Genomic DNA, 72089 nt, shown 5'->3' on the forward strand with positions numbered 1-72089 from the left:
GTCCAAGTGGGTCAGGGATTGACCGGACACTGGTGGGGAGTCTAGCAGGTCAAGGGAGTGACCGGATGCTAAGCATGATGTACCAACAGTCAAGGTGACCGGATGTTGGTTTGGAAGGTTTGGGACTTGGTTTGGGCAAAACCAAGCTCGGATCGATCGATGGATCGATCCGGTGATACATCAGTATCTGAGTTCGATCCACCGATCGACCAAACATGCCGCGATTCTGTGTGCTCGATCGGTCTGCCGACCGATCAGGAAACAACGATCAGAAGGCAAGAAGTTCGGGAGAAATGGAAGGGAATGCATGCTGATCGGTCCCTGGACCGATCAGAGGAAGCTCTGATCGGTCCCCAGGACCGATCAGAGGTTCCTGGACCGATCAGGCTTCAGCCTGATCGGTCCAGAACTATCCGTTGCTTCGCAGGTTGATCTAAAAGAGCTTGAAGGCAGTATAAAGAACTCGAGTTCTGCTTGAAACAACTTCTTCTTCCTCCTGGTTATCCTGAGCTTTCTTGAGCTTCCTCTGCTTGAAGCTTCGTGTGAGCTTTTGGTGAGTTTCGTCGTTGCTGCTGACATTCGTCCGTGAAGTTGGTGCTTCATCGACAGTCGACGAGAAGGCAAGCAGTATTCGTTACATTCATTTTGTTCTTGCTTCTTTGTATTTCCATATTTGCTGTTGCAAGCTATTGTGGCGAGGTTTCTCCACCCACAAGGAGTATTTATTAGCCGGGGATTGATAGGCTTCGTCCACCTTACGGACACGCCGAGGAGTAGGAGTTTATCTCCGAACCTCGTTACATCGCTGCGTGTTGAGGTTTGATCTTCTTGTCTTTGTTTCTTTGTTTTATTTTCATTGCGCTGACGTGAAGAAAGAAACGAACGATTTGGGGCGGCTATTCACACCCCCCCTCTCTAGCCGCGTCCATCGATTCTAACAAGTGGTATCAGAGCGAGGTCGCTCTTCGTTGGATCAACACCCGGGGGAGCACGAGCTAGAGAATGGATCTATTTGGAGAAGATGTCACGATTCCACCTTTCTACGATCGCGACGACTTCGCGTTTTGGAAGGTAAGAATGAAGTACTTTCTTATGACTAACCTAGAAAATTGGAGGTGTGTGCAATTAGGTTTTACTCCTCCATTGGATAAAGAAGGAGAACTTTTGGAGAAGAAGAAGTGGACGAAGGAGCAAATCCACCAATCAACCATCAATGATGAGGTAACGAAAATCATTGAATTTTCTTTACCTAATGATGTTTTGTGTAGGATAGGTGGATATAACGATGTCAAGGAGTTGTGGAATAACTTGGCAAAGTTCCATGAGGAGAACTCCACTTCAAGTCATGAAGGGAGGCAAGTGAGCCAAGTAGCTCACATCATGGAGGCATGGATTTAGAGGTTGAGGGGTACTCAACATCTAAGGAAGAAGAGGAGGAGAGTTTCTCTTCAAGATCGGAGCAAGAAGAAGAAGCTTCTATCTCCGGAAGGGATGAAGAAGAGAGCTCACATCCATCCTCAACCCTAGGTAACTCAAGCAATTTAAGTTCTAGTAAATTGCATATATTATGCTTTGAGTGTAGGGAATTTGGACATTACAAGAGTAAATGTCCAAAGAGGGTTAGAAAGACTCCACCGGCGCCAAAGGTCAAGGAAGCCGGAGTCCCAACACGCAAAGGCAAGGAGCACGTGGTGTGCTTCCAATGCAAGCGAAGGGGACATTATCGGAACCAATGTCCGAGGGGGAGGCAATCTCACAAGGACAAGAGACCGAGCACATCGATAGGGGGAGCTAAGGCAAACCCTAAGGTAATCTCTAAGGCACATCATTGCAATACTAGTAAGATGCATGCTAGTAGTTTGATTGCAATTGACAATAATGATAAGCATGATAATTATAGAAATCGATACACATGCTTAGGTGCCAAACATGTGAGCCTAGATAAAGATAACACTAGGAAAGCCAACCCTATGATCAACTCATCTAAGGTTAAGGATAACCTAGGTAGAAATCCCAAAACAACTAGACATATGCCTAGGAATGCCTCAAAGACAAATGACAAGTTAAAACTTGAGGCCTTAGAAAAGGAAAATCAAGTCTTGAGGTCAAGACTTGACTCTTTAGAAAAGACTCTTAAAAATTTGGAAAAGTCAAATATAGGGTCTAAGGGGCAAAAACCAAAGCCCAAGGACATAAAAGGTTTGGGTCACAAACCTAAGTCCCAAGTGGTCAAGCCCACTTATCACAATGTTCCATTAGATTATGGAACAAAATCTAGGGTAAGGAAGACCATCACCAAGGTCACAAGGGGAGTCACCCCTAGAGTTGATCTTGATGAGTCCCAAATGACCAAGGCTTCAAAGCCTAGGAGGGTCATTAGGAGGGTTGCTAGGGAAGTCATCCCTAGTGAATATTTAGTGAACCCAATGAGCTCAAATAGGTATTGGGTTCCTAGGAGCGTGATTTCATCACACTAGATTAGTTAGGGTGTGCCAACCTTACTTGAATAGGTAGTTAACCTAATCATGGCAAAAGGTGGCACTTTAGGATTTTTCAAGGTATAATCAAGCCTTGAAAATGAAATTAAGAATTATTCCTAAGGTGATTAGAATGTGCCAACCACATTTGAGGAATTTTCTAGAGTCAATCTAGTTGGCACATAGTGATCTAAAAATCTTGAGGATATGATTTTAGGTCTATTACACTTAGGAATATAGAATTTATGGCAAAATGAACAAAATTATCAAAAATGACAACTAAGGCTAGAATTAGGTATTTTCTATACCTTGACATGTTATTTGCCAATATTGTTTGTCATATGTCATGTCATGACATCATATTTAATCTATGATCATTTGAAATGTCATGATAATGCTTAGGTTATTTATATGTCATGCTTTATTTAAGTTTCATACTTTATGTCATGACATCATGACATTGGCACATGTTATTATGTATGATATCATTTTATGCCATGTCATCATTTCTTGCATTTATAATCAATGAAATTGATCTGAGGATAAAAAACACAATTTGATATGGAGATCAAATTGTTGTTTAGAAAAATGCATGAGAACTTAGAATAAGCTAACCTAAATCCATATCTCACATCAAAATTGACTTGGATGTGTTTTTGATACACCTTAGATGTGTGTGAGATATTAGGATCATGAGTTAGGATCAAGATGCATAGTTCTTGTACCTAGATGAGCCTAATTCGAAATTGGGGATCATAGGGAAAGCTTATGTACAAGTCATGTACATTCAGCCCAAAGATTGTGGTCCTAAATTAAATGGTTTAAAATCATTTCAAAATTAATTTGAAAAACCTTGATGAAGTTTTTCTAGTGATAGCATTCATCATTGAACAAGTTGATACAAAGATAAGTTAACTTTGAGCTATTTCAAAGACTTTTGAACTTTGTATCAAGATTGAAAAATGGAAGTTATTTTCATGGAAAACTATTTTTCCATGATAGTATATGTTATGAGGAATGTATCCTCAAAATTTCACAATTTTTAGAATTTTCTGTAATTTTCTAGAGGTTTCTGAATTTCGTGGAGAGAAATCAGAACTTATCAGACCTTTATCAGGTTTGTGGACCAATTAGAAGGGTTTCTGATCGGTCCAGGGGAGCCTGGATCGGTCACTGTGACCGATCCAGAGGGAGCCTGATCGGTCTGGTGATCGATCAGGGCGTGCCAACCTGCTGAATTTCGACTGTTTGTCTGAAATTACAGCTATGGAAGTGGTGTTTTAGAGTTATAAAGGTTTGAAACTCTCCAAGACATTGTTGGTGCAATGGTCAAGGGGGAGTTGACCTTTAGGGGGAGTTTTACCTATTAGTCAAGGGGGAGTTGACTTTCAGGGGGAGTTTTTACTCCTAAAGACTTGAGTGATATGGGATTATCACTAAGTTAATTGTTGACCTTAGTATCAAGGGGGAAATTAAGGGTTTCAATGAAAGGTATGGGACCTTCATTAGAAAGAAACTCTTGACCTTGATTCACTCTTTTTGATGTGTGTCAAAAAGGGGGAGAGTGTAGGTTTGAGGAGAATAGAGAATGTTCAGGGAAGAACATTGGAAAACCTAAGTTAGGTTATCGGGTTAACCTAACTTGATTATGGGTTTGATTATGGGTTTGATCATGGGTTGTTGTGCAACCTTAGGTCAAGGTTGACCTGGTTGACCAGACTCGAGTTGACTTGACTCGAGTTGTGTTTTGATGTTTGACGAGTTATGTTTGACAATGTCTGACGTGAACAGAAAAGTTGTATCTTGATGTTTTACAAGGATACAAGCTTGGGAAGATTGTGGGTGCAACCCGTGGTCAAGGTTGACCTGGTTGACCCGAGGTGAGTTGACCTGACTCGGAAAAGTCCAAGCAGGGAGCTTGGCACGTGAAAAGTCCAAGCAGGGAGCTTGGCATGGGAAAAGTCCAAGCAGGGAGTTTGGCATGGTGAAAAGTCCAAGCAGGGAGCTTGGCACGGGAAAAGTCCAAGAATGGAGACTTGGCACGGAGAAGTCCAAGTATGGAAGCTTGGCACATGGGAAGTCGGAGAGGGCTCGGTAGCTCGTTCTCCGGACTGTGGTTAGAGAGGGCTCGGGAGCTCGTTCTCTGGACCGGATGGAAGTCGGAGAGGGCTCGGTAGCTCGTTCTCCGAACTGTGGTCAGAGAGGGCTCGGTAGCTCGTTCTCTGGACCGGATGTGAAAAGTCCTGGTGAGTGAAGCCAGACAGACGGATAAGTCCTGGTGAGTGAAGCCAGGCAGTGTGAAAGTCCTGGTGAGTGAAGTCAGGCAGTGGGAAAGTCCTGGTGAGTGAAGCCAGGCAGTTGGAAAGTCCTGGTGAGTGAAGCCGGACAGATTGGAAATCCTGGTGAGTGAAGCCAGGTGAAAACCCTAGTGAGTGAAGCTAGGTGAAAGTCCTGGTGAGTGAAGCCGGGCAAGGGAAAATCCAGATGGATCAAGGGTGATCGGACATCTGGTGTTGAGAAGGTCAAGTAGGTCAAGGGAGTGACCGGATACTTGACACGAAGAGAAAAGTCCAAGTGGGTCAAAGGGATTGACCGGACACTTGGTGGGGAGTCTTAGCAGGTCAAGGGAGTGACCGGATGCTAAGCATGATGTACCAACAGGTCAAGGTTGACCGGATGTTGGTTTGGAAGGTTTGGGACTTGGTTTGGGCAAAAACCAAGCTCTGGATCGATCAGTGGATCGATCCAGTGATACACTGGGTATCTGGATCGGTCTGGTGACCGATCAGCTATCTGATCGGTTTGCAGACCGATCAGGAAACAACGATCAGAAGGCAAGAAGTTCGGGAGAAAAGGAAGGGACATGCATGCTGATCGGTCCCTGGACCGATCAGAGGAAGCTCTGATCGGTCCCCAGGACCGATCAGAGGTGCCCTGGACCGATCAGGCTTCAGCCTGATCGGTCCAGAACTATCCGTTGGCTCACAACGGTCTTCTGTCTTCTGCTGTCTTCTGGCTTCTTCTTCGCAGGTGGATGCAGGTATAAAAGAGGCTGAGGGCTGCTACAGAAAACTCTTCTTCTGGTCCGAAGCTACTGCTTCTCTTCTTCTTCCTACTCCTGACTGTGCTCTAGAGCTTTGCTGAGCTCCGAAGCTTCGTGTGAGCTTCTTTGACTGAGTTGCCTGTTGGCATTCGTCCGTGAAGTTGGTGCTTCATCCGGGACTTCAGTCGACGAGAAGGCAAGCGAGTATTCGTACATTCATTGTGTATTTTGTTCTTGCTCTTCTTTGTATTTCCATATTGCTGTTGCAATCTATTGTGGCGAGGTTTCTCCACCCACAAGGAGTATTTATTAGCCGGGTTTCCGGGGACTCATCCACCGACGGATTGATAGGCTTCGTCCACCTTACGGACACGCCGAGGAGTAGGAGTTTATCTCCGAACCTCGTTACATCGCTGCGTGTTGAGGTTTGATCTTCTTGTCTTTGTTTCTTTGTTTTATTTTCCGCTGCGCTGACCTTGATTTGTAGAAAGAAACGAACGATTTGGGGCGGCTATTCACACCCCCCTCTCTAGCCGCGTCCATCGATTCTAACACTATTGAATGCTCATGTTATCATAGAAGAATATTCTCTGACAAACGGTTGTTATTCTCTGATAGACTGTTGTGATTCTCTGACAATGTTATTTTTTAAATATATCTTGGTCGGATATTTAGCTCAATCGGCCATATATTAACAGAGGGTGATAAATGGAGCCCTGAGTTCTGTAAGACTGGCCGACCTTTAGGACTACCTTGATATGTATATTATATGACGTTGGAGATCTGATGATATAGTAAGGGAAAATCAAGTCTCCCAGGTTCTGGTAGTTCCATGACCGACCAACCATTTGCAGGGATACTCATTCGTAAAGAGTGGGGACCCTTAAAAGGCCCAACTAGAACTATCAATCGATTGTCCTTGTGCTTGGGAACTTATCCCTATGGTAATAGCTCGAACTCCTAAAACCCGGTCAGATATCTTTTGAGATTTGCCTTGCATGCTTTACGGAGGCCAAAATATGGAGCATAACTTTAGTCATTTTTATGCTCGCTCGCGCCATCTGTAGGAGGATGGGGGAACGAACAGTGAAAGCTCATATACTTGTCCTGTCATATATTGTTTGTCTGAAGGTGCGTTAAGTTGTGTTCTTAGTGAAAAGTTAGACTATTGAAATCTAGACGAATATATTCCCGAACGGTTTTGTGGCAAATCGGTATATTATTGGACAGACTTACTAAACTCGGGCGTCCTAAGGGCAACCATCTATATGCCAAGTGTCTTATTACCAACATGACACACCAGGTTTCTTAGGCTTGGCCGATCTTAAGGACCAGTCAACTTAGTCTTGGAGACCTCTGCGATGGGCCAGGAGTCAATCCCCTTGAAAGGGGGACCGTTTGACTACCACCTCCCCTGGATTTTGACTGCTACTTTTCCTTGACTTGAACCGCCACCTCCTCTTGACTCTATCTTCCACGTCTTTAACACCTTATATCAGAGCAACCTCTCAAGACTTTGGGAGAGCTTTGTTTATTTAAAAGTGATTCTTATAGAGATTATTTTAAAATTAGTGAAAAGCTAAAGTATGGAGTGTTTGTAAATAGAAGTCACAAACTAATACAAGATAAAGTTAGAGTGTTTGATGAGTAATTGCTTCAAACTTAATTTTTAGTTAAATGATAACGATATCCTTAAATTATATAAATTAATTTTTTTAATTATCTAAATATAATTCTGATACACTATTTGCTTATATAATTATTATTATATTTTAAATATTGTATCAAAATTTTTATTTTTATAATGAACAAGAATATATAAAATTTATAAAAATAAAAATAAAAAAATGACAAAATTTATATAAATACACAAAAATATGTATAAAAAATCTAGAAATATAAATTATATAAAAATTTAAAATATTATTTAAAAATAAATATCGCAGAAGTGTGGTGACAATTATGTAAAAAGATAAATTTATTAAGGTCGTAAATGTGGTGACAGTTATATAAAATGATAAATTTATTAAGAACATAAATGTCAACATTTAATTTTAGACCATAAACAAAAAAACAAAAACAAGAAAAAAATATCAAATTCTTACTTCCAGCTTTTAAATAAAAGTTACAGAAGCCTAAGCAGAAACAAAAATTGACATTCACAAATACTCAAAAGTACTTCCATATAGCTAGAATCTAAGAAGCAGCTAATAGAAGCTCTACCAAACACTCCCTTAATGATCCATAAGAACTTATATAGAGTCAACCATAATATATCTATTGCTAGCTAGCTATGGTGTAGTGGTAGAATTAACCATAATATATCTATCTAAAATTAGCTATGGTGAGCTACGGTGCAATTATAGGATGTTTGATATAGCGGATAATTATCAATTTTATTGATTCATGTATAAATACTAGAAGCAATTTTCTAAACTATGTTGATTCAGTAGAATGTCAGAAGATAGACAACCAAATTTGACATTTGAGAAGAAACGACATGACCGTAAATTCATATTAATAAAAATTTTTTTACGTCAATCCAACTAATTATTTATATATAATCGGAACCCTAAGACATAAAGAAAATAAAGAAATTCAAGAAAATATTCTTAACTGACTCAAAATTTTAAAAATATTAAACAGATTCAAAATTCAAAATTCAAAATTTAAAATTTAAAATTCAAAATATAAAAGACATAAATTATAAAAAAAAACACTTAAATACAAAAAAAAATAATACTCTAAATATAAAAAACTCAAAAACTTCTAAAAATAATAAAAAAAAATATTCAGATCCTCCCACATCGTTCTCCCTATGCTAGAGAAAATTCGCTCTCAAATTGTTAGTCATATCATTATCAGAAGCTTTGTCGACGCATTGTGGTCTTCTCAGTGTGATGCAGCGGAAAATTATTGAATTCGTTGATTCGCACATAAATATTGAAAATAATCTTCTAAACCCTGTTGATTTTGCACATGAATACCAGGAAATGGAAAAACAAAACTCGTCATTTATGAAGAAAGAGATGATAATTGTCAACCTAGCTCTATTACCAACTGACGCAAACGATAACTATCAACTCCGTTGATTAATTCATGTACAAATATTGGAATCAATACTTCTAATCCCTGTTGATTCGAAGAAAAATACTAGGAAAAGGAAAACTCGTCGTTCCAAGAAGGAGACAATAACAATAACCATGTCTTATCTCACTAAGTGTGGTCGACTATTCTAAGAAGGAGACGACAATTAAAAATAGTATAAAATTCATAAGTATCTTAAAACATTAAACCTGATACTTAAATAGATCAAATACTCTAATTGCAAGACAAAGATGCCAAAAATAACCTAAATACCCAAAATACTAAAATTACAAAACATAGTAAAAATATTCAGAGGCTCGAATCGGGTCTAAATGATACTTTTTGAGCTCAAAACTTGACAGTTATATGTTTCATCATAACAAATATAGATCTTTAAATTCTACATACGTGCAACACAAACAGAGTTTGATTCTAAGTCCCGACTATGACATCCGAAAGATTGCTCTGTCAAATCCGCATTAGTACATACAATGTCCAAAAATAAATTTATAAGAGTTTAATATGTAATTATAGAGATATATAAATTCTTTTGTTCCTAACATATTATTCTAAACTCTTTTCTAGTAAGTCATAAGCAATCGACCTAGGACTTCAGCCTAGCTTATATTTCTCATTACTCTTCTTTCTTTGACGTGACCCCATATGATGAGTCCTTACCACATCAACTATAAACATACTATGAGCTTTTAGAAATTTATTCGAGCAACCTCTTAAGACTTAATGATCCATAAGAACTTATATAGAATCAACCATAATATATCTAATGCTCTCAAGCTAAGTGGAGCGGTAGGGGGTTCTATGTAGTGTCCCAAGCACCTATAATTCGATTTATAACTACGACATATTATAGAATAATTATATTTTTTTTTCAGTGAGATGATAAACTTAGAATGTTAGGTTGCTAAGCCGCCTGCTATGAGTGTTTCTAGATTAATTGTAGATACCCGGTACTAGTTTAAAAAACCATAATATTTATCTAAAGTAATCGTTAAGTAGCTAATGACTGATTAGATAATGGATTAGAAAACTTCTCCTATGGATCTCTATTTAATCGAAGTTTGAGCAAAAATAATTTTTTCTCTCAGCCCTTTCATTCAATTGAGTGTCACTAAATCTACTAGAAAATTTCCACTTAAACTGATTAAAAAAACCTTATAACATTTTTATAAAAATAATATTATTTTACAAGAAATTAATTTTATAATTAAGACAATTGAACCTATGAACAATCGTTTTCATTTATAATCATAAAATTAAAATTTCAATTTAATAAAAAAATAATGTAATTCTTATTTTTATCCTCTGTATTTTGTTCTCTCTATTTTTCTTTTTTAAAAAATGTAAGTGCTTCTATTTTTACCATTATTTTTTTATAAAAAAATAAATATTTAAATTATTATATTTAAAATTGACGAGTGAAAATCAAACTTTACATGCAAGTTAAGCAAACTTTATTAGAAATTAATTTTTTTAATGTATAAACAATTGGAAAGATTTTATTTATTTTATCACTTTCGCTTTAAGTGAAATAATTTTATATTTAATGTGATGAGTTTAATAAATTTAATGAATGTATATACATAAAAGTTCACTGAAAAAAATGATAAATCTTTGTATATTTCATTTATATTTTATAAAATATAGAGGGTGAAATATAAATATTCTAAATTATAAAAGACAAATAAATATTAATTATAGTGTATAAAATAACTTTTTTCCTCAAAAAATAGATGCATGCACGAAATAAACTCTACATTTTTCTTTTATTCATTTGTCTACCCGTTTTGTTCCACCATCATCATCTTTATATTATATTCCATTGCGATCTATAAACTGTAAGATCGAAAACACTAGAAAGAAGTAAATATTCATAGACTAGATCTCTTTCACTATCGTGAGGTCATGACACTCGAGAGCGATTTCCCTTTAGGCATGCGAGTTCTTGCCGTCAACGATGATCCCGCGAGCCTTAAGTCGTTGGAGAACCTCCTAACTCGATGTCAATATAACGGTACTTGCTAAAAACTTTCATCCTTTACTCTCCTTATAGATCTTCTAATACCTATATTTGGTGAACAAAACAATAATTGCCATTTTTCTAAATTTATTAAAATATTTTATCGACTAAGACATTATTATTGATTAAAATCATTTGTATCATAATATATTTTATTTATTTGCTCTAACATGTGTTCATAACAATATAGATAAATTGTGTTGAGTATATGTAAAAAATTATTGAAAATATGTTTGTTTGATATTGTAATGAATTGTGTTAATTAACACTTTTAATATATTTTTTTTCTAGTTGAGGTGGCGACTCGGCCTACGATTGCGATGAGAATCTTGAGAGGGACTAGAGACCGACAATTCGATATGATCATAACGGACGTGCACACGCAAGGCATCGATGGGTTCAAGTTCATCAAACTCATCGATGATCAATTCCACATACCCGTGATTAGTAAGCTTTCATTCTCAAAATTGTTTTTAACACGGGATAGAAGAACTAGATCTAACATATATATAACTCATTCCTTTATGGATCATGCTAGTATATTCAAACTAACCGAACCGATCGAATACCCAACATTTTGTTTTCGTGCAGTCGTATCAGAAGATGAAAGGCGAGAAACGATCGCTAAGGCGGTGGCTCACGGCAGCTGCGACTACTTGCTGAAGCCGGTGAGGCTTCAGGAGCTGCGCAACATATGGACGCACGTCCTAAGAAGGAAGATCGTATCCACCGACAACATCTACATTTTGCAAGATGAACGGCAGCAATTTTTAAATGTCGCGGTTCCGGACGACAAACACAAACACAAACACAAATACAAGATCAGACCCATCCCTACAGTGACAGAACACGGCCGTGCCAAGGAAGCCCAGAGAAAGAGACTGAGGTGGACCGAGGAACTGCACCACAAGTTCCTTGCTACTGTTCACACGCTCGGATTGAACAGTAAGTCTTCATTTGAATTATAAGACCGTTAGGTTATCATGTGGATTATTTTCAGATTTATTTTAGTGATCAGCGAAAAATTTTTGTAGGCCTAAATTATTCACCTTTAAAATTAGTCGGAAAAAGGTCGATATTGATAGGGTAATTTACTATGTTTATACAACTAATCATCTAAGATGACATTGAAGTTAGGCCTACACCTTTGAGTCGTGTTAAAGCTACCTCTTTTTTGTTATCGACATTTCTTTTGTTCTTTTTCCTTGCAGAGGCTGTGCCCAAGAAAATAATCGAACTCATGAAGGTTGACGATCTGACTTTGGATCATGTTTCTAGTCATTTCCAGGTGAATTTTGCTTATTTCTTAGCTTTTAATTGTTATTAGTTTGTGTTTTTAGCATTTTATTGTAGCATAAATTGGTGATTTAAGCACGCGATTTGTTGCGACTAATCGCAGAAATATAAGCTTTATGTCAAGAAGCTCAGTGCAGTCACAGGCCACCATGCTCTCGTAGCTGCTCAGACAAAACTGGCGCTAGGTCATGACTTGGTTCCTCTAAAAACCCATCAAAGTATCGAGATCGTGCCGAATTCCCAACCGGATTTGCCCCAAGGAGTGCCTGCATCATCTGAACTCCAAGATGCAAATACTAACCACCAAACTATCGGGATCACGGATAATTATCTACTGTCTTATCATTCGAGCCAACAACAACAGCAACAACAACAAGCACAACTGATGGATGCAAGTGGAAACAACTCTTTCATTGGTGCCATTGACAACTTTCCTCTTGAGACCGCGGGGAATTTCCAACCAAATTGGCTTCAAGGATTGCTTGTGCCTTCTGATCATCCAAACGACAACATTCCTCTGGAAGATGGGCCACAACTCGCGAACTATTCTCTTTTGGATCCGACCGAACCTTTCTATGACTTGATTGACTTCAACAGTCTCAACCAACTTCTGCAGCATGATCAAACAATGCAATATGATGTTGCAGCAACTGAGCCAACTGCCACTGTACTAAGTGATCTTCCTTCAGTTCTGATGACACCGCTCTTCGGTGATTCGTTCAACTCCGACTCCGATTTCTCTCAAATTCTGCATCCGATCATCTCCAACGACAACAACCCGAACTTCGGTAACCATCTTATGCAGAGTCCTCAGCCGGAGTGGCACCAAACATATGACCAAAACTCCTCGTCCTCCTCAATGCCAAACTTTGAGGTAACTAGTACCAATTTGCTGCATCAGGCATCATCCGAAGATGATCGCAACGCGATGATCAAGATTCATGAAACTGGCCAAGTTCTTCAGTATGCCTCTGCCTCTGAGGAGGGCCAGTAAAGTAATGCTCACTTGTCTCTTTTAGATGAACAAAGCAAACCTTCTTGTAAGGTTTATACTTATGCAAATGACTTTTGAAGAGTATTTTTGCCTTGATTATTCAACTTTTGTTTGGTTTTTCTTTGACGAGTGATAATCCAAGTGTCTGTACTTTGCTCGGCTAATCCTAAAGGTAGGTCGTCCTCCTGATTTGCCTACTGGCTAAATCCAGAGCAGAGATGTGGCTCTAGTCCAATCTAAATTTTTTACTTAGCCTATTAAAATTCACCCCTCCCATATCCAAAGTCCAACCCATCTCCTTAAGTTCAAGCCCCCCAATCTAATCCAAAGCATTTGAAATTCGAATTCTAATTCTCCTATCGTTTTTTAAGTGTTTTACTATTGCACCACATCAATCTTTGATTTCCTCGTCGATTTAGTAGTTAAACAAAGATAAATTAGATTGTTCTTGAGGCTAAGCTCATAAACGCTTTATTTATGGGTTATGTTAGACATGACTCGTAGTGTGTTGTATCAATTTAACCAAACTATTGTTTTTAATTTTTTTTTTTCATCTAATTCTTAGTCCATTTTAGCTTTGATTCGCACAAAATATCTTGTGTAATCTTTTTTTTGGAGACCCTATTTTAGAGTAATTTTTAAAATGATAATTAATAAAAAAAATCACCATCAATATTTTTTCCCCTCACTTTATTCCTCTACTCATGATAGAACAAAATAATGAATGGAATAAAGAAAAAAGAAGAAAAAAACTCCAGTTACTAAATATGAATAATTAAATAGTTGTAAAATTTTCATTTTGCCTTCTATAATTTATATATTATGTTGAAAACACTCTCATATAGTTTTAAGTTAGAATTTTAAATTTGATTTAACCAATCTTTTGCCCTAAGTTATCACATGATAAAATTGTAAAATGAAGAGAGTTAATTTTCATCAAGCCGGGAGACATTCAAGATGTCTTACTCAAATTTTTAACTCTCTACAAATAATTATAAGATCAATGGTGAAATGGCCGGATTCACATATGATTTATTTTTATAAAAAGAGGTTAGAATTTTGAGTTTGGGCTGCGCTATTTCAAAATATATAATTTAGGTCCCTGCCAACTAATTTTACCATATACCCCTTGGATTAATCAAATTACAACGGTAAAAAATCATTTATTTATATTCATTCTACATATTAATTAAATAAATAAATGTGAATAATTTGTTAAATTAAATAAATAAATTTAAATATATATATGCGTTTAATTTTATTTATGAATAATATTTATAAATATAAATAAAATTTATTACAGCACTAAATAAAAATTACCACTGATTACACTGTTGTTAGATGATGCCACGTGGATTCCTAAGATTAACTGTTGAACAAGACACCATTATTATTATCGTAAAATAAATAATAAAAAATAACTTTCAGGCCTTGCTTTGATTGTTGCCTGTGCTGAGGTCAACCCCGCAACTGCTAACGACCGTCAGTTTCCGTGAAAGTTGAACGGGTGTATTTCTCTAAAGGGAGGGCATGAGTGGTCGATTTAAACCGGTCCATCGTCGACGGAACCATAAGAAACCAAACGGCATTATGTTTCTTGGTCAAATTCAGTCAAAATGCGAAGAACCATTTTGTTCCTCTCCGTCTTTAATGCGCTGCTTGCTTTCCTCTCCGAGCGAAACCCTAGGATATCCGGAGGTGGTAGTTCCGATGGCGGAGGAGGCAGATTCGCTGGCGGTTACGGAGGAGGAGAAGCCCGTCAGAGATGGAGCTGACGGCGGAGCTTCGGATGCTGAGAAACCCGCGAGCGCTGATCTCGCGCCGGCGGAAGCGCCGACAGGAGGAGGCTCTAGAGCCGAGACGAAGGCCGTCGCAGAAGGGAGGTCGTTTTCGCAGCTTCTGGCGGGTGCCATGGCTTCGCCAACAGGGAGCTCCCGTTCGCCGACGATCCTGACCGTCCCTGTGGTTGCCGTCCCTTGCTTGTTGACCCCTGCCTCGTTGATCGAGTCACCTACGTTCCCGGTTGGTGGCGCTAATCTTTTCCCCTTTCTAGCTTGAAGCTTATGATTCAACTATGCTACTCGAACGCAAAATGAGATTTTTTTTCCCTTTTCCGGAAAGACGAGTTTCCATTTTCTAGATCTCATGTCAGGAACAAATTGTAGCTCATATGTATGCACAGTAGTAATACTCCTGCATAAGGGATTGAAACGTAGTTTTTTTTTTTTTTTGAGTTGAGAATTGGTGGCAGTGAGATGAATACGCTTGGCAATCATCCACTTTTTATCCTTTATCAATTGACAACTATTTGCAAGTGCAAACATATGTACGAGTAACATGGAAGCTGTAGGTATGCTTTTATCTACAAGTTTCAGATAAATACAATATCTTGTTAATTCCACTGGGCTCACTGCAAAGGCCTCTTTAGAATTTGTTTCTAGCCACTTAAAGTGAGTGCAATAGTGAATTATACTCTGACAGCTTGCTTAGAACTTTTTATTCCGTTGACTCACAATTGTGCTGGTTTTCGCTATTAGGTAATAAAATCTCATGGCTTTGAGATATTGTGAAGGTAAGTATGTCTTTTTTCTATTATTCTTATGGGTATAATTACATGTCTGTACATTTATTGGATTAGTAATTTAAACCCAGAGAATTTGTCTCAACTCCAATTCCAGGAATAAAAATATTATCACCTAATGAAAATTAAAAAATTAAGTTTTAAAAATTTTAAGATTTGGAAGAATTTACTTTGGCAGATTCTTTGTTTTGCTTAGGATAGTAGGCATTTTTTTGCTAAATTTTTTGTTTAATTTGGTTCGTTTCCTAATTTGCAAGTCGATTTATTTCCTAGTTTGATTGGGGTCCTTTTTGGCATAGGGAAATCTCTTTCCTTGAATTGTTTTAGCTTGTTTTCAATTCTATTTGGGTTGAAGGAAGCCTTCAAAAGGGATCCAATCCACTCTTGTAAATTAATAGTTTGCATATTAATATTTCTATGTTTGAGGTTTTACTCTCTATATGCATTTTTTTATCCCTTCTGCCCTTCTAGTGTATGAAGCTGTATAAATTCTCCATGTGAGATTTGATCCACTTTCATGTTGCATCATCAAGCTTATGAACTTTATTTGTTAGCCCACAACTTCTAATGCAGACTAAATTGGGGTGTCACACAAATTCAATCTAAAAAAAAAGAATTTAACTAAACAATCAAATTTAGGTATTACATATGTAATATGAGTTTTACCTATATATTAGCGCGACACAAGTCGGAGAATTCTCACATAGTGATTTAAATAAGACGAATTTTTATTGAATTGAAAGCCAATAAAATAAATCAATCTAATCAAACTTCTAACAAAGTTTCTCTCTCTCCTAAATTTAAACATACCAAAACTGTTTACCACCTTCAAATAAAACGAGGTACCAACTTAAACACATCCTTAAAAAATTATTCTCCTAAACAGGAGTTCTTACAAAAATAAATCCTTACCAATCAAAACTTCAATTTAAGCAGAATTCCTATTTTGCATCATATACACTGTGGCTAATGTCTAAACTCTTCACGAACTTGATTGTTTGCTTAAGCTGTCTTGTTATCATGGTGCTTCAAGAGCCTTAACTCACTGCAAATGCAGGGGCTGTAACACGTGACCCTCACTAGCAAAACCCTCACCTCGTGATTGCTCAGTTGGAAGGCATAGATGACAAAAGGACAAAGTCCAAACACGAAATTTCTTATAAGAAAAAGTATCAGAACACAATTGATTGAAGACTAGATGGAAGGAGGATAGAACAAGCTCATATGTCTAACATACCTTTTGATCCTGTCCGAAAATTGTGGAGACGGCTAGCTGAGAATGTGACTTCTGTGTTGACTGGATGTAAACATTAGTGTTAAGCCAGGAAAGGGATCTCTGACATTGGCCCTCCGACATTCAAGTCAGTCACCGGAAAGATGGAAGGAAATAGAGCAACAGTAAGCGCATACGTGAATAGTAAATATCACGTACCTCCGTCGGTACATGAATCCCCCCTTTATATAGCGCCCCAACGGGCGATGTACACACTCCTCGAGGCATATGCACGATCTCCAAATTGTCTTATGAAAGGACCTGTTAGGTAAGTGTTTCTGACACCATACCTTAACAGGGCATGCAAATCCCGACAAGACAGAAGCTTCCGTCGTACGATCCGCCTATTAACCATGCCTCGTTGTTAGCGGCATTATCTCCCAAAGGGATATCAAAAGATATGAAAGGGGTCCCATTGTTTGACTGAGTGGAGGAGCCGCTTGGCCGGGGATATCCGCCCGGTCAACCTCTGCTGCTTCCCTGCAATGACTCGGTTCGGTAGATTATTTTCGCCCGACCGAACTAACGCTTCGGTCGTCCCAATGTTCTTCTGCTCCGTATTAAGCGCCTGATGATCTTGGCTGTACAGGCGTTATGCTTGGACCAGCCCTTTGCCGGTCGGGCGCTTCATGCCCGATCGGATAATGCAGTAGAGCTCCGCTCAGCCCCCCCTTTGGTGAGCCCGTTAGTTCTCTGGCATTGACTTCCTTGACTTTGACCTCCACGATGGCTGCTATCTCCGTCCTTTGACCCAAACTTGGTGGGTCCCTCCTCTTTATCACCGCATCACAAGTCTTCCCCTCAAGTCTAGTCGAAGGAGACTGCAAGTCCGACTGACTGGACAAGTAGCGTCTTTCGTGACCTTCACATCTGATTGGACCTTCTTTGTTCTCGAGCTCCTGATCGGATTACATAGCCCTCGCCATTCTGCTGACTTGGGTGTGTAGCTGCCGCTCGAATCCTACTTCATAAGCCTGGGGTGGATCGGCTGCTCGGCTATCACATAGTCAGATATCTGTGCAGATCGGGATGGTTAATGACAACACTTAGCAAATTTTTCCCCTCCTCTGCGCTTGCTCGGCTGAGCGCCCTTTGCTAGTGGCTGACATCATCTAAATTTCTAGAAGACTGTTCAAATCTTTGATCATTATAGTCGAGCACGCCACCCATGTCTTTTAATTAAGCCCCATTAATGCTTCACTGTAACCGGCTGCCACGTGCCCCACTTTCTGCCACCGCACGCTCGACGTGACAAGCGGATATCCGCTGATGATGTGACGGACACCTTTTCAAATTCCACGACTAGATTTTATCCTAGTTTTGCACAACCCTTGATCGGATGGTTCAGAGCAATCGCCTGCGAGGCTTATAACCCCTCATTTGCTCGCCATCCCCCTCACACTTCTTTGAGTTTTCTTCTTCGCGCACGTTCCTCGACGTTCTTTCTTCGTCTTTGCCGGTGGCCTTTCCCAGTAAGCCTTCTCTTCCTTTTTTTGTTGAGTTTGTGATTTGCTTCTTCTTGGTTTCGCTATCTCCCTCAACCTCCTCCTTCCGTCCCCGGGCTCTGGTACACTTCCACCGGGTCTAAGTTTAATCGGGCTGAGATCGACCAGATGCGACTCATTTACCGTTTCCCCTTCGATTATCGGATTGCTATTCCCTATGCCTATAACCAGCCTCATGAACTTCCCGTCAGCTTCCTGTCCTTCTTTAAGGATCAATTCTACGTCGGTCTTCGATTTTCCGTTCATCCTTTTTTCTATGTAAATATTTTCATATTTCCCTGCACCAACTAGTCCCGAACTCCTTTAGGTTGCTGTGCGGGGTAGTCGTGTTGTTTCGTCTGCACGATATTTCCTTAACGTCTCGGGTATTCATTATTTTTATTATCCCAAGTTGTCCGAGCTAGGGACCTTTTTGTTCCAAGTCCGAGTGGCCTTAGTCTTTTTTGAAAAAATGCCGACCTCCAATAAGCACTAGAGAGAGCGCTATTTCTTCGTTCACTTTCCCACTCGGCTAAACTTTTTGACCGGCTGGCAGATGGAAGTGGTTCAGCCTCCGTCGCTCTGGAGATACTGAAGCCGATCGGACTATCTCCAAGCAGCCTCCAGTTTGGACGGTCAGAAGTATCACATCCGCTGCTGTTGGAGAGTGTCTTATATGTGTTCGGACTGAGCCCGATCCGAACGCGGCTGTCGTCCAGCCTATATATGCTTTTTCTTCTCTTTATCTTTGAATCTAACTGATTTGTCTTCCTCTTTTGTAGCCTAAATCATGTTGAGGGTGCGTATGAGCGGCAAAAGTAGGTTTGTGGACGGAGAAATCAATTCTGCAGGCGTGGTAGAGTTGGAGAGTCGCGATCTACAGCCGGTCATCCAATCTGATGATCCGCTCGGCGATGTGGGCGAAAATACAGTTGCGCCAGCGAAGGAGGCCATACGGCGACAAGCGATGCCGCTGCTGCTATAGCCAACCTCCCTTCCAAACGACCATCTCTTGCGCCGATCATTGTGCCATCAGAATCCGCCACAGCTACATCGGACGAGCCTTTAGTCCGTTGCAAGAGGCATTGTGGGGAAGGTTCATCCCGCTCGACGACCTCCACGTCGCAGATTTCCACCCGTGTTGGCTCTCGTCCTCCCTTCGAACGAGGTGAGGCTCCATCGCCTGCCCTTCTCAAGCAAGGAGCCGCTGTGCTCCCTACGTCACTGTCATCTGACCGAAGGCCCTCGCTGTTCGGGTTGCCGTCGAGGACTATCTGTGCGCCGCCCATCGTGTACATGCCACCGCACTCCTCGTCGGCAGCACAAGTATCCACCATTTGATCCTCTCCCTTGCTAAGGTCCACCGACCAAGCAACCTTCGATCCTTCAGGTCCGAGCGGCCAAGGCATATAACGACCATTCTTCACTTACCCACGGATGAATGGCGCCATCTGGACGGCACCGAGCCTCGCTCCCCCGAGCACTAGATAAGGATGCAAGGACCGTTGGCACAGGTCTGGGTCGATGCTAGGGCCCGTGTGACGACCATCTCCCTAGGGGAGCTCGCAGATGGCCATACCTGGAAGGCCATTGGGGTAAGTACATTATCCTCATTTTGCGCTTGTCTATCTACCGATCGACCATGACTAACCCACTCTATTACAATTTTGGGTCGAAAGCCTGGCATGTGCCAGAGGCTAGCTTTCCTGTAGCTACAAACCCCGAGCTACCAATCGGAGGCTTCTCGGGCACGTCTAGGGCAGTTGACTGCGAGGTGGCCCAATTGAAGGCCGATCTGGAGAGGAGTTCCGAACGGCTACAGGCAGAGAGGAGTAAGAGCATCGAGCAGGTCTTATAGCTGGAACGACTCAACAAGCAGGCCAACTCCTTCGAGGCGAAGCTTTGAACCATTGAAGACTTGGATATTAAGAATAAAGAGGTTCGGGTCTTGGCTCATAATCTCAAGGAGGCAAAGGCAGCTTTATGTACCGAGTGGGAGAGCCGATCGGCTGAGTAAGCCGCGGTGCGGGTCCAGCTCGCTGCCAAGGATACTGAGCTGGCCTCACCGAGTTGGAGGCATCCTGAATAGCCTTCAAGATTTATCAAGAGGGAGAGCCTAGCCGGTTTAAGGTTTTCAAGAGGGATTACCTTTGCTCGGACCCACCCCTTCAACGACCGGCTCACAGACTGGGCGCTTCGCCTCTTTAATCTCGGCATTGATAGGACCCTCGACCATCTGAAGGACGGTGGCTCTCTTCCTATCTCACTAACCAGCAAAATCATCAACCGGGAGAAGTTGACCGAGTCGCTACCAGACGACGTGCTTGACTATCTCGAGTAGCTCCCCTCCTTGGCGGGGGTGCTGGGGGTGAACGTATTCGCCTTTTTTTGCCACCTCGAGTAGCTCCTCTCCTTGTTTTGCAGGCTGCCTTTTATACCCTCACCAAGTACTTTGTAAAAAATTTGCTAAGTGTCAATGAATCATCACCCGTTCACTAGGTGCTTTGTAAAACATTGGCATCTTCACCGCCTTCTAGCGTTTTATAAAAATTCTCCAAGTATGCATTCTTGTACCCCCGTTCGTCAGTGTAACTACTCGACGTGCCATCCGACAGTCAATTTCGGCGCACGCCGAACGAAATTTTTGCTTTCTTGAGCAAGGACCTCGCCGGTCGGCCGTGCAGTCGATTGTTATAGTCGTCACATAACTTACCATTGATTTTAATCTCGGGTTTATAGCCGCTGCTCGGTTGTTGAAGGCGTAGACAGGGGTTTATAGTTGCCGCTTGACTATTGAAGGCATAGACAGGGGTTTATAGTTGCTGCTTGACTGTTGACGTAGATTAGGGTTTATAGTCGCTGCTCGACTGTTGACGTAAACTAGGGTTTATAGTCGTCGCTCGACTTTTAACTTGGCCGATCGGCGCAAGAGTCTGGGACATTTGTGAATTTTATTCATTGTTCACCTGTATTTACAGGATATACGTCGATACAATTTTAACTGAATTTAACCACATACCTCTCATCTGGCCCTATAGGGCTGGAGATGGTTCGCGCTTCAAGGCCATTCGAGCCTTCTCCCATCCTCGTCCTGCAGGTAGTAGACTCCTGAGCAGAGCTTCTGAATGACTCTGTAGGGTCCTCGCCACAGAGTTTTTAATTTGGTGACGTCGCCGATCGGCTTCACTCTCTTCCACAGCAAGTCGCCAACCTGGAATGACCTTGAGATCACACTTCGGTTGTAGTTCTGCTTCATGCGTTGCCTGTACGCCATGAGCCGAACGACGGCCTTGTCCCGTGCTTCATCTACCAAGTCGGCCTCCATAAGCCTCCACTCGGCATTTCCCTCGTTGTAGAGCTGCATACGGTCGGACTCTACTCCGACTTCCACTGGAATCACTGTTTCACTTCCGTATACCATATGGAACTGGGTGACGCCGGTTGTCTCTCTTGCTGTAGTGCGATGGGCCCACAATACGCTGGGAAGTTCATCGACCCAACTGCCTCCAGCATGGTCGAGCCAAGCCCACTACCCCCTAAGGAGTTTCCTGTTGGTGACTTCCGCCTTGCTGTTGCTTTGAGGGTAGATCATTGAGGTGAAAGCTTGCGCAATGTCATGGCCTTCGTACCACTCCTTGAGCCTCCGTCCTGCGAACTACCTTCCGTTGTTCGAGACGAGCCAACGAGGGATGTCAAACCGACATAAGATATTTTGCCATATAAATTTGATGACCATATGCTCGGTTATCTTGCCTAACGGTTCGACCTCCACTTACTTTGAGAAATAATCTACTGCGACGAGTAGAAATTTTCGTCCCTCGATCGCCAGGGAAAAAGGTCCAATGATGCCCATGCCCCATTGGTCGAATGGACAAATACCGTGGACACTTTCATCTCCTCGGTGGATCGGTGTGGGATGTTATGATATTTTTGACATGATAAGCAAGTGATCACTGTCCGAGCGGCATCATCTTGCAATGTGGGCCAAAAGTATTCCGCCAACAGGATCTTTCGGGCATCTGCCGCCCGGATGACTTCCGTAGGAGCCCTGATGCATTTCTTGAAGGATGTATTCAACGTCCTTCGATCCGACACACTTAAGCAGTGGCCTTGAGAAAACTCCCCCGATCAAGGTGAACCACCTGACCCTCTTTTTCAACAAGCGAGCTTTCCCCTCATCGGCTGGTGTGACACTCGATTGGAGGAACTTTATCAATGATGCTCTCCAATCACTCGGGAAGCTTATTCTGTCCATCCTATCGATGTGTGCCACCAACGAAATCTGTTCGACCTATTGATTTATCACGATCGGCGATAATGAACTGGCCAATTTAGCTAGCTCATCCGCGACCTGATTGTCTGATCGGAGGATCTTCTGTATAACCACTTCTTGGAAGTTTGCCTTCAACTTCTCGAAAACTTCTGTATATAGATTGAGTCGGGAGTTGCTTATCTTGAACGCCCCCAATAACTGCTGAGCTGCCAGCTGCGAATCCGAGTGGATGAGAACTCTTGTGACTCCTACATGCAGAGCTGCCTGTAAGCTGACTATCAAGGCCTCATACTCAGATTCGTTATTTGTAGCACGATAAATCAGCCGTATGGACAACTGCATCTTGTCCTCTTGAGGCGAATCTAGAGGATGCCGATCCCGTTTCCATGCTAGGTGGATGAACTGTTAGGATCAAAAGGAACTAGATATCTCCACAATGACATGATATTGTCCACTTTGAGCCTAAGTCCTCATAGCTTTGCTTTTGGGCTCTACCCAAAGGGCCTCATACCAATGGAGATATCTTTTCCATGTATTTTCAATGTGGGACTATATTTGTAATCTTGCAACCCAACAATTCCCCCTCAAACGAAGGACCACAGGATCTCCCTCAAGTATCGGGTCACTCTTGACCTACTCAGGGCTTCCCTCCGAGCATCGGGTCACTCTTGATCTGTTCAGGGGGGAGCCTCCCCTACTTCGTTCAAGGTTTCACCCATATGGTTCGATCTTGGATTATGGCATGTGCTTCTTCCGATGGTTTGTCCGGTGAAGAGCGACCTCGCTTTGATACCAATTGTAGGATTGAAAAGAATTTAGATATCTCCATAATGATATGATATTGCCCACTTTGGGCCTAAACCCTCATAATTTTGCTCTTAGGCTCTACCCAAAATACCTCATGCCAATGGAGATATATTTTTCTTATAAAGTCATGATCTTTCCCATGTGTTTTCAATGTGAGATTATGTTTGCAACCTTGCAACCTCAACATGAACTATCTACGTAGATCTTCCAAGTGGCATCCGACTCGGCGTTCTGGACCTTGGTCACGAAATCAGTCAAGGCTTGTGCTTTGATCACCGTTCGCGGTTGACATTATATGTTGAACTCGTTCAACTCGGTGGTCCATTTGATTAGCCATTCGGACGCTTCTGGATTAAGGAGGACTCTCCCCAATGCACTATTGGTCATCACAACGATTGGATGTGAGAGGAAATATGGACGAAGCCTCCAAGCGGTGAGCACTAGCGAGTACACTAATTTTTCAGGACTGGTATAACGAGACTGCATCTTTTAATAAATGACTTGGAACATACAGGCTGTTGCTCAGGGTCGTTCTGCCTCACCAACGAGCCAACTGCATACTCTGTTAAGGACAGGTAAATCTAGAGCGGTTCGCCGGTGTTGGGTTTCGGCAGTACAGGTAGGGAGGTAAGGTACTCCTTAAGTTCCTCCAGTGCCTTGTCGCACTCCGCGTCCTACTGGAACTTCGTCACTCGGCACAACACCTTGAAGAACGGATGACTTCGGTCAGACGATTTGGAGATTAACCTTGATGATGCGGTGATCCAACTGATCAACCATTAGGCCTCCTTCAAGTTACGGGGCGGGGGCATGTCCTGCAACGTCTTCACCTTGCTCGGATTCGTCACGATCCCCCATTCGGTGATGATGTATCCAAGGAAGCAGCCATTTTTTGCTCCGAACAGGCACTTGTTCGGGTTCAATTTTATTCCATATGCCCTCAGGGTTTGGCAAGTCTCTTCAATATCTGCGCAAAGGTTAACGGCTCGGAGAGATTTTATTAATATGTTATCGACATATATCTCTATATTGCGATCAATCTGTTGATGGAACACCTTATTCCTCAGTCTCTGATAAGTGGCGTTGGTATTTTTCAAACCGAACGACATGACATTGTAGCAGTAAATTCTGTCGGCAGTGATGAAGCTGAATTTCTCTTAATCCTCGTGAATGAATGACACTTGGTGGTAACCTTGATATTTGTCGAGCATGCAGATCAACTTGTAACTCGCCGTGGAGTCCACCATTTGGTCTATCCGGGCAAGGGATAGAAGTCTTTCGGGCAGGCCATATTCAAATTGCGGAAGTCGATATAGACTCACCACTTGTTACCCGATTTGGAGACAAACACGACGATGGCCAACCAACTCGGGAATTGTACCTCATGGATGTGGCCTGTTTCCAGCAACTTCTCTATCTCTCGGATAATCTGATTTTGCTCCGAGCTGAAGTCCCTCTTTCGCTACTTCACCGGTCGAGCGTCCGGTCGGACATGAAGCTCGTGCTGAGCTATGCTTGGCGAGATACCTGGGAGCTTATGTGTCGAGCAGACAAACACATCATGGTTTCGCCTAAGGTAGGCGACCAGCTCTGCCTTCTTTTCATCTGTCAGGTTAGCGGCGACAAATGTAGTGACTTTCGACCTATTGGGATGAATTTGAACCTCCTCCTTTTCCTCATAGACTAGCGCGAGAGGCTCTTCTATGAAGACATTCACTTCCGAGCACGGCATCTTCCGCGCGGCCCTTGTTTCAGATTTGACCATCTCGACGTAGCACCATCAAGTGGCCAACTGGTCGCCTTTAACTTCCCCCACCTCGTTGTCCACCAGAAACTTAATCTTCTGGCAGAAGGTGCACACCGCTCAGAACTCATTAAGGGTTGGTCGGCCCAATATGACATTGTAGGCGGACGGTGCGTCCACCACAATGAAGTTTGTAATCCTTGTCCTCTTGAGAGACTCCTCTCCAAGCGATATGGCTAGCCGCGCTTGGTCGATCGACAATACTTCATTGCTCGTAAACTCGTAGAGTGTGGTCGTTATGCGCTACAGGTTGCTCAGTCGATTTGCAGCTGGTCGAATGCCTTCTTGAAGAGTATATTCACTGAGCTGCCAGTATCAACAAAAGTTCGGTGAATGATATAGTTAGTGATTATTGCTCGGATGATTAAGGCGTCGTTGGGAGGGATCTCCACTCTCTCTAAGTCTTGGGAGCCGAAGTTGATCTTAGGTCCCTCGATCTTCTCCTTGTTGTATCCAACAACATGTATCTCCAACCATCGGACGTGCGACTTTTTCGCTCGGTTGGAATCACCACCGGTTGGCCCACCGGCGATCATTCCAATTTCACCCCGAGCGGCATTGTTCCGATTTTCCTCCTCTCGAGCCGATGGTCAGTTTCGCTCACCAGGAGTTCGTGCGGAACTTGTGTTATTTCTCCGTTAAAGCTGATGATGACGTTGTTCAGTCGACGTTCTCTCTTCATCTCTTTGCCCGACTAATCGGCGCCTATTATGCTGATCGGGAGATGGTGATCGACGGCGATATCCTCGTAGAGACGATCTACTTGAAATTGGAGTCACGCATGTTGTGCGTCGCCGACTGATAGAAGGAGCAAAACAACGGCGTCCATGACTTGCCTTTTGTAGCTTTCAGGCAATCTACTGCTACATGCTGCGCAACATGTGTTCTTGGCTCCTGGTGTGGCTGTGCTGCTCTCGATCGAGGGCCTTTCGGCGGTTGATGATTGGTGGTTGGCCGCCATTCCGCAGGGTAGTATGCTCGGCAGGTGCTTCCTTCCTCTGTGCCTCCTGGGCTTCCTACACATTTATATATTCGGTGGTCCTCCTGAGTAGGTGGTAATCTTTTGGCAGCCTTTGAATGAGGGAGCAGAAGAATTCCCCTTCGGTAAACCTCAGGGCGAAGACATTTACCAATATCTCCGAGGAGACCGATGGAATATCTATAACCATCTGGTTAAATCGCTTAATGCAAGCCCTCAGTGCCTCCTTGGGCCCCTGCTTCAACGTGAACAGATTAACACTTGTCTTTTGGTAGCGGCGACTACTGGCGAAGTGGTGCAAGAACGCCACTCGGAAATCTTTAAAACTGTGAATTGATCTGATCGGCAGGCGTCTGAACTAGCATTGCGCCGATCCGAAAAGGGTGGTGAGGAAGACCCGACACTTTACTCCATCGGTATATTGATGGAGTGTGGCCGCGTTATCGAACTTTGTCAAGTGGTCGTCCGGATCGGTCGTTCCATTGTATTTCCCGATCGTCAATAGAGTATAATGTCGGGGCAGGGGGTTGTTTAAAATCCCTTAGGGTGCGTTTGGTTCAAGTTATCATGTATAACTTTGGTTATGTGATTACTAAGTAATCACATAACCAAGGTTATGAGATTACTAAGTAATCACATAACCAAGGTTATGAGGAATAAAACATAACCAAATGTTGTTTGGTTCAACCTAGGTAATACAACAAAATTTTGTTTGTTTGAAAGTTTTAATGAATAACCTAATTTAATATTTTACTATATTACCCTTAGTTGCAAAACCAACAACCATATATATCTTTTAAACTCTATGGTTTTTTTTTTTTTTTTCACATTTTTCTTTATTTTTTATGTGTTTTTTTTATTTTTTATTTCCTTTCGTTTTTTTATTTTTTAAATTTTTTTTCTGTTTTTTTTATTTTTTTAAAAAAATTTTAACAGTTTTTTTCTTTTTTTAGATTTTTTAAAAGTTTTTTTCGTTTTTTTATTTTTTAAATTTTTTTTACGTTTTTTTTATTTTTACATTTTTTTTAAGTTTTTTATTTTTTACTTTTTTTTTTTTAAATTTAATTTTTTTTTTATGGTTTTTAAAAAATTGTTCTATTTTTTTATATATATTTTAAATTTTTTACATTTTTTATTATTTTTTTTTATGTTTTTTCATTTTTTATGTTTTTCTATTTTTTTATTTTTTTACAAATTTTTTAAGTTTTTTATTTTATTTTTTACATTTTTCTTTTATTCGAGGGTATTTTGGGTAAAAAATTTTGTTGAACCCCGGAATCAAGAAAAATCTCAATTTTTCGAGGTTTTTTGATTCCGGGTTGCATGTCCCTTTTGCTGACATATCGGACATGGAACATTACTCGAGAATCATCGATTACCTAAACTAAATAAAGTTTTCATTGATAACATTGGATGGATAACCAAGGTTATCAAGGATAACCCCCAACCAAACACACCTCTAGGAGAATTGTCGATTGATCCGTTCGGGTGAATCATCATTTCTGGGTGCTTTCCCTATCCTTGCATCTCGAATAGGTGCGTCGTCCGACGAGGATTTCGGTTCTCTGTCCACTTTGTATTGTTCCTCTGATGGAGTATGTAACAATACGCGATGAAAGGGGATCAGCGCATTGGATGCGTCTCCGTATGTGGCAATCGACTTCTTATTCTGTCCCTGAACTGACACATGATCCGCTTGATCCTTGTATCCGGCCTGCTGATGTTGTGGGCTCATGTACTTGGAGCTCAACCAACGTCTGCTGCTATTATTGCTTCACCATTTTTACTGCTCGGACTTGTATCAACATCCAGCTCCTCCTTTGTTAAAGTCATCGTGGTGAGTCATCTAGTGTCTTCCATCTTCACGTATTGGATACATGCTACGTTCTCACAAACATGCCAATATCTGATCCTGTCCGAAAATCGCGGAGATGACTAGTTGGGGATGTGACTTCTGTGTTGACTGGATGTTGCTGACAACGAGGCATGATCAACAAGTGTATAGTACGACGGAAGCTTCTACTGTCTTGTTAGACATGCATGTCCTGTTAAGGTATAATGTCAGGGATACTTTCTTGACAGGTCCTTTCATAGGACAATTTGGAGAGCGTGCCCATGCCTCAAGGAGCGTACACGTCGCTCGCTGGGGCGTTATATAAAGGGGGGTTCATGTACCGGCGGAGGTACGTGTTATTCACTATTCACACCTGCGCTTACTGTTGCTCCATTTCCTTCTATCTTTCTGGTGACTAACTTGAGCATCGAAAGGCCAACGCCGGGGACCCCTTCCATGGCTCGGCACTAATGTTTCTTGTGATTGCAGAGCGGAGCGAAGTCTATATCCAGTCAACATAGAAGCCACATCCCTAGCTAACCATCTCCATGATTTTCGGACAGGATCACCTTCCATAGGCATGGACTCCTTGTACGAAAATAGATTCCTCTGAATTTGTTGTGTCTAAAAGGAAATTCACATATCTCCATAATGATATGATATTATCCACTTTGAACATAAGTCCTCGTGCCAATGGAGATATCTTATATCCTTTTAAACCCATGATTTTTTCCATATCTTTCTAATGTGGGACTTTGATTATATTCCAACAATCCTCTTTTTAAATGAAGGACTGTCATTACTCTTATGGTCCGGGCCTCCTAGCAAGCATCCGGTCACTCTTAACCTGCTCCGTGCCTCCCTGTGAGCATCCGGTCATCATGATCTGCTCTAGGCCTCCCCGTAAGCATTTAGTCATTCTGACTTGCTCCGGGTTTCCTCGCAAGCATCTGATCACTTTTGACCTGTTCCAGGCCTTCCCGTAAGCATCCAGTTACCCTGACTTGCTCCGAGCCACCTCGCGAGCATCCGGTCATTCTGACCTATTCCGGGCCATCCCGCAAACATTTGCATCCTATCACTGCTGACCTGCTCCGGCCTCCTGCAAGCATCCGGTCAACCTAACCTACTCCGGCCTCTCCTCAAGCATCCAGTCACTCTGACCTGCTCCGGTCCTCCCGCAACTTTGTTCAAGGCCACCTCATATGACATCTGGTCTGGATTATGACTCTGATATCATTTGTTGTGTCTAAAAGGAAATTCACATATCTTTACAATGTGATGATATTGTCCACTTTGAGCCTAACCCCTCATGATTTTGTTTTTAGGTTCTACCCAAAAAGTTTTTTGCCGATAGAGATATCTTCATCCCTTTTAGACCCATGTTCTTTTTCAAGTCTTTCATGGGACTTTGATTGTATTCCCAACAATCCTCTTCTCAAACGAAGGATTACCCCACATGGCATGTGGTCTAGATCATGACTTTGATACCATTTGTAGAGCCCAAAAATAAAACTACGAGGGCTTAGATCCAAAATGGACAATATCATGTCATTATGGAGATACGTGCATTTCTTATGGACACAACAGAATTAAAATTAATGTTTTGTCTCAAGCATTCATACATGATTTGCTTGAAGATAAGGTGGATAAGAGTTTTGTCCATGATCATGTCCACAATCGTGGTTAACTTCATGAGCAACAATACTATGAAGTAGAACTGGAACTTCCTTGTGTTGTGTTGTTGTATTAAAATTGTTCTAGATAATTTAATAAAATAACAAATAATCTGAAAATGATAAAATGAGAATCTATTAGATATTTTTCATCAAATGTAAGGGTAACTTTGATTTTTTTTTAAATTTAATTTTACAGGTAAATAGGCTTATATAGATTCTGGGTAATGGTAGGCTTGCTGGCAGGTTGAAGAACATGCCTGGAAGGACCCTACTTTGCGCCTAGATAATTTCCCTGCTGGCATCATGTGAGCTGGGAAACTCGCACCTGGAATGGGCCTGCAAGCCTTGTGTTGATCACTATTCATTCTATTTAGTCTTTGGCTCTGCTTGCTGCAGCTCAGCTCGTTGATACCTTTTAATCCAGTTGATGTAGGAGGCGAAGCACCTAACCCTGGAACTATAGCACATATCGAGGACATTATGCCACCCACAAACATCATTAAGACCAAAGAGAAAGTTAACCATCCAGAATTTTTACATCTACGCTCAAAAAATAGAAGGATTAAAGATTAGGCAACACATGGCAAGTTCACCTCTTTTTCCAACAAAGAGCAGCAAATACTCCTGAACTTATTGATCATTTTTTTTAAGATTGAATATTTCTACATGTGCCTGATAAATGAAAAAAACATTTTTTATGTGTACATTAGTTGTAAAGCATTCTGTATTTCCTTGATCATATATAGGAACAGAAAAAAGGAACTAAGTGGAAGATAGCTCTCTGTTGTTGATGAGCCAGTGGAAATGGACCAAGCATACAATAAATCTCCATGCAGAGGCATCTACATCATTCTTATTAGGAGCTGGAGAGGTGAGATGATGATTTGCTTCATCATGAAATTTGATGGTGGGGTTGATTGGGACCTTGAACTTGGACCAATGGGAGAAGATGCCATGAGATATGAGAGGATTGCACAAGGTAAAAATCTAGGGATAATGAATTACGGAAAGGAACCTAATTTTCTTATGAGAAGATGAGAACAAATAACCTAGTGTTAAATTTTAGGGAGATCCTGATCTTTCTTGCAGTTAATCTGGCTACAATACTCACATGCATGGATTTAAGAAGCCCCCGCGTAGGTCACATATGATGTTTTCTAAGTGAATTTGACGGGAAATGCATAGCAACCGCATATGGCATATGCAATCTACACATACTATTAAAAAATTTACTTGGTTCATTTGAATCAATTAAGATTTTATCAAATTGACTTAAAACCTGAATCTGTAATTTAGTAGCATGTAACTTGTTTTGACTTAGAAACTTAAATAAAAATTTTAGATATCAATACAATGTCCTTTAGAATTTTCATCCCGACTCTTTTGCCCTTACATATCACATATGCGTTATCTAATGGGTTGACTACATGCTCCTTACATAAGCTCTTTCAAACCCTAGCCATATATTTTCTTGCATTTGGGGGAGGGATGCCAGAGGTGGGGTGGGGCCGTGGGGGAAAGGGCAGCAACAGGGGAAGAGAAATAGGGAAACCATGATCTTGTTCCCACACCAAGTTGAGAGGAAATGATAGAAGTATAGTTGAATTAACTAGAATTCTGTGAATTATATCACACATATAAGAGACACAATAAGCATTGTGGAACTATAAATATTTATTCAACCGTCTTGAACCTTCACACTTTTATTGCACTAGTGATCACTACAAAAGTGGAAGCTATGTCTGAAGCAAGTGAAGAAAAGAAGGCCACAGCTGGTGGTGTAAAACCTGACCAGACCATTTTGATATTTACACTTATTTTACCTTGTGGTTAGCTTCTGCAATGAGTTGTGATAATTATATCGGGGTTCATTTGAATTTAATATTTTAATTTCCCACTTCTATTTAGATTTTTGTTTACCATAAAACATTTTTCATTATTCTGACATGGAATCGTCACTCTCTCTTTCTTTCTATTCAAGAAAATTGGGCAATCTAATATGTTCTTGTTTTAAATGGTACAAATTGACATGTGGTGTATTTGAAATGTCATCAAAGAGATAAAATGTATTTTCAAGTCAATGTGGTATCAGTCGAATTGTGGACATAACTTATATTAAAAAAAAAAAAATCTTTGGCAGCAAAAAAGTTTCAAACCAAATAATAGTTACAATTTAGTCAAGTCATTTTCAAATGTCTCATTATTTTACAAATGCTATAAAAGATACTTTTGTCGATACTTGATGCATGTTTATTATGTTCATAATTGTCTTGATGAGATTTAATTAGCAGCATATACTATTGCCACAATTTCTTAATTTGTCTTATTGTCTATGAATTTGTTAAATTATGTTTATCATTCAACTTGATTTCAAGTTTCTAATGAATTCTTGTTTAATTTCCTAGAAAAGCTGTAATAACTCTCTTATTTATGTTCTGAAAGATTCTCTTCAATCATTATTCCACATCTAATGCAGGGACAATTTGCAATGACCCATCAAGCAGTATTGGCAGCAGTCACAGCTCAGGCACAAATGCAAATGCAAATTGCTTATCCTTCTCCATCAGAAGCAAAAACAAATTCATTCCCACTACCTATTTCTCCAACTGTCAGCCCTATGCCACTGCAACAAATATCCCCAGCATCTGAGGTAAATTTTTGCATCTAAAAAGAAAATTAAGAGATCCTTCAATCTCCATTGATTTCTGAACAGAATTCATGTTATTTAAAAGACACACACAGATGATATTTACCACTGGCGGAAGTATGGCCAGAAGCAAGTGAAGAACACTCGTAATTCTCGAAGTTATTACAGATGTGCAGCCTCCAATTGTGCGGCCAAGAAAAAAGTTGAACGCAGTCTAGATGGAAAGATTAATGAAGTAATCTACAGAGGCAAACATAATCATAATCCTCCTCAAAGGTATCGTTACACAAGGGATAAAGGATCTCAGTCTGGGGGACCTTCTGGGGAGAATGAAACTTTAGATCATCCGAGCAATGAACCAAATGAATCAGATCCTTCAACATGTAAGACTGTAGTCCTTTCAGGCAATGACCCTCTTGAGCAACGCTTGTACTGCTCAAGTGACTGTGAAAAAGATATTGGCAACACAACCAAGAAAGGCCTTGCTGAGGAACCAGATCGAAAACAAAGGCATGTGATCTGGATCTGTTTGTGGATTCATGTTTCTATTTTCAATCACTACAATTGATTTTCTGCTATATGTATCACAGGCTAACTGAAAGTTGTAAAAGTCCTTCAACCCCTGTGCCTAAAACAGTTAGGGAATATATTGTACAGACTGAAATTGATGCTAGACACTTAAGCGATGGCTATAGATGGAGGAAATATGGACAAAAAATGGTGAAGGGCAATTCTAATCCTAGGTATGTAGCATATGGGATCAGGCACAGCTGTCATCTTTATATATTTGTTCCCTTCTACTTTTATATTTCTGATTAGAGTGTTCATCGAGATGGTTGCTTTTCCTTGAATCTCTAAACTTGGTTTCGTTGAGAATGTCTACATTGCCTTGGATCTCTAGTTTTAGCCATGTATTTTCCATTTCTAGTAGGTATATGCTATGCATTATTTACTATATATCACTTCTGATGTTATTTGACTCTTATGTAATTTCAGAGTAGTATTGTAAGCAATGGTCACTCTTTCCCATGAAATTTGTATTTTTTATCTCTATGCAGTTGGTAAATAGACAAGAACGGGATGCTCTATCCCATGCCAAGTTAGTTGGCTTGATCATGTGAAAAAGCAACCAGTCCTGAATAAAGTTGATTTTCTGGAGCATAGTTTTCTTCCCTTTTATTGTGTTTTAAAAATTTCTGAGACTATTGATTGATTGGCATGGTCTGATTTGGTTGTATTAGTTTTAGGAAGTTGAAAATTTACTAAGTGTAAATTTAGATGGATAAATTAAATAGTGGCATAGTGCCTATCAAACGATTATAACCTTCTTTTTTTTTTGCAGGAGTTACTATAGGTGCACCCATGATGGGTGTACTGTTCGTAAGCATGTCGAGAGGTCATCCCATGATGCAAAAGCTCTTCTTATCACTTATGAGGGTAAGCACAATCATGACCAGCCAACTCCCAAATATGCCAGTGATCAACAAACTGCTGAGGGTACTGCATCTGGTACCACTAAGGAAGTTGTTACATCTAGTTCACAGATGAACTCCTCCAGCCTAGCTACCGAAGTCAAAGAATTATCTGGCGAGAAAACATTAGAATTTGGAGCTGACAAGGCACTAGAATCTGCTGAGTCTCTCACAAGCACAAAGGACGCCAATGGAAGGACGAACTCTGATGGTGTGGTAACCCCTCTTATTGACAAAAAGGCAACAGAAGTTTCAGTAGAAAACACATGAATTGACTTGTTTGTCAGTTTTCGGTATGTGTTGTAGTCCATTTATCTTGTGACAGATCGATTGTTGTATTCGCATCTGTATAGTCTTTACTGGTGTAACTGGTGCGGGTTCACAAACAGCTCAATATAGTAGCCTTGTTTTAAAAGGATAATTACTAATCTCAGAATCACAGGAGTCTGTGTCTTGAAAAATCATAAACTTATCCTCCACCTAAAACAATAGTAGTCTGAGTGACACATTTGATCCCTCTGATTACGCAGAAGTAATTTCTACAGGGGGACCAATGTGTGGCTTTGTTCATTTTTGGAAGTCAAAATTTTGCCTCAAATTTTCATGGCAAAGGATGTTTATGGAGAATGTTGACATGAAAGCTTTTTTTTTGTGTAATATGCTACTTGAAAAATAATGAGATCATCTGCAGTTTGTTTATTGTATTCAAATACATTACGATACTACAGCTGACAAAATGCAGCATCCTAATTTCTAAAGTTGATACATAGAACATTTTGGCTCCATCGGGTTCTTCAAACTCAAGATCCTGTTTCAGTTACTAGTGAGCATTTTGTAAATGATAGCATCAATGGCTTCTACCTATTGTCTCATTTCCCTGTCAGTATTGGTAGAACTCATTTGATAGTGCCTGCTTTCTTTTGCTTGAATCTTTTTTGTGAATCACAACACGCAGAACTGAGTTTCATAAAGAATGTCATGGCTTTCTTTGCCCTTTGTTTGATTCCTCATCATTGAAGTTTGCCTATGAGTTTAATTCTCTGCTGCTACTAGTTATTCACATGAGACCGAACTCTTGCTACAATTCAAATGAAGTGGAATGCTTTCTTCTGTTTTCTCAAATGGTGCTGCATTCTTTGCAAGTTGTATCATATTAATGAGCTTCAGTCATCTTATTGTTAGTGGCATAAGGTGTAGAAAAGTTGTTTCATTTAATTCTACATTAACTTCTGTTGTTGAATATACAAACTTGGATGATGGTCTGTTGACCTTTGGATCTCACAAGAAATGCAAACTTAGGTGCAAACTGTCATTTTCCTAGGAATAAGAGGAAAGCAATTTGCTCTTTAAGTAATCTGTAGAAAAGTGGTTCATGTAGTTTTACACAATAAAACCACTGTTGTAGAACAAAGAATGGATGATCTTTTAACCTTTGGATCTCTCAAAACACTGAGACTTGGTTGCTTACTGTCAATTTCCTAGGAATGAGGAAATCAATTTGCTCTTGAGTAATCTATAAAAAAGTTGTTTCATGTAGTTTTACAGATAAAGCTTTCTGTTGTAGAATACACAAGATCGAATGAAGATCCTTTGTTGTTCCTTCCTATTTGATGGTAAGAATCATACTTTACAATTACATTTTTATGTAGATTGATAATTTCTGCATCATCACATGCTTGAACTAGAAATGGTGTGCATTTATTCTAAACTCAGTGTTACATGACATTTTACTGATCATGAAATACTTTTCTTGTCAAAAGTTAGTGATGATAGCTCCTTGACTGTTGCAACTTAGACATAGTGAAACACAAGGATGTAGGTCTTGTAAATAGATACCCATTTATCTTTTAGTCTATGAAGAACATTAGGGTTCAAGATCCATCAAACGACGTAAACAGGCAATTCAAGGACAACCAGATGACCAAGCTCTTCCTTTAGCAATTCTGCCCTCGTAAACTCATCTCTTTAGATTGTACAAACAGGATCTTAGTCATGACCAGTTGCAAATCAAAACCTGAAACGTGCTTCACCTCCTTTATCCTCAAACTGGTCATGTGATCTGCACTGGATGCCATGAGTTGATACTACCTCAGATTCTTCCCTTGGTACTAGTTTATCACAGCCAAGTCTTATCACTGCGTTCAATCCTTTACTTAATCAGCACTGTTTTTGTTCCAGTATTTTCATTGTTTCAATCCCCCTCTTAAAAGCAGCAGCTAAACCAACTTTTATTCCTATCCAAACTTCCTTTCGATCTACAATATACACAGGCCTTATCCCCAAACCAAGGGTACCTTCTTCTGGGTTTCGTGTGCAGGAACATAATTATATCATGATGTGGGAATGAGAATAAAGGTAAATGTTCGAACTTAGAACTGGAAACATGGCTCTCCTCCCTCGCATTTTTTTTTCTTTTCCTTGTTTGCTGTTTTCTAGTAACAGAAGAAAGGTCATAAACTTTATTTATATAAACTTATGCAAAGTGGATAGCTTAATGATGTTGTATCAGCACTTGCCTTAAATTTATTCCCTTTCGGTTTGAGACCTAAAGTTGTTACAGAGAATTCTTTTGTTCTCTTTCTGAAATCTGTATCTGACTACTTTGGTGACATGAACTAGACTGTGCTGTGTGCTCAGGCTCATGGATTGATACTCTCCATGAAAATTGAGATCCAGTGAGGTGCCAAGAAAGAAAGTTAAGGTGCAAATCTGTTCTTTATAGTTCTTGCCTATTATATGAATCTGTCACAGTAGACTTTACTCTGTACTGTTCCTTGACATTCTCTGGTACACTGCTCATCAGCTCATGCATAAAAACTTTCAGTTTATCTGAAATAAGTTAATGACATAATATTATGGAGAATCTTGGATGAGAAATAGAAATCCTTACTTTTTCACTTTTGTGGAGAAGGAAGTAATCTGCAATGGCATAGTTTAGTAGATCAGGAATGTTAGAGCTAATGACTGGAGAATCAAGTTGGGTTTCTACTAATTCATGAGCTGAACTAGGGTCCATATGTTCATAGTTTTTGATGCAGATGATGTTGTGAAGTATTGATTGATCTGAATAGGGAACATGTGGATCAGGAAATAGCGTGGAAGGCGGTCGATCAATAATAGAGGTAATTTGGCCTTTTCGGTTCTTCTCGTCTCTTTTCCTTCCATTGTCAGATTATCAACTTTATGCTTTCATTTGGTTTTTTCCCAGTTTCATGTTCTTCCTTCTCTCAGCTGAAGTGATCCCAATTTAACACAAATGACTAAGGTTTAAAAGTGCTTATAATTCATTGACTAGCACTTAAAAAGTATTGTGTCAATCTACGAGCAAGTCTGTTTAGCCAAACACACTCTCAAAGGAGACTCAGATAATGCACGATGGCAAGATTCCAGCCAATTACGACACGGAATTGATCTCATTGCCCATGTCTTCTCCGGGCACTTATCCGTGGGTTCTTTAGTGTGACTATGCAACTTACAACTCTAAGCACAACCAATAGCCTAAGTGCCTTGGAGTTTAACACAGCGCACATGCGCAATCCCAATGAAATCTCTGCATAGAATCGACAATTCGGATGCGGAGCAAGAGTAAGGGGTCGATGTTGATGCTGTGTTTTTCGTAACTATTTGGATTGTTTTCTTCTCCCATTGTCCTGGATTCCAAGCTTTAAGATGCAGAAGATGTTTTCATGTCAAGCATGATTAGTGTACTATTACTACTACTCTGCAGGTGCTGCTGTTGTTGGGTACTATTCGCCTGCCTAATCCAACTCGAATCAAACCGGTCGATGACTCTCGTTTGACATTTCCGTCCTCCTTATTTCATTTCTTCTTCAAACATACAGTGAGCTTCTAAAATTATGATAGTACCCTTGATATATCTGAAGTCGCCATTTTACAATTTAGCCCTTTATTATTGGTAATATGCCAAGTGGACTTAACAATCTTTATCATTTCGATAAATTTTGGAGGTAAAATGGCAATTTCCCATTTAATCTAATTGCGGGCTTTTGGCTTCATATGCAGGTGCTCGATGGGACTACTCGCGGCCAGTGGGGCCCTGCTTCTACGGGCTCTGATTGGTCGGAATTGGATAAAACCGGGATCTGGTTTGTTTTGTCCACCGCTTTAAATTAATTTGGTCGTTGAATTTCTTTTTTCGTCCTTCTTGTTGTTATAATATAAATAAATAAATAAACGAACAAAAAATAAATTATATAAAATAAATACTTATCCACTTCAAAATTAATTAATTATATTCATTAATATATATAATTTTGATTCCAATTAATATAGATTCAATTACATTTAAGAAGAAAAATAAAACAAACATGAAGTTCTACTACTGCCTTTTGACTGGCATGATGCATCTACTTCATTTACAAATTTTCACCTATTTTGTGTGAATAAAAAATAAAATAAAATAAAATGTAGAGATAATTGTTTGGTTTATTTAAACTTTTAATGTTTAATAAATCTATTATAGTTTTTTATTTTCTACCACTATAAACATCTAGAATTTTGTTTATAGAATTTTGTTGTATAACTAACTACAAAGTTTTGTAATGAATGGAAAATTGAGAAAAATGTTCTTAACGAAACAACTTAATAGATTAATTAATTATGTAGTGAAACATTAAGAATACACTTGGCAGTCTCCTTCAAGATATTTACACCAAAATGGAGAGAAGACATGCATAATTAAGATAATTAAAAGCATTATTAACTTAATTTTATATTAATTTATATATATATATATATATATATTCAAAACTCGCGCGGGTCCACGAAAATGACCTCCGTGGCCGGCTGCGCCGCCAGCCAGTCGTCGCCGACGCCATCGCTGTGGCCGAGTAGCCTCTTCATGCACCAGACGTCCTCGTCGTAGGAGAAGCGCTTCCAGTAAGGCACGGCAGCCCGCACCGGGTCGCCGGGTCCCACCTCCGCCACCACGGCGGCGCAGTCGCCGTCGCTGACGGCCGCGTTGTGCGCCACGCGGCACAGCCGCCGCATCAGCCGCGGCCCCTCCCTGCCGGACATGTGAAGGCCGTACATCAAGTAGACCCCGAACGGGCGAAAGAAGTCGCGTACGGACGGCACCCTCAGCCACGGCACGCCGCCGTCCACCGCCCGCAGCACCGCCAGAGCCGCACGCGCTGCAGCTGGCGCCCCCGCCACCCGAAGGCGGAGCACCCGCGTCGAGTCCCACAGGCTCATCACCGCGAACGACGTCGCAGGTACCTCGCCGGCAGCGGCCCCGGCACCGGCTGCGGATGAAGAGGGGATGGCGAGGAAAGTGCCGATGGTGAGGGGGTGGGAGAGGAGGGCGGGAAAGTCGGCAGGGAGGAACTCAACGGCCGAAGGCGGGAAGATTCGTTCATAGAGGGCGGCGGCGGCGCGCGGAGGGAGGTGTAGGACGGTGTCCGAGGAGGAGAGGGGGAGGCGGTGGGCGTGGACGGGGTGCGCCAGGAGGGCGGGGGAGCGGAACCGGGCGTAGGCGAGGCGGCCAGTGAATAGGTTGATAGAGGCGGCGTTGGCGCCGTCAGTGGCCATGTAGGCGTACTCCGCCCCTCGGGCGGCGCTCCACCACTCCGCCCCCTCCACCAGCTTCGTCCCGATCCCGAGTCGCCTGCACCACACATATTCGGACCCCAACCGAGTCAGTACAACCGAGTCATCACAATTAACCATAAACCCCAACAACGAAAGAATATTTGACTTTAATCCTAATATATTATCAAGATACAATTAACTACTCATAACATAGAAACAAACCATTATATATATATATATATATATATATATAGGCTTATTTTCAAATAAAGAGTCCAATTTCATATATTTACTGTTTTTTATAAGAAAACAGAAAACAGAAAACAGACACCGACACTGAACCCGTACACTTGTTCATCAATAGGAATTTGACTCGAAATAGACCAAACAAAACAGTAGGAAAATATTAAAACTTCACCACAATATTTTTGTCCATTTCCTCCAAATTAAATTCCCACCAATAATTCTAAATATTTCTAGATTAGCCACTTAGATATTTACTCATACACCCCTAATGTTTAAACTTTAATCCATAGTAAATCGAGGATTTGCGACTAATTTACTCGGTCAAGTGAGTGACTCACCGATGATGAGGGGAGACTCGGAGGCCAAGAATGTAAGCGACTTTGACATAGATGGAATCCTTTCCTCTTGTCACCATCTTAATACATGCTCGTATCACCCCCACCATCTCCTTCTTCTCTCCCCACTCGGCCACCTAACGAAAATCATATCGTATTGATCAATAAAGTTAAGCTCAAATAATATCGTGCAAAGAGCGAAATGTACAATTATGAGCTTACAAGCATGACATGATCAGGGCAATGACGGACTTGAGACAATGGATCACCCAACAAGTCTACGAATATAGAGAGGCTCTTTTTCTTCTTCTCCTTCTTCTCGTTTTCCTTCTTCGTGCCACCGACATCAACCATAGGACCAACGTCACACCGGCGCTCCAACTCCTCCACCGTCTTCAAGTCCTTCTCCATTTCGAACTCCCTCACCCTTATCATCCTTACTATCTCTTCTTATGTACCAAGTTGTGTCCAAACTTGTGAGGAAGGGACTCTATAAATAGAGTGTGTGTGGGGTAGGAGAACATATAATATATTAATATATAAATAAATATATAATATTTAAAATTTGAGTTTAATTTTTAATTTTTGATGATCGAGAATATAATGATTAGATGGTTGTGATTAATTAATTAATTAATTTTAAAATATATATAGAAATATAATATATTATAATAAAACATTCTTTTAACTTGCCATTTTAGGGAGTTAAAGTGTAATATAATTAAATTTATTTATAACAAGTGGTAGGTCACTCATGAGAAATGAGTGAAAGTTAATTGTTAATTAATTTAAAGGTCTAGTGATTAAGATTAATAATTAGTTAGTTATTTAAAATGATTTAGTCTCTAATTAAGGACATGAAAAATATATATCTAATTAGTATAAAGTACCAATAATTAATGAAATAGAATTTAGGTCCATTTTGGGCATAGATTATAGCTAATTAATCTAATTATATTATACCTCAAGATCTTAGTAGGTAACAAGGTCTATGAGCCCTCCATTCTGAATGACTATCGATCAAGTACTATATCATTTGAATAATGCTCTATTGAAGATATTTGCAATCTTAAACATGCTTTGCGTGACAAGTAAATACCAAGGTGATATCGTACAAGTGTTGTAACTATAGTTGTGTTGCATTCGGTATGTGTCGAATGAGACTTGGGAAATGTTTCTCCTCCGTGCATCTTTGATCATAGTGAGGCCACACCAATCGATTGGCAAGTTGAGAGATAGACACTTTGACCTAACCTTCTAACTCCTCCGGTATAAAAGGCCAAGTAATTCATCCTCTCAAGGCGGCATCTAACTAAAGAAAAAACTATCCTCCAAATTCTAAACGTGCTTCAATTTATAGATACTCTCTCTTTTAATCATTGGTCATCTGTGAAATAAGACCATTAACAATTTGATCTTCATCAACTAATAGACTTAAACCTAGCTATCTCTCATTTTTTTTCTACTTAGAAACCTCAAATTTTCATTATCTCATTCTAAATTATTCCTAAACATCATCATTTGTATGTAAAATTAAGAAGACTATCCCTAACTCGCGATCATTATATAATCAACTTAAACCTATTTTTTTTTCCCTGGACCCTAAAATTTTCATTACCTCATTCTAAATTATTTCTAAATCATAAACCCTAAACCTTAAACCCTAAACATCATCATTTTTAATATATGACTACCACTAACTCACGACCATTAACACCTAGATTCATCTAACTAATCAACTTAAACCTATCTTTTTTCCCCCTAAAACCTTAAAATTTTCATTACCTCATTGTAAATTATTCCTCCATAAACATCATCATTTTTATGAATTTGGTGAAGTGAAACCCTAAAAATTCTCAATAACCATAAATGTGGAAAGTGCAAGATTTTTACAAATGGCATTGCTAGGGCTAAATCTAGGGCACTGACACCCCCCTTCAACACATCTCCTTGTTCTTATCCTCTCCGAATACATGTTTTTTATTTTATTTATTTATTACTATCTGTCTCTCGCATTTTTTCCCCTTCAGTCAAACTTCATGCCTTTCTTGAAAATTGTGCTCTTCGTGTTATTTAGTCTTTGTGTTCAAATGTTATGTTGTTGGATGCATGTGTCCTCGTCCCTTGACAACCTTTAATTCTATAGAGCATACTTATCTCTTCTCGCTAGGGTTTGGGTATGGTAACATGTGCCTCTTCTTTGGAGTTTGTTTTTAAAATAATAATAATAATAATAATAAGTTTTTTTATTTTTTAATTATGATAATATAATAAAATAAAATTATTATGGTTCAAAATTACCACGGGTAATTAGATAAGAAAAATAATTTACAGAGGAAAAAAAAGAAAAATTCAGTAATAAATATATAAAATAATATAATCATAAAAGTAAAAATAATGGATCATAAATTTATGTGTCTATCTTTAAATTGTTTTTAAATTTTTTTTTCTCTCTACGTATTATTACTGAACCAGATAGTAAAATTTTTGTGTTATCTTATAAATATGGTACAGTCCTAAAATACTTAGGATAATAAATAAGAGAAAAGTTTGAAATTATACTATATATGATAATATATGGTGGTAAAAGATGAATACGCTCGTCCCTAGCATCCCCGCCAACTCGTCCCAGAATCAATACGGAGGAGATAAATCACTAACTCGCCTCAGAATCAATACGGAGGAGGTAAATCACAGACGGCTACTAGTCTTTGGAATAATAACTATTATAATACGCTAATCATTAGACTCATCCGAGGAGATTACATATTATAATATATGAATTAGGGCAAGAAGGATGATCAAAATCGTATTGAAATTTTTATGCAAATTTTAGAATATATATTGTTTTATAAAATCAGAGCGGAAAGGCAGAATTGTTGCCGACTTGTCTTTTTTTTCATTTATTCGTCGATGCAATAATTGAACGGATGGACATTCTCTAGTTTTATTATTAATTATTATTGTTATTATCAAATGCGGTTATTCAATGTAATTTAAATGGTTGATTATCAGGTACTCAATATAATTATCATTATTATTATTATTAGATGCCCATTAATTAACATATCAAGTACGTGATAAAAATTAAAATGATGATAAATTTAAGAAAAGGAAGGAAATAAAAATTATGAAAAGATTTTTAATGATAGAAAATTTTACTTCGTACAGAAGACCTAATGGTCAGACGAATTTGTAAATCCATACATTGTATGGATTATTTTGATTATTTTTTCATCTCTCCGAATTAGACGGAAGTAATTTCCTAACTCCTTCGAATTTCTCTCAACTTGCGACTGAGCTCTAAAGCATCTTCCATTTCTAATGCGGCAGTGTTAAGAGAGCTCCTCCGCTCCCTCTCTTTTTAATAAAAATATTTTTTTATATTTTAATTTTTATTTAAAAAATTAAAAGAAAATGAGTTGTAAGAAAATGCCGGACTTATAAAGGAACTGGTGAGAGATTTTTTTAATGGTAGAAAGATGAATAAAATTTTTTAATTTAGGCATGATGTTGACATGACACTCTATCACGGTTAAAATACTCTTACGTGGTAAAAGATGAAATCGTTCGTCCTCAATATTTTCGTCGTATTCGACCTCAGGTCATCATGAGAGAGGTAAATCACGGGAGTCGAACGGACAAGTGATGGGTGGAGTGAGGTGCACAGGATCTGAAGATTTATACCCCAACAGCCCCGTGATTCGATCCCGCATCCTCAAATGATAAACGAACCACCTATTATCAACTCGGATAACCCGTGGATCAGGTTGAAAATGCTCTTACATAACTACAGATAATGGTCCCGTGAAATCATCTGACACGATCATAATTGATTATTCGTACGAGGTCACCACATATTATCATAATTCATGTCATAGTAAAAAGATGATTATATTTATTTCAAATATTTTTATAGTTCATACTTAGGTTATATAAAATTATAAAATTAATTTATAATTAACAGTTAAATAATTAAAAAATTATTAATTTATATTCAACCGTTAAATAATTGAGATAAAAAAAAAAAACACAATGGTCGGACAGTTGAATATTGGCATACTATCGTGGTCCGTGTTGCAAAAGGCGGGTCCCGCCGTCCAGCGGCCCCCTCACCCTTGCCCCACGAGTATGAGAGGGAGTAAATCACGGTGAATACGGGCCCGGGTTATCGCAATTGCTGCCGCAGACCTTCGACCTCCCGACCCATGTTACAAGAATACCATGTCATAATCGGTTGATCCCGCCCGTGGGGGCCATACTATCGTGGTCCGTGACCCTACGCGAGGTCGTCTAAAGTTCGCACGACCACGGCTTGTCTTTTTTATTTTTATTTTTTTCCTTACGTTTCCTAAGGACTAAGGTGTTTAGAATTTTCTTTTCTATTTCCTTTTCCTTGTCTTTTTTTCCACTTTGAAATCAGGAGCTTATGGGGCCCACGTATCTTGTCACAAGTTTGGCGCCACACGAGTTGATGGAGCATGCATGCATCCCATCAAAGTCAGAGGATGCAGGGGGAGGAGGCCCCCACGAGCTCATAGCAGTGGGGTCTGTCCACGTGTCAGAATTAAATGACGTGGCAGTGTTACTTTTGTTTGCTATCGGTTTAACTTTATCTGTCTCGGCAAAAAAACAAGGCAATGCAGAATCCACAATCACACACCAGCCGTAAATATTCAAAATTATTATAATAATAAATAATAACATTTACTATTATTATTTGAATATTGAAAAATATATGTTTATTATTTTAAATTTCATTAGATTCGCTTCATGACTTGTTCTTATGTTGCGGCCATCGCTTGATACGATGGAAAACGGATGAATTTCTCAAACATTAACGATTCGATTTCCCCACAATACCATAAATATCTAATTGGCCGATGAATAATTTCCATGAGCCCAAATCTGATCACCTTCAAATGAATAAAAGATAAAAATACTTGACATCTGATCTAATAGACGGTATCATTCTTATGCAAGTAATAAAATAAAATAAAATAAAATACCACAAATAAAAATGTTTCATTATTAAATGTGTCCATATGATAGTGATTACCAATGATTGAATACATAAATATATGATGGCCAACTTTCGTATGCATATATATGAACTAATCATCTCAAGTAAGGCTAGATCTAAAGGCATTGCTTGGAGCTTTCTTTAAGTGGTCATCAACAACATATCTCGATGTCAAGGTCTCTCATTATCACATTGAATTAATCAACATATAAAAAGTGGTTTTATGTCTCAATGAGTTGCTATTGATTTGATTGTTTCTATGGTTATATAAGACTAGATATGAGGAAAAGACATAGATACCTCTACGTGAGCGGCCGCCGATTGGCCGGTAGACACATGCTTCAAACTCAATACTCAAAGTATTCAACCTTGTCGACAACTAGTATGATTTATGGAACAATAAACATAAGGCGTTCGAGATTGGGTGTGTGAATTCATGACAAACAAACACAGCGGAAGAGATGGATATGAATCTTCCTTTGGCTTCTACTTTGCAATACAAGAAAGTTGGAACTCCAGCACAGTGTGCTGTTTGTTAGTGAACCATGGAAATGTGTCGAGTACAAAAGCAGCGGCAGCGAACTGCGAAACAGTCTCATTGTTTCATGAGGCCTGGTGGCATCCCCAAGCTCTGGGCAAGATTATTCATTCTCTCTTTCATAGCCTGAAAAACAGTTCTGAGTAAGATCTGAGATATTCAGAAATGAATGTCACTTATACCAAAAATGGATTTAACCTGAACGCTTTTCTTATGGGCATCCTTGTATGCTTCGGTCACAAGCAAAGACAGCTTCTGCAGATAATTTCCCATTCAAAAGTATTAAACTACTGCAAATTTTACCACACGCAAGAAATCACTATAGAAACTCAATGGAAGTTGTCACTATAGAAACAAACACTATAGCACTCGACCAATAGAAAACAGTTCATCTGAGAAAAACTATCATGCTTTGGACTAAGAATTCCAACTTACTTCAGAACCCAACTCCATGGCAGCCTCTGTGATTTCAATGCGTATAGGCTGTTGGTTTCCAGAAAGTGTTGCCTGGAAAGAAAATTCAAAAAAAAAAAATTGTAAGTTTAACAAATTGATTTCATTACTCTCCATCTACCGGAATAAATGGTAAAGTACAATCAGACAAAAAATAAAAGACAATCTAAAATCGATGGTTGCATTCCACTACACTACAATACTGAATCTACCATCCTGAAAATTAAGATGTTAGGCAGGTAGATGACAAAACAGCAAGAACCTAGATTATGTTTCTTAGAATCTGTAGAACATTATATGGAAAAAAAACTCTTCCCATTCAATGACTATATTATGAATTAATTTGAGCAACTGGAGCAATTTTCAACAATTTAGAAAAAAAGAGCTGTTTCAGCAGTAAAATTAAGAAAGAATTCAGATTGATTAAGATAAGATAAACCCAAAAAGAAAGAAAGAAAACAAAGAAGGTATGTAGAAGTGATTATTTTAGAATACTACCTAGGTATGTCTAGCCATGACCTTGATAAGGTAACTTAGTTAATATTGGGTACAGCAGAACTTTCGACACAAGATTCTCTAGAGATGTAGTTTTTGATAACTGTGGTAGTGATCAGATTGATTCTAATTATCTAGAAATTGGGAATACTAGTGGAAGTGATCTGATGCATCCACACTCTCATTGTTGATGTTATTTCTCCACGAGGGATAATGGAATCAATTCCATTTATATTTTTGTCAATTAAAACATAATACTAGTCTTGATATGCTACCTTCAATATACAATAAGCCAATATATAAATGTTTAAGCAACGGATAAGTTTTGGAATTTCAAATAATAAATGACATCAAATACACATTACACATGTCCACATGCAAAATCTGCAAGGAAGAACATGAACAATTAGCAAATCATACCTTGATTAGCTCACCTTCGCAATAACCTTCAAATTCTGCACTGCAAAAGAAAAAGGGAGCACATCAAGTGTTAAAGCTACACAAACAGAAAGGATAACTGTGTAAAATAGTAGCCAGCTCATACGCTTCAAGCTCCTTTTGTACACGAACAGCTTCTACTTGGACTACCATCTGGGCTTTCTTAACAGTCTCATACAAATTCTGCATGTTCCCCATCAGACCTGCCTGTAATGGGGATAAATAGCCAATTCAAAATTTGAAATTTGAGATACTCTCTTGTAAAATATGTATTCAGACTAAGCTACAAGGAATTAAAGGACAACCCATGCACGAAGCTCCCACTAATATGGGTTCTAGAGAAGGGTCTATTATACGCAGCCTTACCCTACTTTGCAAGACGTTGTTTTCGAAACTCGAACCAGTAATCTCTAGGTCACACGGCATTAATTTTACCCTTGCACCAAAGCTCTCCTTCATTGAGCTACTAGGAATATCAATAAGAATAAACGAGAACAGATATTGCATGTGCAAGTTAAGAATTGCTTTAGTAGAACAATTCCAAGTGCAAGTTTCCAACGTGAATGCTAGATATAGTTACAGTTGCAAATTTATTATGCAGTACAAACATGTATTGTTGGGGTAGCATACTTGAATTTTGGTACATCAGTTTGTTAACGCGTATCCGGCCAGCTAGTATGGCCCTCAATCATTATTACTCACGTTAAGATTTTAACACAAAAAGCTAGTAAGCTTGCAAAATAACAACTTGGTAGGCGGCCCAAAAAGCTCAACATCCCGTGATTGCGCTCCCCATTTGGAGGAAAAATCCCTGCAAATGCGTCGTAGCTGGGATCAAACTACGGATACCTGAGTAACAACTTGGTGCCTTTCTGCTGCACCGTAGCCCCAAGGGCTTCTTGTTTGAAGAATTTCACTAATAAGATGGATATCATGATATCTTCTCATATTTCATTATTTCAAAAATAAAATTATAACAATAATAATATATAAATTTTATAAAACAAGAGAAAAGAGAGTCAAAAGTGAAAATAGGAAAGGGATAACTATTCAAATCTCCCAACTAACTGCATGAAGTCCTCATCTCTCACCGGAATAAGATTACAGCTTCAAAATTATAAAAGGAGCAAAGGATGCTCTAGGTTGGTATCAATCTTTATGTCCTAGACTTTTCATTTTATAATGTTAAACTAGTGATCATGGCAAAAGATGAGGAGTTTATGCAATAAGGGATCCGAACAGTTATCCCTTCCATATCTTCACTCTCCAATATCTCTTTTCCTCTTTTTCATTTTCAAAACACCAAAATATGTGGAGATGAGATGATATATATCATATAAGTTGAATTCTTCACACGAGAAAGAGAGATTTATAACAATTTTTTTTTATCCACATTTAAAATGACGAGAGAACTTTCACTACTTTGTTAGCTAGTCTCTCATTCATTACTTCCACAACTTTTTAAACTAGTCTCCAATTCATCAGTGATGGAATCAAGGTAAAAGAGGATGCCCATTGCGAAATAGAGGAAAGTAATAGAGGAAAGTAAAAAAAAAACCAACTTAAATGTTTGATGTGGTTAATAATTGCATGTAGAGTATAAATGAGACTTCCTTTATTCTAATTTTGTAGTTTGAGATGAGTCAAAAAGATCCAGGGACAAGAATCTAGCAAAACTACATAACTGTAATTCGAAACCTAAGCTTTAGGCAGAGATGAAGAACTTTAGCATTTTCATACCTCAACAACAACCAAATCTTATCCCACTAGGTGGGGTCAGCTAACTTAAGTGTTTTCATAAGGAAACATAAATCATTGGCATTGAAAAAGCTATATGCCAAAGAAAAAAGTATGATGATTAAATAATAGTATGATGATTAAATAATAAAAGAGAATGAAAAGATCAATTGAATTGACATGAATGGAAGCTCCTCCCAGTCAAAATATCACACCAATACAACCATACTTGAATTATATAATGAGAATCCATGATGGAAGAGCAAGGATTTGTATCCTTCTCCTAAGTGCTTTGTCCAAGTCCTTATGTCTTTGCAACCATACCATCTCATGATGTATAAGGGGATAGTTATGGTTTGTTGCATTAGCGATAGATGAGCTACTGTTATCAAATATCCCGGGAGGAATATCAATTATGGCCATTGCTAGCTTATGTGATAATCATTACAACCTAGATCACTCGTTTTACTAGTGGGACTTCCACTGCTAAGTTATTAGAGTAAAGATTTAACCAACTTCATAATAGACTGAACAAATTCACTTCTGTATTGTCAAAACATATAAATAAAACCATACGTATATGCGATCAAAAACAAAGTAATTTGTGAGTTCTAATCTTTTTAATTTTGATCCATCAAAATTTTACTCAGATTATGATTAATACTAACCTCTTTTGTTTTACAATTAAAATATGCCTTATGGGAAGGTTGGGTCAAATCATTTGGCAGAGGAAGCATAGCCATTCTTAACTTTATAGGTATCCTAAGGGAAAATAATTTGTTCCTTATTATATTAGTATTGTGTTTGAAGTATCTGTCCATTAGCACATTTGGATCTCCTAGGAACATTTCAAGTGTTGAACATTTCTCTAAACTGATGATGTTTGTTGCAGGTATAAAAAAATCTGTGTTGCAATTTTGCAAGTGGTAAATCAACAATTACAGGAAGCACAGATAACCAATATAACAACTGGCTCTGTGCTTTTTTCATATTGGACGATGATAATATGACAATTCACTTGCCTTAGCTGCTGCATCATTGTCCTCATTCTTGTCTTTCTTTCCTCCAAATAAAGCATATATACGCAAAGACTTCACTTTCTGTTCTCTTCTTCTAGGAGACCAAAATACACATTGTACCAAACTTTCATTTAGTCGGCAGCCTGAAAGATTAACAAAGTTATAATCAATCTGAAAACTTCAAATTCACAACTCAAGAATGTGGAACATCTCAAACAATAAGTTCTTAAGAAGAAGTTACATCACAAGCTATCATCCAGTTAGGCCAGTTCAGTAAACTGGAGCAAACATATGCTATTGCAGAATTGAATGGATCAATAATAGTTGTTAGTTTTACTCAAATGAATGAAAGGATCTAATTAAAGCATAGAGATTATTCAAAGAAAAAACGAGTATAATCATTTGATGATTTACATGAAGCAGAATGCAGTTGAAACATTTCAATGAAACAGATTTCCGGTCACCACCTACTATCGGGAAGCTCAAAACTTTTGGTTGCTAAAAACAACAGGATCTAGATTGCTAGTCAGTTTGGACCAATCCATGAAGATACTCATTGCCTAGACAATATGCATCTAGTAAGAAATCGCTTATGAATTCAAAAAACAATTGGGAGTATAGTCGAGAAATACACTATTCTAGTGACAAGACAATCATTAACCAACATAAATACGAAACTCTAGAGGCGCAATCCAATCTCATCTTCGCATCTAAAAATATCAACAAAAAGGGCAATCCTGGAAAGAAACCTAAACGCAGTGATGCAAATAAGGAAACAAAATCCAATTTGAGCAACAGTGGACCTTGAAACTGTGGAATTGCTTCATGCATCTTACAATGAATGAATCTAATCAAAGAAACCGATGAACACGCAGAGGAAAACAGCAACCACGGTTCTAGGCAATAGACGCTTACTCACATGAGGGTTTCCGAGGAAGAGGCTTCAGAGAATTGGAAAAACTGCCGCCGACAGCACTTGTGGAAGCCATTGAAGGCGCTGTAGCAGCCCTAGATCTCGCCGAGAGAGAGAGAGCGAGGTGAGAGTGGCAAGGGGGGACGGGTTTCGCGGATTGAATGGCTGTGGATATTTATCAGGGTCTGCCGTCTCGGATCGGAATAAAACGGTATGTGAAAATGACGGACGACATATTCAAATTGTAAGAACATTGTATAAAAGTCCCAATACTTTATATATTTTCTTAAAAAAAATAACTCTTGTTTACACGAAGGAGTAGGAGTGGACGATGAAGAAATCTCTTTCTTATACTTGCTTTGAAAGATGAATATATGTGGTATAATTTTTTAATTAAAATAAGATATATGCAGTATTTTATAAATATATGATATATTTTTGTGAGTTAAAAAATATACATGTGTCATTTTTTATGATATATAATGTAATTTTATAAAAAAATAGGGTACATGTGTCATTTTTTTCCATCGGTTACTTTTCATATGAGAGATGATCGATTTTAGCTCTAACCCTGTTTACTTGTTTACTTGAGAGGGCAATTTTAAAAATTAAGAAAAATTTTCCGTACAAAAAATTTTCTTCCATTTATTCCAATAAGAAGATGGATGTTATATCATTTCCAACATTTACTTGACATAAAATAATAGACAGGTGGACTTAAAAATCTATCCGTTGATTCATTTATGAACAAAATTTGATCTGTCCAAAATCGGATGGAATGCCTCTTTTTGTCCTTCCTCGTCACGTCATTGCCCTTATCAACACGCATGACCTACACTGTGCAGCTGCCTTTGGCACTTCCAAATCTTGAGGTGGAGCTTGACGGTGCAGTGTCGCCTCGCGAGGCAGTGATGACCTTCTTCCTCGCGTGGAGCGCCACGCTGAGCCCCTCACATTGCACCTTCATGTTGATCTGCTTCATCTTCAACCCGCCAATCTTCACACAAGCCTTCGTATCCATCTCCACCTAAACTGGCACCCGTCGCAATGCCTCTGTAGGCCCGACACCATCGTGGCGTCCAACACTTGGTCGGAGATGGAAGTCCGAGTGGAGAGAGGGTCACGCTCCCCACATCCTAGGTGAACGTGTGGAAGGATCCCGAGGTTGGCGCAGTTGGAGAGGATGGAGAAGGCAATGGGGTCGTAGAGGTAGGCGAGCTTCTTTTTGGGGTTCGGAAGGTGACGTTGAGGTCAAGGCGGGAGATGAGATGGCTATGTAAGTACCCCGTGGTAGTTTTGATGTGATCAACCAAGTAAAGTTAGGTCCTGTTGATATTTAATCACCGTGTCTAAGTATGTAGGAACTTAGGAGCACAGGAAGTCGAGTGAAAGACTCAACTAGCGAAAAGGATGACATGGGAGAGAGCCAACAGGTTCGGTGCGTCCGAGGTAAGAGGTGCTGCGGAAGAGTACGCTGGCAAACGAGAAGGAGGCGCACGACGTTTCCGAGGGACAAGAAGCCAGAGCGGAAGATTGTTCGAAGGCCGGAAAATGGGTTCGGTTGAGCCCTATTCTGGATGACCGAAATCACCCAAGCGAGCGAAGCCAAAGCGGAAGACACGGACCAATGCAAGCGGAACCGGAGTGGAAGACCAGGACGAAAAGTCAACAAAATGTTGACTTTTTAAATTCGGGAGCCGAGAGCAAGTTTTTATCTGGAACACGACGTGGCGCGTTCCGTTGTGACGGGGATAAAAGTTTATCCCCCCAGGCGCCTGGAACCCTTCCAGGTGCCCCGACCAAAGTTATAAATACAACCTTGGTCCCAGAAGCTAAGATAGAACACTTGTAATTATTTCTCGTTCGATTTGGCTTTCTGATGTAGTGCTTTAATTGCTATAAAGAGGCTTCTCTGCTTGAAGGAGAGTTTAGTGAGCTTTCAACTTCCTTGGATTAACAACTTCCCCGATTATAACCAAGTAAACCTCGTTGTGCCTCTTCCTTTTTAGTTTCTTATTTTTTTTATGCAAGTGTTGATTATTGTTAAACTATAAAGTCGAGAAAGGTATTTTTGTGTTTTTGTTGTGCAGGCTATTCACCCCCCTCTAGTCGGTCGTCAAAGGGCCTACAAGTGGTATTAGAGCCCAACAACTTTAGGAGGACTAACCAAAGCACACGAGATGGTCGGACCGAGCATCTACCCACCAAAGTTTGAGGGGGAATTCACGAGCAGAAAGAAAAGGATGGAGGTATTCTTTAAAACATATTTCGATTTGCTTTTAATAATGAACTTTGGTTTTATAACACCTGAGGGTAAAGAAGAATACCAATAGACGAAGAAGGAGCATGATGACTTTGTGGCAAACGACAAAGCAGAGTTTCATCTGCTAAGCGTCTTACCGCCACAAGAATCAGATCGGAGCCTACGAGTCAGTAAAGGAGCTCTGGGAGAAATTCCTAGAATTACACGAAGGGATCTCGGAGGAGAAACTCGCGAGACAGGATCTGCTCAGGAACCATATCAGCAACATCAAATTAGAAGAAGGAGAAACTATTGGACATCTTCACTCAAGAATAAAGGACCTCATTAACGGACTCATGAATTTTAGAGAAAAGGTAAACAACTGAGATTCACTAAGGTACGCGCTTAACACATTTTCTAGGACTACTGAATGAGCATCATTAGTAGATGCTTATTATATATCTAAGGATCTAGAATTAAATACTTTAGAAGAATTATTTTCAACATTTGAAGTTCATGAAACAAGATGTACATATCTGAAGGACCCAAAGCACAACATCGCCTGAGGCAAAAACGGACGAACGAGATTGTGAATCTTCTCTCGATGACGACGAAAAGACACTCATGGTAAGAAAAATTTTAAAAATTATTTAAAACTAATAAATTTAATCAAGTGTAGGGTAATAGAAGGAAAAGAAAAATAAAATGCTACCACTGCAATGAAGAAGAGTACGTGAAAGACAACTACCCTAAACTGAAGAGCAAGGATAAGGAGAAGAACAAGAAGTCAGCTCAGACCAAGTATAATCTAAAAGCGACGTGGGACGAAACGTTGTCCAAATCAGAGATAGAAGCCCTCGCTGGACTTATGATAGTGGCAAGTCACCAAGAAGACGAAGACAAAGCAAGCTCGTCTAAAATGAGCATCGAGAGCATCGATGAAGGGAGAGCGACATCAAAAGAAAGCAAGACTTCAAGGGGAGCTTCAGATTATGGGATCGACAAGGTAAGTCGGGTACAATTTCTTCCGCCTGACAAGTTATTTCAATTTATAAAAATATTATAGAAAAATTACTATAAGTTAGAAAAAGAAATAAAGAGTTAAAATCAATCTTAGCTATCTCTTGTCGATTAGAAGACTTCAAGAAAATAAAAATATAAAATGACAAATTTAAAACAGAATAGAATATTTAAAAAATTATGCATGCTCAAATAATCAAAATATTAGGAGATATAATAATTTAAACTAGTATTTTAAATACCATAAGGGTCAAATTAGAAAAATATCACAGAAATATATTCCTAAGAAATTTCTGATTAATCCTGTAGGAAGGAATCTATTTTGGGTTCCAAAATCATATTTAGATTAATTATTTCTTTGGCTTTCAGACAGAAAGTTAAATATTTAATTTTTTTAAAAGGCTTTGTTTAGAAAATGATTGTTATTCCAATATCCAAGAAGGTCTAATGTCTCGCCACAGCCTGAAAGCCAATTATTGAAATAAGTATTTAATTAACTAACTGTTAAGCAATTAGTTATTATAAAAATCCTTTCAATTGTTTGTCAAAAATTTTGTTATAAATTATTTAAAAGCTAATTTTTTCAAGAACTTTATCAATTAACTGTAAGAAAAATTTTAAATGTTAAAATTTTCAGAATGTTAATTTTTTAAAAAAAAATTGTAACGATAATTTCAACTTTATATGAATTTTTTTCCTTTTGCCTTAAATATATTTAAAAAAAATCGAAGCTTAAACTTTAATTTTTTTTTAATTGTATCTTAGACTTTTTATTGTTGTTAAGTAGAATTTTTTAATGTACCCCATTTTTAATGTGATCAAAAGGGAGAGTAGTAAAGATTAAGTATAGGGGAGAGTAGTACAATTTAATTTTGTACTTGTAAAAATCTTATTTTATAACTGTTATTTTTTATGATTTTACCCTAACTTAACTTGAGATTTGCTTACATCAAAAAAGAGGAGATTGTAAGTACCCCGTGGTAGTTTTAATGTGATCAACCAAGTAAAGTTAGGTCATGTTGGTATTTAACCCCTGTGTCTAAGTGTGTAGGAACTTATGAGCACAGGAAGTCGAGCGAAAGACACAGCTAACGAGAAGAACAACACAGGAGAGAGCTGACGGGCTCGATGCATCCGAGGTACGAGGTGCTGCGGAGGAGTATGCTAGCGGATGAGAAGGAGGCGCGCGACGTTTTCGAGGGATGAGAAACCGGAGCGGAAGATTGCTCGAAGGCCGAAAAATGGGTTTGGGTGAGCCCTATTCCGGATGGTCGAAATCAAACAAGCGAGCGGAGCTAAAGCGGAAGACTCGGACCAATGTGAGCAGAACTGGAGCAGAAGACCAAGACAGAAAGTCAATAGAATGTTGACTTTTCGAATCTAGGCGCTTGGACTTGGTCTGGGCACCAAGAGCAAGTTTTTATCCAGAACGTGATGTGGTGCGTTCCGTTGCTATGGGGATAAAAGTTTATCCCCCAGGTGCCTGAAACCTTTCTAGGCACCCCGACTAGGGCTATAAATGTTGGTTAGTCCTAGGAAGATCGTACCAGTTCCACTGTACAAAAATTTTGTACAAGTGTCGAACCTTTCTTAATAACCTATTATGTTCTTTAGAAGTTAAAGTAGGAATCACAAATAGAACTTAACATTATTGATTCCAAATTTAACTTATCTGTTCTTAATGGTTTAGACTTGGATCGCAAGCGGAATTTAACACTATTGATCCAAATCCACCTATGTTATAAATTCAATTAAATATTAATTTCCAAAATTAGCTTCCAGGACTGCATGGCAAGGCACATGACCTTCTTGGGTATGGGAGCATCCATCACCGCCTAGACAAAGTCTTTTAAGGAAAGCTAATATTTAATTTCCTTATATAACTCTAGGTTTAACCAAAAGGAACAATCGAATCACAAATTCGAAAAACAAAAAAAGCACAACTTCGAAACAAATCTGAAAAACTAGAATTTAATGCCTCTTGTGTTTGGAATTCATACAATGAAAAATAACTAGCATAATGCGGAAGAAAATTACTAGTTATACCTTTTCTTTGTATGCTAATAACCTCGAGATCTTCTGCCATATTCCTCGCCTCGCCTGGGACGTCGTGTGGGCGACGATCCTCCAAGATGAACACCACCCGAAAAGCTCCTCCTCTTTCTAGTATTCGGCCACCAACACCACCAAGGAACCAAAGAGAGCAAGGGGAAAGGGAAGGGAAGAGGTCCGGCCACAAGAGAGAGCACAATTAATAGAATAAGAATAGATGCATACCTTACTTCTCCTCTTCTTCTCCTTCTCTTTGTATCCGTCCATACAAAACAACCACATAGAGGTGGTCGGCCCTAGCATGAAGAGAAGCAAGGGTCGGCCATTAAGAGAAGACTTGGAGAGAAGAGAGAAAAGAATAGAATAGATTAGATTGCTCTATGAGGCCTCTCCTCCCCTTCTTTTATATTACTTGCCCAAGGCAAATAAGGAAAGACTTTTTACAAAAATTAAAATCTTCCTCTTGTTTTTTCTTTTTCTCCTTTTATTTTTCCTTCTCTTTCCTCTTGATTGATTCAATCATCAATCATTGATTGATTATTTGATTGGTCGGCCTCTTGCTTGGGCACCAAGCTGTTGGAGTGTATGCTGAAAGCCTAAGCTTTGTAAACATTCATTATGAATAAAGAATCACATTTGGTCAAATTGTCTACATTTTGTAGTTGTTCATTTAATTTATATTGTAGATAACATAGTATGTGGTGTCACATGCAGAAGATGATGTTATCAGTACCTTATAAATTATAAACAGTAGCTCACGACCAAAATGGAAAGGAACAAACCATTAGAAGGTCGTAGTGTAATTAGGTATTAGTTTATCTTGACTATATAATTACACTAGTACACTCAGAGTGTATTGAGTAGGACCATTTGAGGTCGTTTCTTTTATACTGACTTTATAAAGGAACAAAGACCTCGGTTATTATGGAAGTGTGTACTCTTAATCCTAATATAATAACAAGCATATATATTTGATATTTATTTCTTTAATTTATCAATGGGTGAGATTTAGTTCGATGAATCAATAAGTCCGATAAGTTGGGAAATGATATCACTTATAGTGTGTGTTGTTGATTATAGAAGGAAACTGTGTCCTAGAGATACTAGGTTGATAATGTCCCCAAGAGGAGCTCATAAGGATTGTCATGTTAAACCCTGCAGGTGGACTTAGTCCGACATGATGATAAGGTTGAGTGGTACTACTCTTGGATTTAGATATTAATTAAATGAGTTGTCAGTAACTCACTTAATTAGTGGACATTCGATATCTTAAACACAGGGAGACTAACACACTCATAATAAGAAGGAGCCCAAAAATGTAATTTGGGATTGGTGCGGTAGTTCAATAATAGTTCTCTAGTGGAATGAATTATTATTGATAAAATTAAGTTGTGTGTTCGGGGCGAACACGGGATGCTTAATTTTATCGGGAGACCAAAACCAATTCCTCCTCTCGGTCCCTATCGTAGCCTCTTATTTATAGAGTACTATACCCACCTATACCCACCTTCTATACCCACCAATAGGGGGCCGGCCAAGAACCAAGCTAGGGCCGACCTAGGTATAAAATTGGGTGGTCGGCCCTAGCTTGAACCCAAGCTAGTGGGGTCGGCCAAATTAAATTAAAAAGGGATTTTAATTTTAATTTTTATTATGTGGAAGAAATAATTTATTAAGGAGAATTAAAATTAAAATTAAAATATCTCTCTTGTAAAAGATCTACAAAAGATTAAAGAAAGAGAATAGATCTCTTTCCTTATTTGTTGATTGGTGAGATATTTTATTTTCTCTTTAAAATTATCCACATGTTGATAAAATTAAAATTATAGAAATTTCCTTTTATCAACCATGAAGAGATTTTTAAAGAGAAATTTTATTTTTAAAATTTCCGGAAACAAATTAGGAAGTTTTAATTGTTGATTAAAACTTGTCTAATTTTTTCCTTCATTGATGTGGCCGGCCATTGGAGTTTGATTTGGGAAATTTTATTTTATTTTTCTCAATTAAATCATGTCAAGAAAATTTTATTGTAATTAAATTTCCTAATTTGCCTAGGCCAAGGAATATAAAAGAAGGGGTAGGAGTGCCTTCATGAGATACAACCTCTATTATTTTCTCTCCCTCTTTTGTTCCTTGGTGTGGCCGGCCATCATCATCATCTCCCTCTCTTCCTCTTGTGGTGGCCGAACCTCTCTCAAAGGCTTGGAGCTCTTGTGGTGGCCGGATACTACTTGGAGAAGAAGAAGAAGAAGGCGAGGAAGCTAGCATCTCTTGGAGCTTGGTTAGTGTTTTGATTTTCTTCCTTGGTGAAGCTTCTTTCTTTGTGGCCAAACCTAGCGAGGAGAAGAAGGTGGTTGGTGATTTCTCATCTCGGAAGATCGTTGCCCACACAACGTCCGAGGTTAGAAGAGGAATACGATAGAAGATCAAGAGGTTTTTCTACAAGGTATAACTAGTAATTTTTCTTTCCGCATCATGCTAGTTATTTATGGAAATAATATCAAATACAAGAGGCTTACGTTCTAGAATTTCGAATATGTTTTTCGATGTTGTGTTCTTTTGTTTTTTTTCTTTTCCTTGTGATTTGATTGTTCTTTTTGGTTAACCTAAAGTTATTTTAGGAAATTAAATATTAGATTTCTATAAAAGGTTTTGTCTAGTCGGTGGTGGTTGCTCCCATATCCAAGAAGGTCGTGTGCCTCGCCACGTCAGTACTGGGAACCAATTATGGAAATTAATATTTAATGGAATTAATAACTTAAGGTGATTTGGGTCGAACGTGTAAAGTTCCGCAGGAGATCCAAGTCAAAACCTAAAAGAACAAATAGATTAAGTTTTGGATCAAACATGTTAAGTTCCGCAGGCGATCCAAAATTTAATTTAAAAGAACACATGGTAGCTAGGAAAAGGTTCAGATCTTTGTACAAAATTTTTGTACAGTGGAACCTCTAGGTTTTCCGAGTAGCACCCAACAATTGGTATCAGAGCTAGGGTTTTACCTCTGTGTATTTGGTATTAGGTTAATTATGCACATGTCATACATAATTTAGGCAGGTTAATAGTAGGATGTGCTAACTTTGTGGATGCAGGATCCAACTATTATGGCTTTTAGTTATTATGTGTGTGATTGGACCCTTGGACATGTCAAGGGCATTTATATGTGTGTGCATGATTGTATTAAAATACAATATATTTAGTTTTATTAGTATTTTATTTTTGATCTAGATACATGTACATTCCTTTTATGGAATATAGGATCAAAATGTAAAATTCTATTTATGTCGCGGATCGAATCTTGCAAAGCGTGGAACCTTCTAAGGACCAGAGGCGCAGCGGAACTAGGAGCAAGATGGATGCGACAGCTAGATCCGGTGGCGGTGGCCAAATATGGCAACAGCTTGGGATGACAACACACGGAGGACAACTAGAGATAAAAGCCATAATAGTTGAAATTAGATTTTCTATTTATTGCTTTTATATTGTGCTGTGTGTGCATGTTAGTTTACAAGTTTAGTAGGCTAGCATAGTTAAAATTCCTCATTTATAAATAACTAAGTGGGAGAGGGATTTTTAAATAAATCCCATGGTCTCCATTACTGGTTTGTAAGTGATGCAAACAAGCTTGCGCGTTGGCTCTGAGTGCCTTTCTCCATAACGGATGAGCTTGTTTGCGGATCACTAGAATAGACTTCCATTTTTGGATGACTATAGGAAGTTAATTAAGAGCGTGTGATCTTCCCCAACGGAAGGGGCATAATCTTATTAATGGACTTAGTGTCAAGTAATGGTATACACTTAGACACATCTAATAGTATCCTCCCCAACGGAGTCACTGCTATTATTTGTGTGACCAAATAATACCAACTATTAATTTTATTTGTCAAAAGTTAGGTTGACAAGATAATAAAATTAATGGGTTAAAACCCTCGTTTTACAAATGTTGAATTTGTATACGTCCACACTAACGTGGCATACAAAATTCACGGTGTTATGAGGTGTTGGTTAATTTAAAATAGTATTGTTTGAGGAATCAATATTATTCTAAATTTAGAGTTCTGACCAAAAGTTATTTGTGATTCTTAGGATGACTTTCAACCCACTGTCCATCATACTTCAACAAAATAGACTTACTGGACCTAATTACATAGATTGGAAAAGAAACCTGGACATTGTTCTTACTGCTAAAAGCTATAAATTTGTACTGACTGAACCTTGTCCTGATGCACCCACTGGTGAATCTACCCAAGAGGAGATTGAATATCATAGGAAATGGGTAAAAGCAGATGAGATGGCGCGGTGTTACATTTTGGCTTCAATGTCAAATGTATTGCAACATCAAGATTTACCACAACAACCTATGATATTATGAACAATCTCAAGGAACTCTTCGTATCGTGATAGGGCTTCTAGGCAAGAAGCCATGAGAAAGATAATGACAGCCACCATGCAAGAGGGTACTTCCGTGAGGGATCATATCCTAAAGATGATGGCTTATCCGAACGAGATACTGATCCTTGGAGGAGAAATTGACGGGAAACCGGATCGATATGATCCTCCAAACGTTACCTAGAAGTTTTGAGCAGCCCGCCTAAACTATAATATGAATAAGAGGATTTATTCATTAGCGGAACTATTGATCAAGAAGCAGAAGGATTATTTCGTCACAATGCTCAAATTCACTATGTCGAAAATGGTTCTACTTCTAAACCGAGAGGAAAGAAGAAGAAGAAACAAGTGGTTCAAAGAAAGTGAATAAATCTCAGAGTATAGGATTTAGGAGTGAAGAAGTCGAAGGGAAAATGCTTCATCTGCAAGCAGGGCAAGGCGGACTGTCCTCGTAAGAACCAAAACAAAGGTATATCTCATGCTCTAGTTGTTGAAACATGTTTAGCGGTGTTATCTACCAACACCTGGTGTGTAGATACGGGAGCCACTGATCATGTCTGCAATTCTCTGCAGGGGTTCCAGGAAACCATACGACTATCTGAAGGAGAGATTACCGTCTACATGGGCAATGCTACTAAGGTGGCAGCTGTTGCAGTGGGAGACGTCTACTTATCTTTTAGTAGAAATAGAAATTTGATTTTAAGAAATTGTCTTTATGTACCCAGTTTTAGAAAGAATTTAATTTCAGTTTCTAAACTGTTTTTAGATGGATATTCAGTTTCCTTTGGTAACGATGTAGTTATTAAAAGAAATAAAGTGATTATCTGTTCTGGTGCATTAGTTGGCAATTTGTATACTTTAAATCCAATTTCTTCCACAAAGCAAAACATGAAAATTTATAACTCATCTTCTAATTTTAATAAGAGAAAAGAACCTTCGGAAATGAACCAAGCATATCTTTGACATCTAAGGCTTGGTCATATTAACTTAAGTAGGATTCAGAGGCTTATAGCCGATGGACTTTTGAGTTTATTAGAGTTAGAAAATTTTTCAACTTGTGAATCTTGCTTAGAAGGTAAAATGACCAAGAGGCCGTTCAAGGCAAAGGGGTATAGAGCCAAAGAAGTGTTAGAATTGGTTCATTCTGATTTGTGTGGTCCTATGTCTGTCCAAGCAAGAGGTGGTTTTGAATATTTTGTCTCTTTTATAGACGATTATTCAAGATACGGATACATTTACCTAATGCGCCGCAAGTCCGAGTGCTTTGATAAGTTCAAAGAATACAAGGCTGATGTGGAGAAACGACTAGGTAAAAGTATCAAGACACTACGGTCTGATCGTGGTGGCGAATACCTCTTAGGAGAGTTTAGGAATTACTTATCAGAGGCCAGGATTCAATCCCAATTGTCTGCACCTGATACACCCCAACAGAATGGTGTGGCAAAACGAAGGAATATAACTCTTATGGAGATGGTTAGATCGATGATGAGTTATTCAGAATTACCAAATTCGTTTTGGGGATACGCTTTGGAAACAGCAGCGCACATTCTGAACTTCTATATCAGTATCTTCTACTCCCACAGAATTGTGGAATGGGCGAAAGCCCAGTCTAAGACATATTCGGATTTGGGGTAGTCCAGAACATGTGCTGAAACCAGATGCTGATAAGTTAGAATCTTGTACAGAAGTTCATGTGTTTGTGGGTTATCCCAGAAGAACGAAAGGTAGTTTATTTTATAGTCCTAAAGACCAGAAGGTCATTGTTAGCACCAATGCCCAGTTTTTAGAAGAAAACTATATAATGGATCACAAGCCCAGTAGCAAAGTTGTTTTAGAAGAACTTAGAGAGGACACGTCTACTTCAGTACCAACAATACAAGATGAAGTACCACAAGAGACTGCAACACGTGTCACACATGATACACAACCACAGACAGTGCCTCGTCGTAGTGGGAGGGTTATAAGGCAGCCTGAAAGATTCATGTTTTTGGGAGAGTCTTCGGACTTGATCCCGGGTAAACATGAACCTGATCCACGAACATATGACGAAGCACTTCAAGATATAGATGCAACATCTTGGCAAAAGGTAATGAATTCTGAAATAGAGTCTATGTACTCTAATAAGGTCTGGGAGCTTGTAGAACCACCTGATGGTGTAAAAGCCGTTGGATGCAAGTGGATCTACAAAAGGAAAAGAGGGACAGACGGGAAGGTAGAAACCTTCAAAGCTAGGCTTGTTGCGAAAGGGTACACTCAGAAAGAGGGAATCGATTATGAGGAGACCTTTTCACCGGTGGTCATGCTTAAGTCTATCCGGATACTCTTATCCATTGCTGCTCATATGGATTATGAGATTTGGCAAATGGATGTCAAGACAGCTTTCCTTAATGGAAGTCTTGAAGAGAAAACATCCATATGAATCAACCAGAAGGGTTCATTGAAAAAGGCAAAGAGCATCTAGTGTGCAAGCTCAATCGGTCCATTTATGGACTAAAGCAAGCTTCAAGATCTTGGAACATCCGATTTAATGAAGTAATCCAATCATATGGATTTATTCAAAGTCTGGATGAGTCTTGTGTATACAAGAAGTGTAACGGAAACGTGGTGGTATTTCTTATACTATACGTAGATGATATTTTATTAATTGGCAACAATGTCAAGGTATTATCAGACGTAAGGGTATGGTTGTCCAAACAATTTGATATGAAGGACTTAGGAGATTGTGCACACATTCTCGGGATCAAAGTTATAAGGGATCATAAGAAAAGAATGTTGTGTCTATCCCAAGCTTCATATATAGATACAATCCTTGCTCGTTTTAGCATGCAGGATTCCAAGAAAGGTTTCTTACCTTTTAGGCATGGAATAGCTCTATCTAAAGAGATGTCTCCAAGACATCAAAGAGATAGAGGACATGAAAGCAGTCCTTATGCTTCAACCGTAGGAAGCCTAATGTATGCAATGCTATGAACGAGACTCGATATCCTTTGTCGTGGGCATGGTTAGCGATATCGAGTAACCCTGGACAAGGACATTAGATCGGTAAAGCATATATTAAAGTACCGAGAAGGACTAGAGATTATATGCTAGTTTATCAAGCTGATGATTTGCTCCCATGGGTTACACGGATTGATTTCCAATCGATAGGGATAATGAAGTCTACATCGCTATGTGTTTACTTTAGGAGGTGGAGCCATTTCATGGAGGAGTGTTAAGTAATGTATCGGACTCAACCATGGAAGTTGAGTATGTAGCAGAGGCGGCTAAAGAAGCTGTATGGCTCAGAACTTTCTAATGGACTTAGAAGTGATTCCTGGTTTGCCCAAAATCATCACAATTTATTGTGATAATAGTGGTGCAGTTGCAAACTCGAAGGAACCACGAGCTCATAAGGCAAGTAAACATATAGAGCGCAAGTACCACCTGATACGAGATATCGTGAAGCGAGGAGAAGTTGTCATCGCCAAGATTGCATCAGCGGATAACCTGGCAGATCCTTTCACTAAGGCCCTTCCGGCGAAAGCTTTCGATCGGCATGTGGAGGGAATGGGAATCAGATGTATGGTAGAAGATATGGCAGCTTAGTCATTAGTATAAGTGGGAGATTGTTGGAGTGTATACTGAAAGCCTAAGCTTTGTAAACATTCATTATGAATAAAGAATCACATTTGGTCAAATTGTCTACATTTTGTAGTTGTTCATTTAATTTATATTGTAGATAACATAGTATGTGGTGTCACATGCAGAAGATGATGTTATCAGTACCTTATAAATTATAAACAGTAGCTCACGACCAAAATGGAAAGGAACAAACCATTAGAAGGTCGTAGTGTAATTAGGTATTAGTTTATCTTGACTATATAATTACACTAGTACACTCAGAGTGTATTGAGTAGGACCATTTGAGGTCGTTTCTTTTATACTGACTTTATAAAGGAACAAAGACCTCGGTTATTATGGAAGTATGTACTCTTAATCCTAATATAATAACAAGCATATATATTTGATATTTATTTCTTTAATTTATCAATGGGTGAGATTTAGTTCGATGAATCAATAAGCCCGATAAGTTGGGAAATGATATCACTTATAGTGTGTGTGTGTTGTTGATTATAGAAGGAAAGTGTGTCCTAGAGATACTAGGTTGATAATGTCCCCAAGAGGAGCTCATAAGGATTGTCATGTTAAACTCTGCAGGTGGACTTAGTCCGACATGATGATAAGGTTGAGTGGTACTACTCTTGGATTTAGATATTAATTAAATGAGTTGTCAGTAACTCACTTAATTAGTGGACATTCGATATCTTAAACACAGGGAGACTAACACACTCATAATAAGAAGGAGCCCAAAAATGTAATTTGGGATTGATGCGGTAGTTCAATAATAGTTCTCTAGTGGAATGAATTATTATTGATAAAATTAAGTTGTGTGTTCGGAGCTTAATTTTATCGGGAGACCAAAACCAATTCCTCCTCTCGGTCCCTATCGTAGCCTTTTATTTATAGAGTACTATACCCACCTATACCCACCTTCTATACCCACCAATAGGGGGTCGGCCAAGCTAGCTTGGGAACCAATCTAGGGCCGGCCTAGGTATAAAATTGGGTGGCCGGCCCTAGCTTGAACCCAAGCTAGTGGGGCCGGCCAAATTAAATTAAAAAGGGATTTTAATTTTAATTTTTATTATGTGGAAGAAATAATTTATTAAGGAGAATTAAAATTAAAATATCTCTCTTGTAAAAGATCTACAAAAGATTAAAGAAAGAGAATAGATCTCTTTCCTTATTTGTAGATTGGTGAGATATTTTATTTTCTTTTTAAAATTATCCACATGTTGATAAAATTAAAATTATAGAAATTTCCTTTTATCAACCATGAAGAGATTTTTAAAGAGAAATTTTATTTTTAAAATTTCCGGAAACAAATTAGGAAGTTTTAATTGTTGATTAAAACTTGTCTAATTTTTTCCTTCATTGATGTGGCCGGCCATTGGAGTTTGATTTGGGAAATTTTATTTTATTTTTCTCAATTAAATCATGTCAAGGAAATTAAGGAAATTTTATTGTAATTAAATTTCCTAATTTGCCTAGGTCAAGGAATATAAAAGAAGGGGTAGGGGTGCCTTCATGAGATACAACCTCTATTATTTTCTCTCCCTCTTTTGTTCCTTGGTGTGGTCGGCCATCATCATCATCTCCCTCTCTTCCTCTTGTGGTGGCCGAACCTCTCTCAAAGGCTTGGAGCTCTTGTGGTGGCCGGATATTACTTGGAGAAGAAGAAGAAGAAGGAGAGGAAGCTAGCATCTCTTGGAGCTTGGTTAGTGTTTTGATTTTCTTCCTTGGTGAAGCTTCTTTCTTTGTGGCCGAACCTAGCTAGGAGGAGAAGAAGGTGGTTGGTGATTTCTCATCTCGGAAGATCGTTGCCCACACAACGTCTGAGGTTAGAAGAGGAATACGATAGAAGATCAAGAGGTTTTTCTACAAGGTATAACTAGTAATTTTTCTTTCCGCATCATGCTAGTTATTTATGGAAATAATATCAAATACAAGAGGCTTACGTTCTAGAATTTTGAATATGTTTTTCGATGTTGTGTTCTTTTGTTTTTTTTTCTTTTCCTTGTGATTTGATTGTTCTTTTTGGTTAACCTAAAGTTATTTTAGGAAATTAAATATTAGATTTCTATAAAAGGTTTTGTCTAGTCGGTGGTGGTTGCTCCCATATCCAAGAAGGTCGTGTGCCTCGCCACGTCAGTACTGGGAACTAATTATGGAAATTAATATTTAATGGAATTAATAACTTAAGGTGATTTGGGTCGAACGTGTAAAGTTCCGCAGGAGATCCAAGTCAAAACCTAAAAGAACAAATAGATTAAGTTTTGGATCAAACGTGTTAAGTTCCGCAGGCGATCCAAAATTTAATTTAAAAGAACACATGGTAGCTAGGAAAAGGTTCAGATCTTTATACAAAATTTTTGTACAGTGAAACCTCTAGGTTTTCCGAGCAGCACCCAACACAAGCAAGGGTGGCCGGCCCCTTAAAAGGAAGGAAATACTTTTGTAAAAAATTTATAAGCAAAGAAGAAAAACTCTTATAAAATTTTACAAGCTCTCTTTTTAATTTCCTAATGTGAATGTTAAAAAAGGAAAGTTTTAAAAATTAAAATCAAGTTTTAAAATTTAAAACCAAGTTTTAAAATTTAAAACTTCTCTTCTAAAATTTCCTTTTTTAACATGGTTACAAAAATAGAAAATTACAATTTTAAAACTTCTCTTCCTTTTTCCTTAAAAATATGAGGATGGTTAAAAAAGGAAAGTTTTAAAATTTTTAAATTTTCTTTTAAACCATGTGGCCTAATTCAAATAAGGAAAGTTTTGTATTTTAAAATCTCTCTTTTAAAACTTGTAGATATCTACAAAGAGAAGATTTTAAAAATTCAAAAGACCCCTCCTTATTTGAAATATGTGGTTGGCACCCTTCAAACTTCTTGTGGCCGACCACCTTAAGGAGATTATGGTCGGCCCCTTTGGCTTGGTCACCAAGCCATGGGCCGACCCCTTCTTGGACACCAAGATGGGCTTTTCATGAGTGGATTAGAGGCATTAATGAGGTTACGACAGGGACCTAGAGGAGAAATTGGTTTTGGCCTTCCGACGAGCTTGAGTATCCCGTGTTCACCCCGAACACACAACTCAAGTTCATCAATAATAACTCATTCCACTAGAGAGTTATTATTGCACTACCGCATCAATCCCAAATTACATTATGGGCTCCTTCTTATTATGAGTGTGTTAGTCTCCCTGTGTTTAAGATAACAAATGTCCACTAATTAAGTAAGTTACTGACAACTCACTTAATTAATATCTAGCTCCAAGAGTAGTACCACTCAACCTCATTGTCATGTCGGACTAAGTCCACCTGCAGGGTTTAACATGACAATCCTTATGAGCTCCTCTTGGGGACATTCTCAACCTAGATAACTAGGACACAGTTTCCTTCTATAATCAACAACACACGCTATAAGTAATATCATTTCCCAACTTATCGGTCCTATTGATTTATCGAGTTAAATCTCACCATTTGATAAGTTAAAGAAATAAATACTAAATATATGTGCTTGTTATTATATTAGGATTAAGAGCACACACTTCCATAATAACTAAGGTCTCGTTCTTTTTTTAAGTCAGTATAAAAAGAACTTACCTTAAGTGGTCCTACTCAATACACTTAGAGTGTACTAGTGTAATTTATTAGTCAAGATAAACTAATACCTAATTACACTACGACTATTCCAATGATTTGTTCCTTTCCATCTTAGTCGTGAGCTACTGTTTATAATTTATAAGAAATTGATAACATCATCTTCTGTGTGTGACACCACACACCATGTTATCTATAATATAAATTAATTGAACAACTACACTTAGCATATAAATATAGGTATTTGACCATTGTGATTCTTTATTTCTAAATAAATGTTTATACAAAAGCTAGGCTTTTAGTATACACTCTAACAATAAATATAACTCTGGTCCCAGAAGCTAAGATAGAACACTTATAATAATTTCTCTTTCGATTTAGTTTTCTGATCTAGTGCTTTAATTGCTATAAAGAAGCTTCTCCGTCTGAATGAGAGTTTAGTGATCTTTCAACTTTCTTGGATTAACAACCTCCTGGTTGTAACCAAGTAAACCCCGTTATGTCTCTTCCTTTTTAGTTTATTATTTCTTTTATGCAAGTGTTGATTATTGTTAAACTATAAAGTCGAGAAAGGTATTTTTGCATTTTTTTTTTGCAGGCTATTCACCTCCAAACTGTCCTATGAAAGGACATGTCAGAAAAGTGTCTCTGATACCATACCTTAACAGGGCATGCAAATCCCTGATAAGACAGTAGAAGTTTTTGTCGTATGATCCACCTGTTGACCATGCTCTGTTGTCAGTGGCATTATCTCCTAAAGGGATATTAAGAGATACGAGAATGGTCCCACTTTTTAGCCAAGCGAGGCAGTCGCTCAGCCTGGACTCCTCCGCTCGGTCGACCTCTGCTTCTTTTCCCTGCAGTGACTTGGTTCAGTAGATTGTCTCCGCTCGATTAGACAAGCGCTCCAGTCGTTTTAGCGTGCTTCCGATCCGTAATGAGCATCTAATGTTCTTTCCGTAATGCTCCTATCCAGACGGGTGATTAACTCAGACAAGCCACCTAGCCGGTCGGACTATTTATGCCTAATCGGCGATTGGAGTCCATTTCTGCTCAACCATCTTTGGTGGGTCCATTGACCACCGCTGACCACCTTGACTTTGACTTCCACATCGGACGCCATCTTTGCCTTTGGCCCACACTTGATGGGCCCCCTTTATCACTATATCTTCCCCTCAAGTCTAGTCGAAGGAGGTTGTAAGTCCGACTGACTAGACGAGCAGTATCTTCAGTGGCCTTTCGCTGATTGGGCATTCTCTGTTCTCGGGATGTCGATCGGCTCATATCTTCATAGTCATCGTTCTGCCTCATCTTATTAACCTGAACCTAGAATCATAGCTCGGCTACCATGAATATTGAAGTTTTCTTACGAACTTGAGTTTAGAGATGTCGCTCGGCTATCCTCTAATGCACCTGGGTTTAGAGCCGCCACTCGACTATATCTTAGTCAGAGCCCTGTGTCGCTCGGGATGGTTGGCAATAACACTTAGCAAATTTTCACATCTCGTCATTTTCTTGGACAAGCGCCTCTTATTGGTTGCTGATGTTCTCCCGAATTTGGAAGACTGTGCAAATCTTTGGCCATTATGGCTAAGCATGTCGCTCATGCCCTTTAATTAAGCCCCATTAATGCTTCCCTATCGCCGGCCACCACATGTCCCGATCTCTACCATCGCACGCTTGATGTAACAGGCGGATATCCGTGGTTGATGTGACAGACATTTTTTTTTAATTTCACGATCAAATTTTGACTTCGTTATTTGCAACCCTTGATCGAATGGCTCAGAGGGTCATTCACTGGGTCTTATAAGTGTTGGGATATGCCCAATGCGAGTGCGTGCTACAACACATTTCGTAAACATACATAGTGAAAAATAAAATAATAATAATTTCTAATTATTATATCACATACACCACATGCATACGAGGATACAACATGTCAAAAATGATCGCATAATTAAAATTTTACGATAAGTAAATTTATGCTAGATATACCTTACGAATGATCTGTAACGAGAAGAGCATCAACCGTAACGACATTGTCAAACTTTGCCTCTATTCGTATCCACGTCGAGCTCCTCAAGACAACTCCTTGAGTACAAGCCTCTCCTTTGGAAGTTACTAGCCACGAGAGAAGAAGAGGGATCAAGAGAAAGAAGAAGAGAAACACACAAGGGATAGTTTTTCTCCCTTGTGGTGGTTGATAAGTCCGTTTTTGTCGTGTTATGAGATTAAAAGAATTTAATACCGAACCCCTTCTAAGCTAATGTAGCATAGAAATAACTCAGGTCGTCTCCAACGAAAGCAACGATAGGATGATAATCTAGGATTGCATGTTATTCCTAGTTTTGGGGTTTTAATATATAAATGGGGGTTTAAGCTTTGAATCTAAATCTAATAAATGAAAAGCATGACAATTAAGAAGCTAATCTAATGTATAAATGGAACCTAACTAAATGCCAACGATTAATCCACTACGCCATGAGTTTCATCATCAACACAACTATACTAAAAAAATGAAATAACAAGACACAATTAAATCTAATCTTAAGCATAGAATAAAATAACAAGACATACGATAAATCTGATCTAAAGCCTCAATTTAAACTCTAACTTAAACTTAACAACCTAACAATTAACCAAGCACAAATTAAATACAAATTAAACTTCAATAAGGAAATGAACTGCTAGATTACTTGCTAAAACATAACAAACATCAAAAAAAATATGTTCTGGCTGTAAAATCAGTAATAAAAAGAACTAAAAGGATAAACCGTTCCAATCTCACAATCAATCTACCAAACTTCACACTCTTGCCGTCACACAAGAGGCCAGAGACAAGAACGCCCAACTCCGATCATCAGTGGAGAGTCTCAGCAGCGTATCAGTTCCAGGATTGCTCAGTAACACCGGCGGAATGCCCCCGGCGAGCTAGAAACAACCCTAAACCCATAAATGTACGAAAATCTGGAAATCTACTAATCAGGAACTCTGAATCGGAATGAGAGCTGTGGATTGCGGATGATCGCCGGATGAAGCTCAGGAACACTGGAGGAACGTTGCCAAATGTCGCTGATGGGAGGAGAGTCGCAGATCTGAGGGAACACCCAACAAATCTGGTGAAACAGAGTATCGCCGGAAGTAGAATTCCACCGGAGGGAACATCCATCGATGGCTCCAGATGAACGGGATGAAGATGCCTTGAAGCTCTGCACTGATGATGTCGCCTGAGAGGATGATCGGAGGTGGAAAACAGGGTCAGAATCTCGGGAGAAGCTCGCGGGACGCGAACACAGCGTGGAGGAGATCGACAAACATGAAGCACTGTAGCTTCTCATTTTAAATCAGATCTCAGATCTGATCGGACGGTTGGGATGCTTCGGAGCTCAATCAACGGTGAAAGATCGCCTAAAATCTGATCCGAATGTATTGATCTTGATCAAGGGTCTGGATCTACTCTTCCTTAGGTCGGATGGACCAAATCTTCAATGGATGGTTCAGATCCGTCCAATCTTTGATGAGCGGTCCATAATGCTCCGTAGCTTGATCTTCTCGTTTAAACTCTGATTCGAGCACAAATTTGGTTCGAATAAATCCACATCCAAGATCCTTTGATGCCTACAAAATAAGAATAAAAAATTAGCATCAAATAACACAAAAATAAGATAATTTATAATTAAGTCCAAGAATAAAGACAATGCATGAAATGTGATGCAAATATAGGTTTTATCTATGAACATATCATCAAACCACGCATGTATGAATCAAAATAATACAGTAAAATCATGGTTATCAAATCCCCCACACTTAGTCTTGAACGTCCCGTGCAAGTAAAGAAAATATAAAAATCATCTCCACAAAAAATTCCCTAGCAATACCTAGAAGATAGTAAAAGCAATTTAACTAAGATCATCTAAAGATCACAAACAATCATGAATACATTTCAAACAATAATCAGTAAGTATGGTAGTTTTAATCCAATTGAAAAATTAAGCAAGTTACAATCTCATAAGGTATTCACCTATTCTATCTCTCACACTCAAACGTGTATAAATGGAGCTCACTCAATGTCACTCACAACATTTCACTACCATAAGCTTGCTTATTTTCTAATTCCACTATAAAACATAACATACATGAATCAAAAAGATTTTATCAACAAGAATTGAAATGGAATCAAGAGAAACAATTAAAGTGAATGAAATTGGCAAAAGTAAAGTATTTAATGAAGAAAGTGAGAAGATGAGAGTATTGGAGGAATATACTTGATGAGTTGACCATTTTGATGTGTAAAGAGATGAATATCATTTGTCGTTACCAATTCAAAAGATTAAGTTAACCTCTCCTTCAATTTGATGGTCATCCAAAATTCTTGATACTCTATCTCCACATCAAAAAAAAATTTCACTATTTTTTTCCACTTAAATTCCAGCACAAAACTCAAATAATCTCAATCAACTTTAAGAAGAAGAATTCCCTCCCCCACACTTAATTCTTTGGCCGTCTTGGACAATAGAATCTCAACAAGATAAATCCAAGTACTAGATATACCTCTTTCCACTATGTTTTTCTTTCTGCTGCAGGATTTCTTTCTTCATGAATTGAAACAAACCAAGATTCTTTCAGAATTTCAGTACTGCAGGAATAGAACCTAAGCTTTGCTTCTCGTGCATTCA

At 38.8% G+C, this 72089-nt stretch overlaps 4 protein-coding genes across 5 annotated transcripts; 2 read left to right on the top strand and 2 right to left on the bottom strand.

The window, feature by feature from the left end:
• The first annotated feature begins 10530 nt into the window (after positions 1–10530).
• On the top strand, positions 10531–12935 carry LOC122048816 (two-component response regulator ORR23-like). Its single transcript, XM_042610339.1, has 4 exons — positions 10531–10639; positions 11237–11590; positions 11857–11933; positions 12045–12935. The coding sequence occupies exons 1-4, from the start codon at positions 10531–10533 to the stop codon at positions 12933–12935; spliced, it is 1431 nt and encodes a 476-aa protein (XP_042466273.1).
• Positions 12936–14519: 1584 nt separating this feature from the next.
• LOC122047674 (probable WRKY transcription factor 33) lies at positions 14520–34470 on the top strand. 2 transcript variants are annotated; one of them, XM_042609102.1, is made up of 6 exons: positions 14822–14957; positions 30396–30628; positions 32126–32299; positions 32382–32806; positions 32887–33039; positions 33639–34470. In XM_042609102.1, the coding sequence occupies exons 2-6, from the start codon at positions 30611–30613 to the stop codon at positions 34036–34038; spliced, it is 1170 nt and encodes a 389-aa protein (XP_042465036.1). In that variant the 5' UTR covers positions 14822–14957; positions 30396–30610; the 3' UTR covers positions 34039–34470. The 2 variants fall into 2 exon arrangements, with proteins under 2 accessions (XP_042465035.1, XP_042465036.1); XM_042609101.1 differs by lacking the exon at positions 30396–30628 and having other exon boundaries at positions 14520–14957.
• Positions 34471–38360: 3890 nt separating this feature from the next.
• On the bottom strand, positions 38361–40364 carry LOC122049638 (probable N-acetyltransferase HLS1-like). Its single transcript, XM_042610996.1, has 3 exons — positions 40122–40364; positions 39903–40036; positions 38361–39394 (listed from the first exon to the last, which is right to left on the bottom strand). The coding sequence occupies exons 1-3, from the start codon at positions 40332–40334 to the stop codon at positions 38533–38535; spliced, it is 1209 nt and encodes a 402-aa protein (XP_042466930.1). The 5' UTR covers positions 40335–40364; the 3' UTR covers positions 38361–38532.
• A 4927-nt stretch (positions 40365–45291) lies between these two features.
• On the bottom strand, positions 45292–50665 carry LOC122047676 (nucleoid-associated protein At4g30620, chloroplastic-like). The gene is made up of 7 exons (XM_042609103.1): positions 50522–50665; positions 49606–49745; positions 46953–47053; positions 46829–46868; positions 45896–45967; positions 45659–45715; positions 45292–45586 (listed from the first exon to the last, which is right to left on the bottom strand). Exons 1-7 carry the CDS (start codon positions 50589–50591, stop codon positions 45518–45520), a joined length of 549 nt encoding a protein of 182 aa, XP_042465037.1. The 5' UTR covers positions 50592–50665; the 3' UTR covers positions 45292–45517.
• Positions 50666–72089: the final 21424 nt, after the last annotated feature.

Source organism: Zingiber officinale, chromosome 2B (assembly GCF_018446385.1).
Source record: "Zingiber officinale cultivar Zhangliang chromosome 2B, Zo_v1.1, whole genome shotgun sequence".
In the NCBI taxonomy this organism is placed as follows: Eukaryota; Viridiplantae; Streptophyta; class Magnoliopsida; order Zingiberales; family Zingiberaceae; genus Zingiber; species Zingiber officinale.

Bases quoted from the DNA above. Each gene is read 5' to 3' on its own strand.
- LOC122048816 (XM_042610339.1), top strand. From the start codon at position 10,531: ATGACACTCGAGAGCGATTTCCCTTTAGGCATGCGAGTTCTTGCCGTC. The intron at 11,591-11,856 runs GTAAGTCTTCAT...TTTTCCTTGCAG, and splicing joins TCACACGCTCGGATTGAACA to AGGCTGTGCCCAAGAAAATA. The intron at 11,934-12,044 runs GTGAATTTTGCT...GACTAATCGCAG, and splicing joins ATGTTTCTAGTCATTTCCAG to AAATATAAGCTTTATGTCAA.
- LOC122049638 (XM_042610996.1), bottom strand. From the start codon at position 40,334: ATGATAAGGGTGAGGGAGTTCGAAATGGAGAAGGACTTGAAGACGGTG. The intron at 40,037-40,121 runs GTAAGCTCATAA...GATTTTCGTTAG, and splicing joins GCCCTGATCATGTCATGCTT to GTGGCCGAGTGGGGAGAGAA. The intron at 39,395-39,902 runs GTGAGTCACTCA...TGTGTGGTGCAG, and splicing joins CGAGTCTCCCCTCATCATCG to GCGACTCGGGATCGGGACGA.
- LOC122047674 (XM_042609101.1), top strand. From the start codon at position 14,526: ATGTTTCTTGGTCAAATTCAGTCAAAATGCGAAGAACCATTTTGTTCC. The intron at 14,958-32,125 runs GTTGGTGGCGCT...CATCTAATGCAG, and splicing joins TCGAGTCACCTACGTTCCCG to GGACAATTTGCAATGACCCA. The intron at 32,807-32,886 runs GCATGTGATCTG...TATGTATCACAG, and splicing joins GAACCAGATCGAAAACAAAG to GCTAACTGAAAGTTGTAAAA.
- LOC122047676 (XM_042609103.1), bottom strand. From the start codon at position 50,591: ATGGCTTCCACAAGTGCTGTCGGCGGCAGTTTTTCCAATTCTCTGAAG. The intron at 49,746-50,521 runs GTGAGTAAGCGT...TTAATCTTTCAG, and splicing joins TCTTCCTCGGAAACCCTCAT to GCTGCCGACTAAATGAAAGT. The intron at 45,587-45,658 runs GTTAAATCCATT...ACTGTTTTTCAG, and splicing joins CCCATAAGAAAAGCGTTCAG to GCTATGAAAGAGAGAATGAA.